This window comes from Lactuca virosa, chromosome 2, assembly GCF_052849685.1.
Source record: "Lactuca virosa cultivar CGN04683 chromosome 2, Lactuca_virosa_CGN04683_v6, whole genome shotgun sequence".
NCBI lineage: Eukaryota > Viridiplantae > Streptophyta > Magnoliopsida > Asterales > Asteraceae > Lactuca > Lactuca virosa.
Genome location: NC_136427.1, coordinates 267,583,320 through 267,655,408, shown reverse-complemented (window position 1 = coordinate 267,655,408; position 72,089 = coordinate 267,583,320). Strand labels below are relative to the sequence as shown.

The window sequence follows — 72,089 nt, the reverse complement described above, 5'->3', positions numbered from 1 at the left end:
GCAATGTTCATGAGTACTTTTGAAATGGTGATTTAAGTGTTGGATTAACCCACACTCAGAGAATTACTTCATGGATTTTATCACGAGTAATTTTGAGACGATAATATCTTATATTCTTGAAACGGAGATATATGAGTTATTTTTTACGAGTCAGTTGTGCATTGATAATACGTAAATGAATCAGTAACTTGATGTTATAAAACGTATTGTTGTTTGTGATTTGATGAGTGAATAGTACAAGCATAAAAGTCGAAGTTTATCCGTTCCTTTTACTCTAAACGGGAAAAAGCGATATCTGTGGGCCCCTCGATGATTTGGTGATGACATCTAAAGCGCTTGGCCAAGCCTGGACTGAATTGATGTGTTCAATTAGTAGTCTGATATCAGTCGTCATAAATCAGAAATCGGGAAACAAATCTTGGACAGAGAGATTGATTATAATCCATGTCTCATTTCCATACGGTATCTTGTAGAATGGAGGAATATTTGATCACTTATCTAAGGACATGTTACCGACTAGGTCAGAGTTCGACAGCGGCTTTTGGTAGCTACAATTTGCTGATCAATTTAGTAGTTATACTGGTAGTTATAGTTACTAGACTTATCTAAGTGGGAGACTGTTGGATTAGGTGTCTAAGTCCATAACTATAATTGGTATATACTTGAATTGATAGTAGCACAATCCTTTTGGGTAGCCATCAAACCTGGCAATTGAATATGATGACTGTTAGAGAGAGAAGAATGATTTATTAATTTATTACTTGGTTAATAAATTAATTAGAAATCAAAATAACTGATTTATTAATGTATTATGGAAATAATATATTAATTAGAAATCATTTTGTTTAATTAATATTTAATCAGAAATTTATTTGGAATTAATTTTGGGATTAAAGGAATTAATTGAAATTACAGGGACTAAAGGTGACAATGTTCAATGGTTGAGCATTGGGCAATTCTAGAACCTCCCAAAGGGGGGGGGGGGGTGAATGAAATCTAGATGCTCCTAGGGTTTCCTTGGGCTCTAAGGGTGCCTTAGATGCCTTAGGAGGAATTTAAGGGATTAAGGTTTTCTTGGATACACCTGCCTTATCCAATACCTTCCTAACACCTATATAAACCCTTCTTAGGGTTGAATTTCATCCATGCACTCCTAAAAAGGCTTAGAGCCGAAATTCTTCTTCCCTTCTCTCTCTCTCTATAGTAATCCTTGGTTGCTAGGTTTGTTTGTGCGCCATTAGAGGCGCGACACTTGTGGCGCTTGCTACCAAAGGTCTTTCAAGCAAGGTTTTAGATTGTTATTACTATATAACAATCAAGGTATGTATTTTGATCCATATTATGTGAATTACGATTATAATACATAGAACCTAGGGTTTCTTCTTTTGTGTTCAAGTTTGCATTTAAAATTAGAGAAAACGAAGATCCAAAAGAATTAGGGTTGCATGCACACATAGGAATTGTTGTTATGCTTAAAACCCATCAGTTAACAAGGCATATAAGGAAAAGGATGAAATAACCAGCATGGCATTTAACGAGCTTTGCGGGACATTCTGTATGGCTGAAAGGAATATTGTCTGTTCCATTAACTTTAATAGATCAGTTAAATAAAGCCAAAATGTGACATCCGGATTTCCAGGTATCATAATTTAAGTATTTATTTTTGAGTTAAGAAGAGGGACTCGACGAGTTGACGCCTAAACTCTTTGAGTAGGATCGAGACTGCTGGCTCAGATTAATGAAAGGACTCGACGAGTCGGCGAGTCGACTCGACGAGTCCGCACTGTTGGCAGAAACCCTAAATCTTTGAGCCTGAGCCCTATCTAAAGGCATTTATAGCCTTTATTTGCGGCCACACATACCCTGGAGAAACCCTAATCGAACCAGAGAGCATAGAGAAAGAGAGAGAGCTAATTTCTTCACTTTTGTGCATTCTTGCAAGGGAGGAGAAGGGGGATTCAAGCTAGGCTGACTTGAGGGACTCGGGTCTGCTATCATTTCTTCAAAGGTTGCTGTTTGAGGTATGATTTCAGGCTCATTGTCGTTTGTTTAGTAGATCTCATGAACCTAGGGTTTCTTTGCCCCTCTTTAGTTGAAATATGGAGTTGTGGAGTCCCTTTTGTGGCTTAGGCATTAGATCTGGACCTTGAGAGGTCCAGAGAGTCCCAACAACCTACCTTTATGCAGTCACGTGAGAGTATTGAGCCTAAGACACCATTATAAGGGTTATTTTAGCAAATAGAGCTAGATATGTGATGCATGGACTTAAATATTGAAGCTTTACGTGACTTTTGAGTGCTAGGAGGCCAGATAAGTTAGAGAAGCAGATCTGACCTCAGAAGGTCAAATGAGTATTGTCATGGAGGAAACTCGTCGAGTTCATGAGAGGACTCGACGAGTCGGATCGGGTTGCCCCGCGATTCGTGACCAGTGGTAACCCATCGAGTGAAAGGTTAACTCGACGAGGCGAGTGAGGCCTTAGGAGGATTCAGAGGACATGCATGGACTCGCCGAGTCACCCGAGTGCACTCAACGAGTCTGGTCAAAGTTGGACCGTTGACTTGCGTTGACTTTCGTTGACTTCTAGGGATTGGTCACCATGTGGACATTTGGACCATTAGAGGGGTAAATGGGTCTTTTCCCCTTCTGTGAGATTATGGGAAGGGATTAGTCCAGCTTCTTGAGGGATAATATTAATTAGGAATAATTATTATGTGTTAGGCAGGAGCTAGACCCGGGAGTAGAGATCACGATCCTGATTACGAGATTTTCATTCACTAGCTTACGAGGTGAGTCTTCTCACTATACTTACCTGGTGTGGTAAACCTTATGTGTGGCCAGAGGGTCTTATGTGTATGAACTGTGTAAGGAGATATCCTGCTATTTACTTGTGTTATATTTTATGAGTATTATATTGTGATGCTGAGTTGAGGGACCGGAGGGTCCATATGAGTTGTGGGACCAGAGGGTCCCACTGAGACACATCGACCAGAGGGTCTTATTGAGTTATAGCCTCGAGTGGCTAACGTTATATTGTGTGGTATTTTGGGGAACTCACTAAGCTTTTATGCTTACCGTGTTATGTGTTATGTGTTTCAGGTAGTTCCGAGGATCGCGGCAAGGCACCGACATGATTGTACACAGCGGCAGAAGATTGTTTTTATGATTCTGGGATTGTGTTTCCGTTTGTTGATATTTGAGAAAAAAATGTTTTGAGAATTATGATACAAGTTTTATTGTGTGAAAAATGAAAATTTGGTTTGAAAGATTACGTTGTTACAAGTTGGTATCAGAGCCTTGGTTTGAGGGATTCGGATACACCCTCGGGTGTGTTTGGACTCAAACTGAGGATTTGAGAAGGATTTTCAAAATGGGATAATTTTTTTTTTCTAAAATGAGCAAGAGTCTAAGAGAAGTCGAGCCGGAGCAGTGTGAACAATCAGCCAGAGCCGAGCGATGATTTCCCAAAATACCCTCATTTTGTGTTATGAGATATTTTATGTGATATGATGCATGCTAGAGAGTAGTCTAGGTGATTTATATGTTAGGACTAGGGTGGCCTGATTTGTGATGCCTTAGCCTAAGGATTTCTGGTATTAGTGTTTAGCTTGAGTATGAGTACCTAGCAGGAACTAGCCAATGAGAAAACTTTTGTGAGAATAGATTGTGAGGCATAGAGTACTTGTAAATTGGGATCGGAGGAGGAGTACTTGGGGTGAACATTGATGCGGTGTGGAAGGTAGTATTGGGCCCGTACTACTGGAAGCACCGGATCAGTGAGCGGCCCAAGTAAGAATCCTAGGGATGCTAAGGAACAAGTAGGGTCGGGTGATCGAGTGTGAGTGTGCTCGAGCGAGTCTCTAATGTTATTGTGTTGTGTTTCAGAGACATCATGGTGGGGACACGCCACAACCCTAGGAGCAGTGGGAGTAGCGATGAGGAGATACGGAGGATGATTCACGAGGAGGTAGTTGCAGCTATCCGAGCAGAGATTCCGGAGATGTTTGGGTCTCTCAAGACCACCTTGATTCAGACGTTCGACGAGCGTTATGCTGCTATCACTGAGGTTGCTGTTGTTGCGGCCACTGCAGCCGTCGCCGCTGCTAGGCCTCAGGGAGGTGACTCGTTGCTGTTCCGGGAGTTCAGCAACACGAAGCCACCAGAGTTTGATGGGACGCAAGATCCGATTGCGGCTATGAGGTGGATCTCTGATATCGAGGGGTGTTTTTACACGTGCTCCTGTCCTGACCATTTGAGAGTTCGGTTTGCGCTGAACCAGCTTCGCTTGGGAGCGAAGGACTGGTGGAAATTCGCGACAGTTGGCTTTACCACTGCAGATCATGCCGCAGTGACATGGGAGAGGTTTGATCAGATGTTTCGAGACGAGTATGTTCCCCCGGTGGAAAGGGAACGTTTGGCACAGGAGTTTCTGTCTCTCAGGCAGAAGACAGAATCAGTGACTGAGATCTCGAGGATGTTCCATGAGAGGGCGATGTTTTGCCATGAACACGTGTCCACTGAGCAGGCACGTGTGAGCCGATATCTGAGCATACTGAGGAGGGATATACGAGAGTTCGTGGCGAACTCGTCATACCGTACATTGGCCGAGCTTCAGGCCAATGCCAGGAGGAGGGAGATTGAGCTTGAGTTACAAACCAGGGAGGATGAGGAGGACTCCCGGGGGAGGGACCGGAGGCCGGTGCAGTCGCGGCCGGCGATGAAGCGGGCTAAGCCCGCTGATTCCAGAGTTGGGGGCCAGAAGAGCCGTACTTATGGCAAGTGCGGCAAGAGTCATGAGGGTTCTTGCCGAGCGGGAATCTGCTACAAATGCGGCAAGGAGGGTCACATGGCAAAGGATTGCCCCAAGGGATTCTCGGTTTGCTTTAATTGCAACCAGACCGGCCACCGGAAGGCCGAGTGCCCCCAGCTAGTGCAGGGACCAGCGCAGGGATCTGCACCTACCTCTGTGCGTGCTTCTGAGAGCCGGCCAGTGAAGGCCGAGACGCAGAGGGCTCGCGGGAGAGACTTTCAGTTGACAGCGGAGGAGGTCCACGCAGCGCCCGATGTCGTGGCTGGTATGTATTCTTTTATTTGCTTATGCTGAGTTTGAGATATTATGCTTATATTGTGACGTGTTTAGGTACTTTCCTTGTGAATTCTGTACCTGCTTTGGTGTTATTTGACTCGGGTGCGAGTCGATATTTCGTGTCATTAGCTTTTAGTCAGCACCTCAGTATCCGACGATAGGCATTGAGTCGACCTCTGCGAGTTTCTATAGCTGACGAGCGAGTGGTTTTTGCTGCTGAGGAGATTCGAGGATGTATACTCGAGATTTTCGGTGTTGAGTTCCCGATAGATTTGGTACCTATTGCAATGGGGGATGTCTGTGTCATAGTGGGCATGGACTGGTTGAGCCGATTCGGAGCTATTATCGACTGCGAGCGTCAGTTGGTGATCATACGAAACCCTAGTGGGGGAGTACTTACAGTATATGGTGAGGGTACCCGATCTGGGTCAGCATTTTGCTCGGCTGCCAGAGCAAGGCAGAGCCTACAGCAGGGCTGTAAAGGGTTTGTAGCCTGTGTGATGGATACACGAGCTGTCGCAGAGAGGCCAAGCTCGGTCAGTGAGGTTCCTATTGTGCGAGAGTTTCCGGACGTTTTCCCCGAGGAATTACCGGGTGTGCCTCCTGAGAGGCAGGTGGAGTTTCACATCGATTTGGTTTCGGGTGCGGCACCTATTGCCAAGGCACCTTATCGCCTTGCGCCGCCAGAGATGCAGGAGTTATCCTCGCAGCTTCAGGAGCTGCTGGGGAAGGGATTCATTCGACCGAGTAGCTCGCCGTGGGGAGCGCCGATCCTTTTTGTCAAGAAAAAGGACGGCTCGCATCGAATGTGCATTGATTACCGGGAGTTGAAAAAATTGACGGTCAAGAACCGTTATCCACTTCTGAGGATCGATGATTTGTTCGATCAGTTGCAGGGAGCTTCTTGGTTCTCCAAGATAGACTTGAGGTCGGGATATCACCAGATGAGGGTGCGGGATGAGGATATCCAGAAGACGGCGTTTAGGACTCGTTATGAGCATTACGAGTTCGTGGTGATGCCTTTCGGGCTCACCAATGCACCAGCAGCGTTCATGGATCTCATGAACCGAGTATGCAGGCCGATGTTGGATCGATCGGTGATCGTGTTCATCGATGATATTCTGGTGTATTCGAGGTCCAGGGAGCAACATGAGGAGCATCTGAGGGAGATTCTCGGGGTATTGAGATCGGAGAGTCTTTATGCCAAGTTCTCCAAGTGTGATTTCTGGTTACGAGAGGTCCAGTTTTTGGGACATCTCGTTAATTAGAAAGGGATATTGGTCGATCCGGCCAAGATTGAGGCTGTTATGAGTTGGGAGGTGCCGAGATCCCCCACTGAGATCAGGAGTTTTCTGGGGTTGGCCGGCTACTATCGGAGATTTATCAGGGATTTCTCCAAGATTGTTGTTCCCCTCACCAGATTGACCCGGAAGGGCGTTGCTTTTTCTTGGGGTCCCGAGCAGCAGACCTCGTTTGAGACGCTTCGCCAGAGACTATGCGAAGCCCCGGTGTTAGCCCTTCCGGAGGGAATGGAGGATTTTGTGGTTTATTGTGATGCGCCTATATCAGGGTTGGGTGCGGTGCTTATGCAGAGAGGGCACGTGATAGCATACGCATCGAGGCAGCCGAAGCCTCATGAGACAAGGTATCCCACCCACGATTTGGAGTTGGGGGCAGTGGTGTTCGCCCTCAAAATATGGCGCCATTATTTGTATGGGGTTCGGTGTACCATATACACGGACCACAAGAGTTTGAAGTATCTGATGGATCAGCCCAACCTGAATATGCGTCAGAGGAGATGGTTGGATGTGGTAAAGGATTACGACTGTGAGATCCTGTGCCACCCGGGCAAGGCTAACGTGGTAGCCGATGCTCTGAGCCGCAGGGCGGAGAGTGCCCCGATTCGAGATATATGTATGAGGATGACGGTGATGACTCCGGTATTGGATACCATTCGAGAGGCCCAGGCAGAGGTTGTGAGACCGGAGAACCGCAAGAGGGAGCGGGTGATTGGACAGGTATCCGAGTTTGTGACGGATAGCCGAGGGCTTATGACCTTTCGTGGACGGATTTGGGTGCCGTATGCGGGTGGGGCACGTAGCACACTGATGGAGGAGGCGCATAGATCGAGATTCTCGATCCATCTCGGGGACACTAAGATGTATTTGGACCTGAAGAGAGAGTACTGGTGGCCCTGTATGAAGAGGGATGTTGCGTGGGTAGTAGAGAGGTGCTTGACCTGTCGCCGGGTTAAGGTCGAGCACCAGCGTCCGCATGGCAAGTTGCAGCCGCTAGAGGTTCCCCAGTGGAAGTGGGAACAGATTTCTATGGATTTTATCACCAAATTGCCGAGGACTGCGAGGGGTGTTGACGCAATTTGGGTGATTGTAGATCGGATGACGAAGAGTGCTCACTTCCTTGCCATCAGTGAGAGCTCCTATGCAGAGAGGCTGGCAGAGATATATGTAAGAGAGGTGGTGTCGCGGCATGGAGTGCCGATCTCGATTGTGTCAGATCGAGATGTACGTTTCACTTCCAGGTTCTGGAAGAAGTTCCATGAGGAGTTGGGTACGAGATTGCATTTCAGTACTGCTTACCACCCTCAGACGGATGGACAGAGTGAACGGACGATTCAGACGCTCGAGGACATGCTTCGGGCATGTGTTATGGACTTCGGGAGAAGTTGGGACACATACCTACCTTTGGCTGAGTTTTCTTAGAACAACAGCCACCATTCGGGTATTGGTATGCCTCCCTTTGAGCTTTTATATGGGAGGAGGTGTCGGACTCCCATCTGTTGGGGAGAGGTAGGACAGCGAGTGATGGGTAGCACTGAGATAGTGCTTAAGACGACTGAGCAGATTCAGCAGGTCAGACAGAGATTACTGACAGCCCAGAGCCGCCAGAAGAGTTATGCGGATAGGCGGCGATCCGAGCTCGAGTTCCAGGTTGGAGATTTCGTACTCCTGAAGGTATCTCCTTGGAAAGGAGTGATCTGATTCAGGAAGAGGGGCAAACTGGGGCCCTGATACATTGGTCCGTTCAGGGTGACCGTGCGAGTGGGTAAGGTAGCATACCGTTTAGAGCTACCTGCGGAGTTGAGCCAGATTCATGATACCTTCCAAGTATCCCAATTGAGGAAGTGCATAGCCGATGAGACGGCGGTAGTACCGCCAGAGGATATTCAGGTAGATGCGAGCCTGAATTACATTGAGAGACCGATCGCGATCGTGGATCGGAAGATCAAGGTTCTGAGGAACAAGGAGGTGCCTCTGGTACAGGTCCAGTGGCAACATCGGAGAGGGTCCGAGCTGACTTGGGAGTCGGAGACGGAGATGCGGGAGCAGCATCCAGAGTTGTTTGTAGAGTGAGACTTCGAGGGCGAAGTCTGATTCTAGTGGGGGAGAATTGTGACATCCGGATTTCCAGGTATCATAATTTAAGTATTTATTTTTGAGTTAAGAAGAGGGACTCGACGAGTTGACGCCTAAACTCATCGAGTAGGATCGAGACTGCTGACTCGGATTAATGAAGGGACTCGACGAGTCGGTGAGTCGACTCGACGAGTCCGCGCTGTTGGCAGAAACCCTAAATCTTTGGGCCTGAGCCCTATTTAAAGGCATTTATAGCCTTCATTTGTGGCCACACATACCCTGGAGAAACCCTAATCGAACCAGAGAGCATAGAGAAAGAGAGAGAGCTAATTTCTTCACTTTTGTGCATTCTTACAAGGGAGGAGAAGGGGGGTTCAAGCTAGGCTGACTTGAGGGACTCAGGTCTGCTATCATTTCTTCAAAGGTTGCTGTTTGAGGTATGATTTCAGGCTCATTGTCGTTTGTTTAGTAGATCTCATGAACCTAGGGTTTCTTTGCCCCTCTTTAGTTGAAATATGGAGTTGTGGAGTCCCTTTTGTGGCTTAGGCATTAGATCTGGACCTTGAGAGGTCCAGAGAGTCCCAACAACCTACCTTTATGCAGTCACATGAGAGTATTGAGCCTAAGACACCATTATAAGGGTTATTTTAGCCAATAGATCTAGATATGTGATGCATGGACTTAAAGATTGAAGCTTTACGTGACTTTTGAGTGCTAGGAGGCCAGATCTATAAGTTAGAGAAGCAGATCTGACCTCAGAAGGTCAAATGAGTATTGTCATGGAGGAAACTCGCCGAGTTCATGAGAGGACTCGACGAGTCGGATCGGGTTGCCCCGCGATTCGTGACCAGTGGTAACCCGTCGAGTGAAAGGTTAACTCGACGAGGCGAGTGAGGCCTTAGGAGGATTCAGAGGACATGCATGGACTCACCGAGTCACCCGAGTGCACTCGACGAGTCTGGTCAAAGTTGGACCGTTGACTTGCGTTTACTTTCGTTGACTTCTAGGGATTGGTCACCATGTGGACATTTGGACCATTAGAGGGGTAAATGGGTCTTTTCCCCTTCTGTGAGATTATAGGAAGGGATTAGTCCAGCTTCTTGAGGGCTAATATTAATTAGGAATAATTATTATGTGTTAGGCAGGAGCTAGATCCGGGAGTAGAGATCACGATCCCGATTACGAGATTTTCATTCACTAGCTTACGAGGTGAGTCTTCTCACTATACTTACCTGGTGTGGTAAACCTTATGTGTGACCAGAGGGTCTTATGTGTATGAACTGTATAAGGAGATATCCTGCTATTTACTTGTGTTATATTTTATGAGTATTATATTGTGATGCTGAGTTGAGGGACCGGAGGGTCCATATGAGTTGTGGGACCAGAGGGTCCCACTGAGACACATCGAACAGAGGGCCGTATTGAGTTATAGCCTCGAGTGGCTAACGTGCTGTGTGTGGTATTTTGGGGAACTCACTAAGCTTTTATGCTTACCGTGTTATGTGTTATGTGTTTCAGGTAGTTCCGAGGATCGCGACAAGGCACCGACATGATTGTACACACCGGCAGAAGATTGTTTTTATGATTCTGGGATTGTGTTTCCTTTTGTTGATATTTGAGAAGAAAATGTTTTGAGAACTATGATACAAGTTTTATTGTGTGAAAAATGAAAAATTGGTTTGAAAGATTACGTTGTTACACAAAAACACATAGACAATAGCCTTCACGATCGTATAATCAACGTCACTATACACTATCATATTCAGGAGAAGCGCCATGAGGAAGTTTGGGGTAATCAGGTCAATGATTCATGGTGCGGTATGATTCAGAACGCTAAATGGATAAAAAACAATCCACAACAAACCACCGACGGGACCTATGGCGATGATGGTAGAAAAAGAAGCAAGTATGATGATATCAGAAGAAACACAATCAAATAATGGGTTAGAAGAAATCATAATCAATAACAGATATGTGGATCAAGGAGTGCAGATCAGAAAATATTGACGTATTCTCTTGGGAAGCGGCAGATATGACATGTGTGCCGAGATGGTTAGTTGAACACAAGCTAAACAAGAGACTAGCAAGAAAGCCGGTCCTACAGAAAAATAGGGGGCAATCAAAAGACATGAATAAAGCAATAAATGACGAAGTTGGTAAATTGGTAAAAGCAGGCATAGCACGAGAGTCACTTTTCCCATCATGGGTAGCGAACCCGGTATTGGTAAAAAAAAGGAGATGGACGATGTAGGATGTGCATTGACTTTACGGACCTAAACAAAGCATGCCCAAAAGACTGCTATATGTTACCGTCCATCGATGAAAATATATAATCCTTACACGGGTGTAAATGGAAGAGTTTCCAGGGCGCTTACAAAGGATACCACCAAATACACATGCACAATAAGGACGAAGAAAAAATGTCCTTCCATACAGACAAATGAACATTTTGCTACATAAAAATTCCATTTGGACTAAGGAATGCAAGGACAACATACCAGAGGCTAGCAAATAAAGTTTACGAGCTGCAATTCAGTAGAAACATTGAAGTCTTTGTGGACGACATGGTCATCAAAAGAAAAAACGACAACCACTTTCTCCAAGACATAGCGGAAATCTTCGCCCACTTAAGAGCTGCGAATATGAAATTGAACCCGCAGAAGTGCATCTTCGAGACAAAAGAAGGAAGGTTATTAGGACACGTCATCATGAAGGACGGAATAAAAGTGATCACTAAAAAGATAGAATTATTGCTAGGGATGCGGTCACCAAAGACAATAAAAGAGGTGAAAACATTAAATGGAAAATTGGCAACACTCGGACGTTTCTTGGCTAAATCCACAGAAAAAACATACCCTTTCTACAAAATGCAAAGAAGGGTACTGGGCAAAAAGACCTCTCGATGGACGGAAGAATCCGAGCACGCATTCCACAAACTCAAGACAATGTTGGTTGAGCTACCCACCCTGACATCGCTAATTCCGAGTGAGATGGCAAGGCGACTAAGAATGTATTTCTTGGCACATACTATCGGGATCCTGACAAATATTCCATTGTGCCAAGTGCTCTTGAAACCATAGAAGTCAGGGAGACTAGCTAAATGGGCCACATAATTGGGAGAACAACCAATCATTTTCAAACCATGAACCAACATAAAAGCACAAGCACTATCCGATTTCATTATTGAAATAGCAGGTTAAAGGGAAGTGTCGTCAATACATAACCCATATGTCAATACTGCGAGCACGAAGGCCACGCAAGAAAATCGATGGAAATTGTTTCTGGATAGGTCCTCCTGTACAGAAGGAGTGGGAGTCGGCTTGATATTAACAAGTCCAACAGGAGAAGAGGTAACCAACGCGTTAAGATTCAATTTATAGGCATGAAACAACGAATCAGAGTACGAAGCACTCATTAACGGACTACAACTGGCCATCAAGATAGGGTGCGAACACATACACACTTCTATAGACTCAATGGTGGTCGCTAACCAAACAAATGGTTTATACAAAATCCCGGGAAAAAATCTCGCACAATACGCAGAAAAGGTAAAAGTGTTGACAAAGCAGTTCAGAAGCTTCAGGTTGGAGCATGTACTAAGGTCAAAAAACAAACGTGTGTATGCACTAAGCAAACTAGCATCATCAAATTTCCTCCATTTAGACAAGAAAGTGCTGGTAGAAATAGTACAAGAAAAAGCAATAGAAGAGAAGCCGATAATGCTAATAACAACAGACATAAATGACTGGAGGAAACTAATAATCAGATACCTGAAAGAGGGTAAGCTACCCCAAGATGAAAAATAGGCTAGAAAACTACGAGTCAAAGCACCATCTTTCGTAGTAGATAATGGAATATTATACAAGAAATGGTATTTAACACCTCGTTTACGTTGTGTAAATGGCAAGGAGGCAGAATACCTCATCAGAGAGATACACGAAGGAATGGCCGGAGAACATGAATAAGCATGGACCATAGTACGCAAGATATCAAGGATTGGGTACTATTTCCCGACCATGTATCAAGACATAGAGGGTGTAATCTATAGTTGTGAAAAATGCCAGAAACACGCACCAATCCTAAGAAAATCGGTGACACCAATGATTAGCATTAGTAGGGAATAGACATACTCGGACCATTCCCAGAGGCGACATGTAAGGTGAAATTCCTAGTAGTCGCAATAGAATACTTCACCAAATGGGTCAAAGCAGGACCATTAACTACCATAACAGGCTAAAACATGGTCAAATTCTTTTGGAAACAATTCATTTGTCGCTTCGGGATACCCCAGACACTCATTTCGGATAATGGAACACAGTTCGCAAATAATCCTTTCTGGGAATGGTGTGAAGAACTTAGAATCAACCAAAGATTTACTTTTAAGGCGTACCCAGAGCCGAACGGGAAAAACGAGGTCACCAACAGGACAATCGTGCATGGCTTGGCAACAAAACTAGACGAAGCTAAAGGACGATGGGCCGACGAATTTCAAAGTGTGTTATGGGCATACTAGACAACAAAATGAGAGGTAACAAAGGAAACACCCTACATTTTAGTTTATGGGTCAGAAGCAATACTACATTAGAATTGATCTTCCTAACAAACAGAACAAAAAACGTAGACATAGACAATAATGATGACGATTTAAGATCAAACCTAGATGTCTCCATGGAAAGGAGAGAAGTAGCCGCAATACGACAAGAGAATTATAAGAAATGGACAGAAAGCTATTACAACCAACGGGTCAAGGGTCGTTATTTCAAGGTAGGTGAGAAGGTATTAAGAAATAATGAGGCCGACAGACAGGAGCCACAGGGAAAACTGAGAACAACATGGGAAGGTCCATATATAATACACGAGGCGAACAGGGACGGGTCATATGTCCTACAAACAATGGAGGGCGAGACAATACCAAGAACATGTCATGTCAAAAACTTAAGGAAGTTATATGTTTGAAAACGCAAAGAGAAATGTATTGGCTGAGAAGAGAACGAAGGGATTGAAACAAGTTATAATTAGAAACTATATGTACCATGAGGACGATAAAGTAAACCAAGGAAGTCCCAGTTGCTCTATGCACAAAATAAACGTAGGTTGCTCGCTTAGCCAAAGAACACACTTATTCTTTACAAAACATGTAGCTCGTCCCGCTGACTACACCCATGCATTTGTCGAGTATAATTACTCCGATATAGGCTACCTTCTTAGCCAAAGAATACACTTATTCTTTACAAAAACATGTAGCTTAGTCCGCCAACTACATCCATTCATATGTCGAGTATCATTACTTCGTCACAGGCTACCTGCTTAGCCAAAGAATACACTTATTCTTTACAAAACATGTAGCTCGGCCCGCCAACTACATCCATGCATATATCGAGTATCATTACTCCGACACAGGCTACCTACTTAGCCAAAGAATACACTTATTCTTTACAAAACATGTAGTCGGTTTTCTGACTACATCCACACATATGTGGAGTATCATTACTCAAACACGGGCTACCTACTTAGCCAAAGAATACACTTATTCTTTACAAAACGTGTAGTTTTTCCAACCGACTACATCCATGCATATGTCGAGTATCATTACTCAGACAAAGGCTACTCGCTTAGCTAAAAAATACACTTACTCCTTATAAACCTTTAACATGCCTAGCAACTTACACCTATAAATATGACAAATATCAATATTCCGACATAATCTATCCAGCCGGCACAAAAATATATTTATGGGGTACATAATCCAACTGGTTAACCATAAACTTTATAATAATCTAAATCCATAACCAAATTAACAATTTCCATCAACAAAAACCATCGATGACAATAGTCACGCAACATAATGACATTTCATACAAAGAAAATGCTATTGCCCCAAAAAGATTAATCACAGGACAGGAATCGGTTAGGCACACAAACAATACACAAAGTTCATGCTTGCCTAAAAAACCAACAAAGGAGCATAACTGATCCATATAAATATCACAATTAGGAATTAGAGACAATTTGAGCACGAAGTACGTCGTTCTCTTGCAGGCTACTTTCGTAGTTAGCTTGGACAAGAGTCTTCTGATTTTCCAGCAAAGCAACCTTGGCCATAGCGTCCTGATGACGAATCGATAGGTCGACATACATTTCCCTGACCTTCACCAACATCTCTTCACTCGTAAGATTCATACCCTCGGCAATCTATAGATTCACCTCGACAGCTAAAAATCGATCCCGTAAGGTCAGCAACCCATCAAAAAACTTAAGATCTCGCCTGAGTTGAGCAATCGGCCGATAGTTGAGATGTCACTTTCTATGACGAGAGTTGCGCTGTTTCTGCTTCCTGGGAGAAGCAAAATAAGATATTGACTTTCCAGTTTCAGAGTTGGAGGTAAACCCCATGGGGTAGCATAGGGTTGCAACCTTTTCACCAGAGTATTTGGACAGTATGGTTGCTGCGAGGTATTCCATATACCACGAGAGAGCTTTTAGTGGAGACTGAGATGAGGACAAGGAGATGCCTTAGTCGAGTCATACATACTTTTAGCAGCAGTTTCAAGTGATCAAGAGGAGTATACTGGGGCGGTGGCCCTCGTTATCTACATTGTGTATCGACTGTGAGAGTAGGGTCTCTTGCTTTTATGATGGCTTCTGCGATGAGAGACTGGTTGAGGAATTAGAGACGAGGTGCGTGATAGTGCATTATTTCTAGATTGAGAGTCACGACTGTTTGGAATAGTTGGGGTATCCGGCGGTGTGTCGGTTTGAGGCTTCAAGGTGACTAGAGGCAGTCACGTCGAGGGGATTCTGAGACTTTTGTCTGAGCTACGAGGTATTTGGAGTTGTCTGGTTTGCATCGGAAGATCATCGAGTGTTACGTTGTACGAATCTAAGAGTCAAGTGTAATGTACCTGGTGAGACAGTCTATAGTAGATGGTTGGTGTGCCAAATGGTGATGGTTCGAGCTCTGAGTGGGGGAGAACTGGGTATTGTATTGAGAGTATCATAGGTTTGTTCAAGAGCGGATAGAGGACTGGATATAGTGACCTGTGGTGCGGATACAGGAGACCAGGGTTATTGGTGATCAAGGCGAGGTGCAGAGCGAGATAATGCATGTTGTACGTGTTCAGGAAGGAATGAGTGTCTCCACGGCAGGTGGCCGTTGGTCGGAGACCTTGTGGTGGTTAGGAATTCTTCGAGGTTGTAATGGTAAATTCGAGGTGGGTGGCTCGTAAGGATAGTTTCGACGGTGGAGAATTTCTGGTTTAATGTATGGGTTGTTATATGTACTCTGGGAAGGGTAAATGTTGATTGGGCAGTCAACTTCAGAGTCGGTATGAGTATTCTCGCATGGGTTTTGAGCCAGAGAGGATGGGGTTCCGGATGGTCGTCAACAGGTTCTTGACATTGACGATTCCTCCGTGTGTCAAGTTGTGAGTTGGAGTATTTCGAGGTTGCGAGCTGTGCAAGTGGAAGATCAGTGGATGAGACAGGACATTGTGAGATTCTGAAAGAGTGTATTGTGGTATCCGAGTATGATGTCGTGAGTGGAAGATCAGTGTATGAGACAAGACATCATGAGATTTCGTGATGGTGTACCGAGGTATCTGAGTATGACGCCCTAAATTTTTGGATTATTTTGAGATTTGAGTTTGCAAGTGGAGTACCGAGCGACTATTGTTCCGGTGGGAACCCATCAGTTAGTTGTCGCCCGAACGAGACTGTCTAAGGGTGTACCTGTGTTGAGAAAAGTATCTTGCTTACGAGAATTTACATCAGGAGCGGTGGTGCATAAGCTGAGTAGGTGGGTGCACCTATCTATGTTGGGGTTGTAGAGCATGAGTTAGTGAACTCAGTGTAGTGATGATATTATGATGAGATTATGAGGTGAGAAGAGAGCGAGTGGATCCGAGTGGGGGTGATCACTTAGAATTATCAGGGAAAACCATGGAGTGATCCCATGGTGATTCAGTGAGTGAGAGAGTGTTGTAAGACTGCGGGGAGCCGTAGCATCCATGAGTCAGTGAGAGAAAGGGTATCGTGTGACTGCGGAGAGCCGCATCATACATGAGTCAGAGAAAAGGGTATCGTGTGATTGCAGAGAGTCGTAGCATACGTGAGTCAGAGAGAGTATTGTGAGACTGCGGGGAGCTGAATCATTCATGAGCTAGCGAGAGAGAAAGAGAGAATATCGCAAGACTGCGGGGGGCCGTAGCAGTCGCGAGGCAATGAGAGAGTGCCATTAGACTATGTAGAGCCGCAGCACGTGTTAGTCAGTGAGAGAAAGTGCTGTATAACTGTAGGGGGCAGCCTTATTAGTCAGGGTATGATGCAGAGCGACTCTTAGGCATGGGTAGCCTTACCAGAAGAGTCTGTGAGAACCTGGGGGCCGAACCAAAGGCGAGACTGGGGTCTCGACGGTGGTCGAAAACCGTCGTGTTTTGAGTTAGAGCGGGGTTGTCGCGAATCGGACGGATCGAGGTGTAATACATGCGTATAATCGTGGAGCATGGGTCATTAGTGGAGTGCTAGATTGAGACGAGTGGTTCCAATTCTGTGTCGGATCAGAATCTGGTGGGTGAATTTAGTTTTATCTGTGTGGAGGACGAGCAGTTTGAGATTTCGGGTGGATCTCATTCTGAGGGAGATGTGTTTCCGTCGGATGTTTTAGACTTGAGTGAGCTAGTTCGTTGGGTTGGGAAGGACCACGAGGCACACATAACTAGTAGGTAGTAGACGACAGAGGTTGGAAGAGAGGCGACTTCAGATAGTGTTGTAGTATTCGCTTGGGGTAAGGCGAACTTCGTGACTTGTGCGTCACGACGGACCGAGATGGTCACTGTGAGAAGGAAGCCGGTAAGTCGTCTTATTGGGTGTATAGTGGGTAACCTTTGGAGGTTCAACTATTGGGTCGAGAGTCGATCTAGTGCTCGGTGTTGAAGGTGATATGTGAGAGGGAGACGGGGCTTATGCTCATAGAGGTCCGGGGACACCTCTGAGCGGGCATGATCTTTTTCTTGTAATAAGAACAAAGTATTGGAGTACGTTTTGTTCAGATGGGTTCTGATTGCAGTTCAATGGGCGGGTCCCTGGTGTGATGTGACCCTTTCGTCCCTTGGAGTATGATCTGGATTGTTTAATGTGTCTGGTATGAGTGATCGGTAGCCAATTCTTGGGCATTGACTTGCTTCTATCAGTCGCAACGAGAGAATCAGAGGGGCAGTGAGTTATCGAGGACTGTTATTCGAGGAGCGAATAACATGGTGATGTCTTGAGAGGGCGGTTTGGCAGTGAGAAAGGCCACTAGAGTTTCCAGATTCTGGAGAGTCAGAAGGGGGTTTTGTAGCGGCAGAAGGGTGTGTCCTTTTCCAGGATGGGAGTTCCTGTTGGATTCAGGTGTCCATGGAGGAAGTTAGTTGTGTGGTATGAGATCCTTTCGGTGGTGCTTTCGGATTTTGGGTTCGATCTATGTGTTGTGGAGGAGCGATTTCGAGGGCGAAATCTAATTCAAGTGGGGGAGAATTGTAACATCCGGATTTTTAGATATATCATTGTAAGAGTAAATTCTGAGATTTATGGAGCGACTAGACGAGTTGTGAGTCTAACTCGTCGAGTAGATTCGAGTCATCCGCGTGGGTTTAATGAGCGGACTCGACGAGTCAGTGTGCCGACTCGCCGAGTTGGTGCTGTGCGAGGAAACCCTAAATTCCCGGGGTTGGGGCCTATTTAAGGAGACTTATGACCTCAAATACGCCTCACCAGCTGCCCAACTCTCCTGTGTGAAACCCTTAGCGGCCATTGAAGATAAGAGAGAATGATTGAGCTAATATCAAGTGTTTTTGGTGAATCTTTGGAAGGAAAGGAGTGAGCAACAAGCAAGGAATGAGAAGAGGCTATGGGATCTAGCATTTCTTCACCTGGAGCTTCTGTAGAAGGTATAAAGTCTATACCTTTCGCATCTTATTAGTTGGATCTCATGAGTTTGAGAAGTTAGGGTTTTCATCACATATTATTTGGGACTTCGAAAATACTAAGTTATCAAGAGGTTTAAACCTCAGATCTGGACCTTGTGAGGTCCCTAGAGCCCAAAGGTCCCAACTTTATTCATCAATGAGAGGAGTATGGCGTTTAACACCTTGTGAGAACATGTATTGGTAGATTGGAGAAAAACCACCATGCATGAGCGTAAAGATCGAAGCTTTACGTGACAATCGAGCCTTAGGATAGTAGATCTAGTGTTTGGAGTGATAGATCTGCCTTACATCGTCTTAATGAGAAATCCGATCAAAGGGACTCGCCGAGCCCATGAACTGACTCGACGAGTCGGTTAGGGTTTGTCCCGACGAGCTGGACCGTGCAAATAGCTCGACGAGTTAGGGGTTAACTCGACGAGCTAGACCATCACGAGACTTATGAGGAACGAGTGGACTCGACGAGTCGCATTAGTGCACTCGGCGAGTCGGGTCAAACATGGACTGTTGACTCGAGTTTGACTTCTGTTGACTTTAGGATTTGGTCGGCATGAGTAATAGAGACCAAGGTTCTAGAACTCGTTACTCGGTACCTGTTCGGCCGACTACCGAGTAGCGAGTACCCGGGAGTACTCGGGGAGTACTCGGATTCGGTAATTCATGTAGAAATATTTTTAAGGAAATTATATATGTCAAAATCATAAGTTGATTGAAATATAAAACATAATTAGATACATGTGAATACACAGAAGCTAAAAAACACATAATGGTCTCACTTCGTGAATAATTACTGAAAATTTAAGATATAGATGTAGTAATAATCACATGTGTGTGTTAAATAATAAATCATTATGTATATTATACATATTAATCACCGAGTTGACCGCGTTTTACAACACTACTCAGTTCAGTAAGGGGCTGATCAGGGAGTACTCGGGATTCTGTAACTCGCCTCGGTAAGGGGCCGAGTAGCGAGTACTCGGAGGAGTAATCGGCCAACTCGGCGAGTTTTACAACACTGATAGAGACCATGGAGGGGTAAAATGGTCTTTTATTCAATTCAAGAGTTAGATAGAGAAGAATAACATTTGGTTATGGAGAATCGAGAATCGAGTATTAATTAGAGATATTTACCCTATGTGTTAGGCAGTGGCTAGTTCGAGATTCGAGTTCGAGGGTGATTGCTTGCTGCTTGCAAGGTGAGTCTTCTCACTATACTTTACCTAGAGTGGTACTTATGTGTGACCTGAGGGTCTTATGTGCTTACAGTGAGTATTATGTTATCCCGCTTTATGTTTTATGCTGTGCATTATGTCTTTGTGATTTATGCTATGCGGAGCTTTACAGACCGGACCAGAGGGTCCAACGAACCGTGGGACTGGAGGGTCCCACTGAGACACATTGAACGGAGGGTCTTACAGTGATATAGCCTCGAGTGGCTAATGAGCTGTGTGTGTGGTATTTTGGGGAACTCACTAAGCTTCGTGCTTACCGTGTTATGTGTTATGTGTTTCAGGTTTCTCAGGATCGCGGGAAGGCACCGGCTTGATTGTACACACCAGTGAAAGAGTTATGTTTTGAGGATCCTGGATTATTAATCAAACAATTATGGAGTTGTGTTTTGTAAATTAAACCAATGAGATTTTTATGAAATGTGTTATGAGAATCATGTGATTTTAAAATGAAAAATTTGTTTGAAAAATTACGGTGTTACAATAAGCTTAAGTGTAACAATTAGGGTTACACATGACTATATATACGTAACCCTAAGCACTAAAATCGACTACTACTTGCATTCCAAGAAGAAGAATCTGGTTTTGAGTCTCCTAAACCTCTCTTATATCCATCTAGTTGTTTATTGGTGTTTGTGACTTGTTTGAGGCACAACACTTGGGGTGCTAAGTTCTCTTAAGGCCAAAGTTCTACTAGCGACATCAAAAGGTAATCCTCTAACTAGTTTATGATTTATATATCAAATTTTGTATGCTAGTTTAGGCTTCATGCTTTGGAAACCAATATTGCATGTATAATTAGAGAAAACTTAGATCCAAAGCATTAGGGTTGTATGTGCACCATAGGAATGTTAGAGTACGTAAAACCCATCACTTGTCTGACAAAGATACTGAATCATCACCAAGCGGGATATAATAGGGAACAAAAGGAAGACATAAGATATGCACATCTACCCAACAAAACTTACTTTTCCAGTTACCATTGGAGAAAGATAAATCGGGAGACAATGGAAAATGACGACTACTAAACGAATACCAATCACCATACTTCTTCAGACGATAAAAGTAGCGAAACAAAGTGATGTCAAGTGGTATTTCATGAGCAACACAAAAAACTTCAAAAGTAAGCACCTTCGACAATGCGTTAGGGCACAGTTGAAAGAGATGAACCTTATAAAAACAAAGAACTTCCAAAAAGAAACGAGACATGAGTAACCTTAAACCACAAACAAGATGCCTAAGATAAAAGCCAATCTTACCAGGCGGGGCATCAAGAACAGTTGACGAAAAAGATGGAACCTAGAAACCAAGTATGGGTGACAAGTGATATTCGTGTGTGTATCGATCAAGCATGCAATAGTCCACTTCGGACACAACTGTCGACATGTCATCACCCATATCAGTCGTGATGTAAGGGTCAAAAGGAGGACATAAGATAAAAAAGTATCTAAACAAACCATGTTTATCCGATAAATAACAAGAGGGACCAGTTAAAGCATTTATTAAAGGCAATCTAATCAAATCAAGGGAAAAGTCTTGTGACGAAGCAGGCATTTAATGCACCCCATACGGCGGACGTTCCAGTACCCAAGGCGGATCTCCAAGTCCGAACGGAAAAAATATTTTGGCAATATTCTTTCACCCTTCAGACTGGGGGCTTAATGGTGTACCAGTCCAGTAGTCCGAGAAAATCCATTACCGCCCTGGTACTTACCAAGTCGGCGATAAAAACACCACGACCTTTCACGAACAAATTTAAATTCGAATACATCGTACACAAGTATCGGAACCATATCCCAGGAAACATGTAAAAAAGATGGTATGTAACAATAAAATAACAATGAAGGAACAAGATGCGTGGCTACCTATAGATCGGATAATAGATGAGGGACCGGGCAAAACTATTAACCTTTCTAGCAACGAGTAGCCTATAAGTACCCCAACGATACGATATCCAAGGGAGAGCAAGGTAAGGCCAAAAACAGTGTATATAACAATAAGACAACACTAAAAATTTCAATCTAACTTAGGCATCAGAGAGCTATGCTGGGGTCCAACCCTCGTTATGGTTGTCTAACCTAGCACTTGTTTATCTTATGCAGAACGGATTCCCAGACACTTAATAGACTAAGACCTTTAGGTGATAGAGCTAAACATGGGCCAGGAGTTTTACGAAACAACAGTTAATTTATGTGATATATAGCCAATTTAGTTTATTTGGTAATCAAACATTGGTATATCATATCTCTACTTCTTTGAAATAAAAAGTTATATTTTGAAATATTTAGAACGCATGCAACATTGAAATCATTAAGACACATCGATTTCATAGATTACTATGACTTAGTTAGTGTTATGTGAATATATTTGATATATCTGTGTCATGGTTTTGTTTTAGTTGTTAGCTTGATTTTTGTTAGAATTTGGGTATGAATATCAATCAATAACTTGGATGAGTTTAAGGTCATGCATAAAATATTTTCCAAAATATGTGATTTCAACCCTGTTGATTAGGTTATCACATAACCAAATTTGAGATAGTCCAAGATTCATACACAAAATACCATGCTTTGTTTTGATGTCTCGTTGAGACATAAATTTTGCACATTAACGATAAGAGAAGAAGATGATATCTGCAACAACTGAAGTATGTATCTTATAAAGACACCAGATAGTTAAATTCAATTATTTTTTGTAGGATGTTGTGTATGTTCCGAACAGACATACGTTTAGGTTTTGGCGGAAAAATTAACGAACGAATATCTCCATCCTATACGGATCGTTTCAAAGGGCTCTGCCCCTTGGAACCACACCAAGGGGTTCCTCAAATCGTCATGTTCCCAAGTTCCCGTTAGCTTTTCGAATGTGTATTCCACATCTTCAAATTTGTATTGTAGCTAAAGTTGAACTCTCGTATTAATCCTGGTTAATACGAGTACTAAACGATTTGGTGACACCAAAATCACCAATAATTTTTATATCATTGATTATCAATTTACGACTAATTTTCCGTCAAGTTTCCTTTATACTTTCTTCTTTTGTTAATGCAATTTTGCCGTGTCTTCTTAGAAATACATCTTCCTTGAATCAAAGGATTATGTACAAGGAACATGGACATATAGAAAATTAGATATCGATTTTTGATGGTAGGGGGCATCATGGGAATATGACTTTCCTCTAAAAGTGAAAAATCACCCAAAGTTTGTATTAGACAATGTCACCAAATTATTATGACATTTGGCTACAAGGGGTATTCCATTTTGACCTTCCAATCTTCTGATTTATGATTTATCCCTTAGACAACTAAACTTTTTAACCCTATTTAGAAGCATTTACGTTTTTAAAATTTAAATGTGAATAATAGTGTGACTTGGTCATGAAATAATTACACCTATGTATAATAAGACTTTTGAAAAAAGTTAAGATGGGCATAAAACTATGTAGAACAAATGTTTTATTAGATTTAAAACCTTAATATTAATATTAATAAAAGCTAATACTTAGCACTTAACACATGTTTTAAAAACAAGTTTTATAAAATCATAAAAGAAATAAGTTTCTTATATATTTTTAAAGTTTGGGTTGCATAACATGCAACATTCCAATATTAAAAACGCTTTGTTTATAATATTTGTATTAAATCAATAAATTAACACAAATATATAAACAAACTGACTTTTGTGTTTAGTTAAGATGACAAACTAACAACGAATAAATACATTTGAGATGGTGCCCACGATCATATTCACAAGCATATAAATAAATGATAAACAAAAGTAATTAGCAGTAGATTCAAACTTTTGGAACAATCATAATATGAAAAACATTGAAAACTGTAATTAAAATCCGGAAATCTCAGTTTGAAACAACTTTCCATTATTGATCCCCTCTGATAAATGAAGATCCATTTTGCCACATGTCAATCTGTTATAAGTTTTGACACTTGTCATTTTGTGGTATTTTTGAAATAAATAATATCCACATGTTAATTTCTAGGTTTTTTTTAATTTTTAAAATTAAAAAGCCACATAATACATATAGTTATAAAAGTAAAGTATTAAATGTAATAAATATGATCTTAAATTGCAATAAATATGTTTTTTCCTTCCTTATTTTAAAATTAATTTTAAAAAACACTTAATTTTTACATTTTGATATTTAATTTTTTTTCATTAACCCATGTAATACATGAGTCTCACACTTAGTTACTCTAATAAATGAAGGTTTTTTGCCACATGTCACACTCTCATTGAATTGGCAAATGTCATTTTGTGGTTATTTTGAATTAATTTCTTTTCCACGTGTCATTTTGTGGGTTTTTCTGTTTTAATAAATTACACATAATATTTTAATGTAATAATTACAATAAATGTAGTAATAAATTAATATCAATTTTATTAATGGACTTACCTTATTATTTCAAAATTTCCAAATTAAAACTCATTGGTTTATTTTGTTTTTATTTAAAATTTAAAAAAAATCAATTTTAATAATTTATTATTTTCTTATAAATCCAAAGTTCTTAAATATTTAGACATTTATATATATATATATATATATATATATATATATATATATATATATATATATATATATATATATATATATATATATATATATTAATTAACCCATTTATTACATGAGTCTTACACCTAGTTAGGTAATAAAAACAAAGTGTAAATAGTATCTTCGATAGCAACATAGACTATTCCTAACGAACAAACGCGTACCTTAACAATATGGACAAATATTAACGAACAAGTTACCAAACCTTCACAAACGAGACATTTTTTGTGTAGATTTATTTAAAAAAATAAATGAACAAAGTCATTTGTATATATTTGTTGTGTCCAACAAATAAAAAGACAAACAAACTTGAAAAGACACACGGATTGGTTTTTCACACGGCGAATCCGACTCTTCATTGTTCATATTTAAAAAGGGAAAATACATTGCCTCTATGATTTTATATTTTGATGACATCATCCTTACAACATCTTTTATGGATCATATGTTGATAACATTATCCTTACATCTTCTATGGATATCTTGAGGCATATCATCACATCGTTGTTAGCGAAGTTTGCAATGACTGATATTCTTATCATATTTCCTTGGTATTGCGGAAATTAAGAATAAATCCGGTCTTCATCTGTCCCAACGCAAATATGCCATTGACTTACTTCAGCGCACTAATATGTTAGATTGCAATCCTTGCTGGACACCAGCCGATACTCAGTCAAAACTTGATCTTTCGGGTTCTCTAGTCACATACTCTCCTTTATACTGCAACCTCGCTAGTGATCATCGATATTTAACCTTCATCCGGTCAGCCACTGCCATTGTGGTTCAACATATATGTCTCTACATGTACGACCCACGAGAGCCTCAATTTCATGCTTTCAAACGGATTCTTAAATACATTCGAGGTACACTTGACTATGGCTTTCAACTTCACGCATCGACTACTTCTAGCCTATTATGATGCTGATTGGGGAGGTTGCTCCGCTTCCAGACGACCTGCTAGTGGTTATTGTGTTTATCTTGGGGACAACCTTATTTCTTCGTCATCCAAACAGCATGTCACAGTTCCCCGATCTAGTGCTGAATCCGAGTAGAGAGGGGTGACCAATGCGGTCTCCGAAATTTGTTGGCTTCATAATCTTTTACACGAGCTTCATTGTCCTCTCTCTAAAGCCACCATTGTTTATTGGAACAACGTCACTACAATGTATCTCTCAACCAATCCCGCCCAACATTAACTAATGAAGCATACTGAGATTGAAATGCATTTTGTTCGGGACAAGGTCGCCACTGGGCAGGTTAAAGTTCTACATATTCCTTCGAGTCTCTTATACGCTGACATCTTCATTAAGGGACTTCCATGTTCACTTTTCATATACTTTCATTCCAGTTTGATTGTTCGTCTTCATCCTCTCGCTCCAATTATAAGGGAGTATTAAACTATGTTGTACATTTAGCCCACGTATTTACTTGTATTGTACAACCAAGTTAGTGTAGGCCCAATGTATATCATGGGATGAGACATCAAAATATGTTCCTACACTTTTATATTGTTCATTGAACATTCAATCATCATACAACCTTACTTTATAATGTTCATCTATAAAATTTTGTAAGTCAATTTCTTTTGTTAAAAAAAACAATTGTCATATATACCTTCTTTTTTCTTTTTCCACCATCTAGTTTTTTAAAACCTTATTGTAAAACAAAAATAAAATGATGAAGGAGGGCTGATTTTGTCTCTAAGTTCTAAATTATAATATCTTATTGTAATAGGAGTGAAATTTGAAGGACGAATACTAGCTACCAATATGCTTAAACCATAGTGTTTTTCCATCAACGATGGTTAGGATGTAACAAGCTCCCAATAGGGAAGGTATGTGATAATTACCACATATGTTGTAATGTATTAAATCAAAACAATCGAAAGTTTTAATTGAGCCATATGGAAATGGTAATATGGTGTGCTTAGCTTTTACATTAGAATCACAAACTCTACCACTTAAAACATGAGAAAAACTACCAAAAAATCAATATGATGGATTTACACTCAAAGGCATATGTCAAACGTTGATGTTGACCGTAGCCATAATTGCCCTCCTTTTCCTCGGCGTCGAATCCATTCGATAAAGACCATATTTGCACTCACCTAATCCTATTAGATTCATCAACTGTAAGCCTTGTATGACAAAAGAAGCAGAAAATGTTACATAATAATTTAAATATTTTGTTAAGTGACTAATGGATAAAAGGGCGCATTTGAATTTCGGGATATGCAAAACACTTTAAATTATTAATCCATTCGACAATGTGAAACTATCAGATCCCTCAACATATGTCGCTTCCCTATTGGGTATGGTAATCTCCATTCCATGGTTGCATCCTCATTTGGTTTTGAAAAGCTCATAGTCAGAAGCCATGTGATCGCTAGTACTAGTATGTATAATCCATGCATTATTGAAATTAGCCTTACTAGCCATATTCACTGAAGGAAGATTGTCCTGAGTTGAGTGGTTTCCCTTAGAAAAGTGTTTTACCAATTTCAAATATTAGTCGGTTGTCACACCCAGTATTAGACTTGTCTCCACGTCAACACAATCCATTTTGGGTCTGTTCTTTTCTTGTTTCCTTTTCTTGCCTACCACTATGAATATCCTATTCTCTTGACCTAATTTCCATGATTTTTTTTCCATTTTCCACAGAAAGTGCATTCCCAATCACTCTGTCTTGAACACCTTTGTAAGTTTATATTGCGTTGAATTTTGGTGTCGTTCCCAACCTCCTAGCTTCCATACGTGTGCATCTGTAAGGCGATTTTCTTAATGGTAGGTTTCTTTATAATCGAGATGACTCTTTGATGTTCATCTTCAGCATCAAGATGATAGTTCATACATGTATGTGTCGTTTCATTGCCAGAGTTTGAGTCCCTTATGGTCAAGAAGTTGCTATTTAGTCCCATCATGAATTTGTTCCCATTTTCTATTGATTCAATTAATATTCTCTTAATTCTACATGTGCAATTACCACATATGCATCGAGGTGTCAAGGATACCAACGATATCTCGTCCCATAAGGCATGCGTCTTCTTATAATACGGAAATGAAACCCCTGTTGTGTTGTGTTATCCTCACTACTTTTTTTTTTTTTTTTTTTTGCTTTTATGGATTTTCCAAAATACTAACATTTTGATTCCATAAAACTCAATAAAGATGACATTTATAATGCAATTTTTTTATAAATGTCCAATAGATATTATCCGTTTGTTTGTCTAGCTCTTAGTAATTTAGTTATTAAAAAAAATCAAAATATGTAAGATGAATTTATGAAAAAGTGATAAAACAACCAATATTTTGAAATCCATATAAAAAACACTTAAATCATTTATATGTATATAATATCTACTCTAATAAACGAATGTTTTTTTTGCTACATGTCAAATTGTCAAATGTCATTTTGTGGTTATTTTGAATAAATTTCTTTTCCACATGTCATTTTATTGGTTTTCTATTTTAATAAATAATTACAATAAATGTAATAATAAATTAATATCAATTTCATTAACAAACGTACCTTCTTATTTCAAAATTCCAAAAAGCTCATTAGTTTATTTTGTTTATTTATTAAAATTTAAAAAATAAAAAAATCAATTTTAATAATTCATTATTTTTCTTATTTTTTTTATAAATCCAAAGTTTTTAAATATTTAGACTTTTATATATATATATATATATATATATATATATATATATATAAAATTAACTCATATAATACATGAATCTTATACTTAGTATCGAAAATAAATCACTATATCAATACATATACAATTTTTAATGTAAAAATATAGTTATTTGAATATGGTCTCGTGTATCTTATTGTATCTTATTTAAATAACAATTACAAATGTATCATGACTCTAAAAAAACGATACTTTTAAGCATGTTATAAAGAATTAAATATTTGTAAATATTTGGGGTATTAAAAATGGCAATTTTTTAAAAACATTTATTATCACTACAAAATACAAATTATCACTGAATTCTATATACTCGTGCCCTAAAAAAGCTACTCTTTTTAAAGTCACAAGTGGGAGAAATTCATCTCTCTTCTTCTTCTCATAGGCTCTCAGTTCCCTTTCTCCGACTACAAGATAGCTTCCCTAGGCCACTGTATATCTTATATATACATACACACATCTATATCTATACCCCTTCCTCTCTCCATCTCTGAAACATCTTTTCCTTTCTTTCCTACGATCTTTAAACCCCATCTGATCGGCTCTGAACATATGACAGATTCTTGATTTTCTCAAGCTCTCATCGGAACTCAAAAAGGTAACATCAAGAAAAGCCAGAAAAGATAACCGCTTTGTAATAACAGCAATGATAAAACCCTATCTATAACGTATTTAATACTCTGATAAGTCCTGTTTGACTTTTTATTTTCTAATTTTCATGACATGGGTTTGCTGACTTTGCTCTAGTTTTCTTGAATCTTTATTAGATAGATAGGTACAGGTCTGCAATCTAATCAGATAGATCCCAGGCTTCATATTTGTGGGGTTTTCACTTTTCAGTTTCCACAAACTTCATTAAATTTGGGAGTTTTGGGGTTTTATGGCGATGATGGAGATCTGGGTTGCTTGCAAAGTTTTATGCTTTTATGCATATTTCTTGAAAAGGAGTTACTTTTATGTTATTCTGTTCTATATACAACTTTCATCGATGCATTTAGTATATCAAAATGTTTTCGTAAATTCTTTTGGAGTGGGTTTTCGTAAGTCAATTCAAGAGCGTTATAAGTATGTTATATCTTTAGATTGTGTAACATGACTCTTTAGTTTTTCAATTCGCTATAGAAATGTTTCATGCTTTTGATTCTTTTTAAAGTTGTCACCGATTCTTGATTATTATTTTTTTTCTGCAGTGGGAGTGCCTATTATGTGACCTTCTAATTGATCATCAGGCGACTCCAAATTTATAATTTAATTTTTGTTACTAAAGTTTCTGAAATGGACACGGATGCCCTAATCTCAAAACCCAAATCCAGCGTCCTACAGAGACTGTTTCCTGCTGTTTTACCAGTACTTTTCATAGCAATTACATACATCGATCCTGGAAAATGGGTTGCATCAATCGAAGGTGGGGCCCGTTTTGGGTACGATCTAATCATACCCATGTCTGTCTTTAGTTTATCTGCTGTTCTTTGTCAATACCTCTCAGCTTCCATTGCAGTGGTCACTGGAAAAGATCTTGCACAGGTATAACTGAATTCTTGATTTTTGGATCATGGGTTTGTTTCATAATTTCTTGAATTATGGAGTTAATAAAGTTATCTTGATTCTTTTTACTCATGTAGATATGTAGTTCAGAGTACGATGCATTAACGTGTATCTTCTTAGGGATCGAAGCCGAACTTTCCATGATTGCTTTAGATCTTTCTATGGTATTACACCCTTTATATATATCCCTCTCAATTATTATGGTTTCGCCATTATACTTTCTTAAATGTTAACTTATAAATACGCGTATTTTGATAGATTTTGGGCGTAGCACATGGACTTAACTTGATGTTCGGCATGGGGTTGTTCACTTGTGTTTTCTTGACTTCTTTCGATGCTTTTCTATTCCCTATTTTCTCCAATTTGTTGGTAAACATTAGTCAATGAGCTCAATCTTTTGATTGAACCAAGAAACCAGACGATTCACAATTTCACATGTGCATCAGAAAGGGATCACATGTGAACATGTAAATCATGTGAATCGCCTGGTATTTTGGTTTTGTGTAAAGTTGTGGTTTCTTATGGAACTTTTTCCTTAAATCAATCATTTATTTTATAACTAATTTGGTGTGATTTTTAATTTAGGAGAGTGGTAAAGCTAAGTTTATGTGCATGTGTTTAGCAACGGTTGCGTTACTTTCTTATCTTTTTGGTGTGGTTGTGAGTCAACCGGATACATCACTCTCCATGAGTGGTGGCATGCTAACAAGATTTAATGGGGAAAGTGTTTTGGCATTGATTAGTCTTCTTGGTGCAAGTATTATGCCTCATAATTTTTATCTTCATTCATCTATTGTGAAGGTAACTCATCTTTATCTTTGAGTTGCATATTTTCATGTGGAATAATCTTTAATGGAGTTATTGTTTTCTTTTTTTTCAGCAAAATCAGGGACAAGAACATGTTTCAAAAGGAGCATTGTGTCTTGATCATCTTTTCGCCATTTCGGGTGTTTTCAGTGGTGTTTTTCTTGTAAATTATGTTCTAATGAACTCAGCAGCAAATGTTTTCTACAGTTCTGGGCTTGATTTGCTTACTTTTCAAGATGCCTTGTCTTTAATGGATCAGGTTTGATGCTATTCAAGATTTTACATTTCGAAAATGCCCTTTTGTTCATCCCTGTTTTACAGATCACGATTTTTATGGCAGGTATTTAGGGGTGTGATTGGATCTTTTGCGTTGATAGTGATCCTGTTGCTTTCAAATCATACTACAGCGTTGACCTGGAAATTCGGTGGTCAACCTATTCTTCATGATTTCTTCAAAATCAACATCCCAGGATGGTTTCATCACTCAACAATCAGATTCATCACCATTATTCTAGCTCTCTTATGTTCATGGCAATCTGGGGCAGAGGGTACATATCAGCTCCTAATCTTCACTCAGATTTTGGTGGCTCTTTTGCTTCCATCATCTGTGATTCCCCTTTTTCGGATTGCAACATCAAGATCGGTAATGGGGGTGAATAAAATTTCTAGGGTTCTCGAGTTTTTTGTGTTGATCACGTTTATTGGGATGCTCAGTCTAGCAATTGTGTTTGTGGTTGAAATGATGTTTGGAAACAGCGATTGGGCAAGTAATATCAGATGGAATTTAGGCAGTGGTGGATCGATTTCAAGTCCTTATTCTGTCCTTCTTCTCACTGCGTCTCTTTCATTCTTTCTTATGCTTTGGCTTGTGGTAACCCCTTTGCAGTCTGCAAGTTCGAAACCAGAAATTGTTCACGATTCATCACTGAATGAGAGGACCCAACATGGAATTGAGCAGGAAACATCACCGGAGTACCATTCAGATTCACAAAAATCCACTCGTCAGCTTGATTTGCCTGAAGAAATCATGGAACCTGAGAAAGGTTCTCGTTTGACTACCATAGATGAACATTCATCTGATATCTTATTACCATCATCGCCACCAGAGGAATCAGGAACAGGAACAGCTGTTCCAGGCGTTGAAGATAGAAGCAACTTGAAAAACCAAGAATCTGAATCGATCGAAAAGACGTTGAGTATAGACGGGAATTCACAGAAAGAACATTCAACAAATCCATGGCAGATAGAAGAATCACCTAAAGTAGTCTCTGAAACGAACCATTTAGCAGTATCACCCGAAGGACCAGGATCGTTTAGAAGTCTCGGTTTGAAACACGATGATGTGGGTAGCGGCACCGGAAGTTGGTCAAAGTTAGCCGGATTGGGTCGGGCTGCAAGGCGCCAATTAGCTGCAGTTCTTGACGAATTTTGGGGCCAACTTTTCGATTTCCATGGTGAACCAACGCAGGAAGCAAAAGCAAGAAAACTTGACAAATTACTCGGAATCAATTCTAAGGTGAACATGAATTCGAAGGCAACACCACATCAGAGTGTGCAAACGACTACCGATTCGATTTACGGGGTTCACCTGGGCCCAAGCTCGTCTTCATTGTTATCGAACCAAAAGCAAATACTAGACGCGTATGCACAACGATCAAATCTCAATGTGATGGACCCTGGTGAAAAGCGATACCATAGCCTCCGTCTTCAATCATCTTCTAATGGTCTTCGAATTCCTCAAGCTTCTGTTGGGTTCGATGATCAACCAGCTACTGTTCATGGGTATCAAATCAAGTCTTATATGAATCAAATGGAGTCACTAACCCCAAAATCACCATCATTTGGTTCTTCAGCAAACTATAAAGCTCCGTATTCTTTAACGAAAGGTCTGCAAAACGGTGTGAGCCCAGCAAAGCCACCTGGGTTTCCAGATCCGGTTGTGTCCAGGAACAGCTCAATGCAACCAGAAAGGTCATACCAGAATCAGTATCCTGAAACGATGCATAGCAATGTAAACGAGAAGAGATATTACAGTATGCCCTCGCTTCCTCGTGATGGAACTCTAGGCCGGAAAATGCATGATCTGTCGATGTATTCAGGCCCTTCGTATAATAGATCCGGGGCTCCTTCCGCCTATGCCGGTTCTTACCAGTTAAGTTCAGGAGTAGATACATGGTCCATTTGGTCCAGACAACCTTTCGAACAATTTGGTGTAGCCGAAAAATCAAACAACAGTAGGATGAATTTAAACAGTCAAGAAATTGGTTCTGGGGTTGATTTAGAAGCAAATCTTCTGAAATCTTTGAGGCTTTGTATCGTGAAGCTCTTGAAACTTGAAGGATCCGATTGGTTGTTTCAGCAGAACAGTGGTCTTGACGAAGACCTTGTTGACCGCGTAGCCGCTAGGGAGCGGTTCCTGTATGAAGTCGAGAGTAAGGAGATGAACGGGGCGCCTCACGGCGGCGATTCGGGGATGAAAATCGATCTGGTGACCTCGATTCCCAATTGTGGGGAAGGTTGTGTCTGGAGGGCTGATTTGATAACAAGCTTTGGTGTGTGGTGTATACATAGGGTTCTTGAGCTTTCGCTCATGGAAAGCCGGCCGGAGCTTTGGGGGAAATACACTTATGTTCTTAATCGTCTTCAGGTAACGTTTTTCTTTTATCCCCGATGATCGGATTTTGTGTTGATCGGATTTTTGAGTATATTGTTGTGTGATTGTTTTAGGGTATCCTAGAGCTAGCGTTCTCCAAACCACGGGCCGCAATGAATCCATGTTTCTGTCTGCAACTTCCGACTTCCTACCAGCAGCGAAAGGTGTCTCCGCCGAAATCAGCAACCAGTCTTCCGCCGCCGGCGAAACAGAGCAAGGGTAGATGTACGACGGCCGCCAGTCTGTTGGATATAGTGAAGGATGTGGAGATTGCGATTTCTTGTAGAAAAGGTCGAACAGGGACTGCGGCGGGTGACGTGGCGTTCCCGAAAGGAAAAGAGAACTTGGCGTCTGTTCTCAAGCGATATAAACGGCGGTTGTCGAATAAGCCGGCAATGACTCCAGATGGATTAAATGGGCCCCACAAGACTGCCTTGTCAGCATCTTATGGGTTGTGATTGTGATTGACCCGAAATGCCCAGTTTTGTTTGGGTTTGGGAGTCGAGATTAGAAAGGAGGTTGTTGTCGTTATGTGGTTTGTAAATGTTTTTACGTGGACGACAAAAAGGAATCGATGGTTGATTTTCTTTCTTTGGAGTTTTGATGTTGTTGAAGAGGTTATTGAAGGAATGGAATTGGAAACAAAAAATTATGCCAATTATTCCAAAATTTTGTCATTGTTTTTGTAGCGATTAATTAATGATTTCATAGTTTTTACCTGTCAATAGACTGAATGGTATTCCATAATTCAATGGTTATTGGGGTGACTCATGAATTAAACCGGTTGAAAGCTAAAGAAAATAGAAAATGGATTTGGATATCAACCAAGTAGTGGTTAAACCATTTCTATGCTCTTGTATTCAAATTTAGATGTATGAAATTGTTAGAAGAAACTAAAATAAAGCCGAAAGATATTGTTTTGCATTAATCGTGTAACCTATATCTAGAGTTAGAAACAATTACTAAAAAAATTTTGAAATAAATAACTATTAAAGAAGGGATTATAGTGGATTGCGATTAGTTGACACTTTTTATTGGTCTATGGGTTAATGATCTTTTTATTTTAGGTCTAATCCATAGTCTATAAATAAAGATATCCGCTAGTTATTTATTTGTATTTTGAATTCTAGTGAGTAGACGAATCTTTGTTGAATAATTTTTGTAATTTCTGTTTGAGAAATCATAAATAAAGAATACTCTCTTCTTACCCATACACGCTTGTCATCTTGACCGGACCACATAAATAATGTCTTTATGTGCTTTTAGTTTCATTTGTTATCCGTATTACTTCCTAACAATAGTCATCAAAACTTGATAAGTGACATTAGATATGTTCTGATTCTTGACAAGTGTTAGGTGATTTCCTATCATTTAAAAAAAAAGAAAACCATTATACAAGGACAAACTAAAGGTCAGGTCTGTTGGATATAGTGAAGGATGTGGAGATTGCGATTTGTATGAACGAAGTTAAATAATGCTAAAGGTCAGGTCCCCTTTCAATGAAGGGGGGTAATGCAAGAAACACAGTGAAAAGGGCATGAGGACGTTCATAAGTATTGCACAAATTGAACACCCTGACATCCGATACTTGGACTATGATGCAAACGTACGGAAGAACCTATTGGGGCTGAAGGGCTTTTCCTCAATGACACACCAATGAAGGGGCACCCATACTAGTTTGGCCTCAAGACTGTAAAGGTCCCATGTGCTCAATGTACCAGCCTTTCTCAGGATCTAAGTGGTATGATCGTGTTTTCAAGTGTGCCTTTTTTGGGCCAAATATGGGAGCTCCAATAGTTAATTTTTATGATTCTATTTTATTTCTTTTTCATTCTTATGCTTATTGTTAGGATTAAGATATTATAAACATGGTCTCAAAGTGTTCGACGTGTTGATATTAGCTTTGACTATTTCCATTAAGTATATTCTGTATCATTATCACTCATCTATATACACCAAAGTAAAATCTCCAAGCTAAACAAGATCTTTACAACACTCTACTCTCTGTCTCATTCTTTTAAGCATCAGTTCTTAGCTCAAAATCAAACTTGACTATCAAATCATATCCTCCATATCAAACCCGAGATAACATTAACCTTCTTTCATTTCAAGTGATATAAGACTTAAAGTGCTCATCACACACACACACAGGTTTACCCAGTCCATATCTCCATTTTATTAAGTGTATTATAAAAAAACATTACAAATATAGTCAAACTTAAAATGAAATTCAATTCGTATATCAAACATTTCTATAATTCAACTTAACAACTAAATAAAATTAGGGATATCTTAATTATTTTATGTAATTCGTAAGACAATTTGTTATAAATAATAATTCTAATTTACATAATTAATTAACTTTTAGTATTCTTATACTTCAATAATCTAAATTATTTTTTAGGAAAAAACAATGGTTTAAAAACCGGTTTTTTAATTGAACCGATATGGTGACCGGTTCTCAGTTCAACTGATATTTAACGGTCCGTTCAACCGGATTTCTAGATTTTTCATGTTTTTTTTTTAATTTTCTGCACACACAAATAAATAAGTTCATACATTAAAAATACACATATAAAAAAGTTAAAACATTTAAAATAAACATAAAAACAAGTTGTACATCACTCCAAATAAATTTAAAAAAATCATATAACCATAAGTTTTACATCAATCTACATACATCAAAAAGAAAATAAAGTATAATATCGAAACAAAATATAGTCTTAGATGAATACACACGCTTCATAACGTTTGTCATGTGTTTTTATTTAATTTAAAAAAAAAAGTCTAAATGGATATGAAAAAACCACTTAAGTTTGTTATGCAAAATATTTTATTTCCATGTGGTTTTATTCAATTTAACCTGTCTCATTTAACCCGGGTTTTTTTTTTCTTTTTTTGTAAAAACCAAAAACCAATTGGTTCATTTCGCTCCAAAAATAAACATAAAATCATGGCTAATACTCATTTACCTGATTTCCGGTTTAACCGTTCGACCCACCGGTTCAAACCGATTTTTTAAACCCATTTTTTTAAAGCATCCGGTAAAAACGATAAGAAGCCGCGTAGTTGCACCGCACATAAATACATCAGCCCAGAAGCATCTTTTCGTGACAATTTTCCCCCTGATCACTCATCAGCCATCTCTCTCTTTCTCCGGAGGAGAGCTCCCAGCAGAAATTAGAGGTACGTCTGTGGAAATTTAATATTCATAGTTTTCAGTAACTGAATCATACAACCACCTTCAAAGTTCAATGTTTTTTCCCCTCTGTTTTTAGCGCGAATTCGGCAATTGTTTGATCTCAATTCTCTGCAAACTCGTCTTGGATTTTTTTTTCTGCTTATGTTTGGATTAATCGATCTATTTTTTCCGATGAAAGTGAATTTATATACAGTTATATGCACTGATCCAAATCTGAGCAATCACTAAAACATAGTTTTCGTTTCACTTGTTCATCAACAAATTCATCGCCGGAAATATGCGGAGTTTCAGATCAAAATTAATCGATTAATTCACAGGGTGCCCTTAATAAGTTGCAGAATTTATCATACGTTATTTGAAATTGAACCCGAAAGTGAAAGCTAGTTCGCTCTAGTGATGCACAGTTACTAGTATCCGTCCAAGGGAAATAAACAAATTGCAAATCTGAGTAAATCAAGGGTCAAATCTTAATTGATCTTCAACTAAGATGTGATTAGCCCTTTTAGTTTGTGTGTTTTTGCTACCCTAAATTCTAAAATGGGAATCCTTGCATCATTGATTAATAAATGTTGTTGATATGATCGCAGTTTGTTTGAGCAAGAAAAGGTTTGAATTAAATCGATGGGGTTTGTTATTGTGATATCGTTGCCTCTAATCCTATTGTTCTTGATTGCTGCGATTGGATGTTATCTGTTTGGAAGAAATCGTGCTCGCAAAGAAGCAATAACTCCTCAGTATTACGGACCTCCTGCACCACCATATGGAGTTCAAGTCTCTTCCAATAAATAAATATGTAAAGTTAATAAATTATGATACAGATTCCAAATATTTCTTTCTATTTTCTTATACGTGTGATTATAATATTATATGATATGATATGGTTCCTTCAACTCTATGTTTAGAATTGTTTCTTTTGATAAATCTTACACTTTTATTACAATACAAGTTACCAAAATACTTGTACTTTAGTGGATTTAAATTATCATGATTGTAGTAGCAATGTTTACGAGGCACAAATGTCCAAACGATTACACATCATGACGTCGTATTTCCTTACCCTACTATCCAATTCTCGTGTATATATATATATATATATATATATATATATATATATATATATATATATATATATATATATATATATATATATTTTGTTTAAGTTGTCCAAAAGTATGGCCCAAGTAAACTCCATAAGTAATATGAAGGCCCAAATAAACTAGTTATTGAATTTGAAATTATAAAGCAGGGCCTATATAGAAACTAAAAATCAAACTTGAATGTTATTACGATTTTATATTAAGTTTGAAATCCAATAATAAAATTAAAATCTACTCTAATAAATCTACTCTAATCCATACTAATAAATAAAAATCTTTTTGCCACATGTCACATTTTCATGCATTTTGACACATATAATTTTGTGGTTAATTCTTAGAAATTAATTTACATTTGTCATTTTGTGATAATTTTTGATTTTCTTAAATAACTATCTAATTGTTAGGTTATAGAAAGTAATTAATGTGTCATTAATTTGTTTCCTTATATTTTCAAATTTTAATGTGTTGCCTTCAAAATATATAACTCAAAATTGACATGTTTTTTTTAAGTTCATTGTCATTTTAGGTAAAATGGTATATATAGAAAAAATAATCAAACTTTGTTGCTTTTTATTGACAAACTAAAAAAAACTTAAATGGTCAAAATATAATGATTTTTCTGCTTTATTAGTATAAATTGAATTGTTTATTTATTCATGATTTTGTTTGTATATATTTTGAAATTTTATTTTAAAAAATACTTAATGTTTACATTTTGATATTTAATGTTTTCTTTAAAAAAAATACTTAATATTTATATCTTCATATATAATTATTTTTAATCAACTTGTGTAATACACGGGTTTCACACCTAGTCTACTATAATAAATGAATATTTTTTTTGTCACATGTCACACTCTCATTCAATTTATCAAATGTCATTTTGTGGTTATTTTGAATTAATTTCTTTTCCACATGTCATTTAATGAGTTTTTTTATTTTTATAAATTTCACATAATACTTTAATGTAATAATTACGATAAATGTAGTAATAAATGAATATCAATTTCATTAATGGACTTACCTTCTTATTTTAAAATTCTCAAATTAAAACTCATTAGTTTATTTTGTTTATTTATTTAAATTTAAAAGATAAAAAAATCAATTTTAATAATTCATTATTTTTCTTATTTTTTTATAAATCCCAAGTTCTTAAATATTTAGATCTTTATATTTAATTTTTTTAATTAACACATGTAATACATGAGTCTTATACCTAGTGATATTAATATATGATAGTTTCAATCGAATATAATATTGTTAACAAGTAAATATATTAAATACTTGGCGTTTTCTTATTCAACTCGTACAAATTTTTGCTAGATACCACATTTTCATCCATTTTAGGTCATTTGCCTCGTCTTTAACAATTTTTTTTTGTCAGATCTTATAAAAATATCATTTTATCTGAATTTATTTAAACCTTGATATTCATTGAATCCAACGGAACACGCTTATCTCTTTTAAAAAACACGAACACACTTATGGTGTTACAACGTCCACAATTTTTCCTTCTTTCTTTTTGAACAAGTTGATATTAACCATATGAAATAAACTTGTCTTTCTTGTCATATTGTTGATTTATGGAACATTTTGAAGCAAACATCCATCATTTAACCAGACCTTTTTTTTAAAGAAAACTAAACACACATGTATATTTTCTTCTGCGTCTCTTCCAATTAATATTGTATGTATATACACCTTCTTGATTCCTGAAAAATGGAGAGAGAGAGAGAAAGAGAAGAGAAGAAATGGTTGAAAATTTTCTCTAAATCAACTGAATGAAAATAGTTACAATGACCTAACATATATACATACTCAGAAAAAGAACTATCAATTCTTACTGTCTAACTAATTCTAACTGACTAACTAATTGTGCTGACGTGACAATCTTCATAATAAATACCAACATCCCCCCTCAAGTTGGAGAGTGGGAGACAATCTTCATACCAACCAATTGTGATTGAGTTGGAACATATTATAGAGAAATCAATCCATCTTTTAACTTTTCTCTTACAAAACGACAATCGAGTTCTACATGCTTAGTACGTTTGTGAAAAAACGAATTTTTAGCAATATATAGTGTTGCTTGACTATTACATTTAACATGAATAATAGTCACATTGGGTACATTTATCTCATGTAGGATTCTTGATAACCATGCTAATTCAACATTGACACATCTCATGCTTCGATATTCAGCTTCTGCTGATGACAATGATATGGTTACTTGTTTCCTGGACTTCCATGAAATTGGACTTCCTCCCAATACAATAAAAAAGCCATTGATACTTCTTCTTGACGGAGGACATGCAGCCCAGTTAGAATCACAAAAAGCTTGTAGCTTGAAATCTTCTTGGTTATTAAAGACTAATCCTTGATTTGGATCATTATTGATGTACCTCAAAGTGTGCATAGCAGCTTCAAAATGAGATAATCTTGGATTTGACATAAATTGGCTATGATGTTGAACTGTAAAAGCAAGATCAGGTCGAGTGTAAGTAAAGAAATTAAGTTTACCCACATGATGACAATATACTTCTGGATTAGACATTGATTGCCCTTCACTGATTAAAACTTTAATATTAGATGGAAAAGGACAAATGAAATTTCATAGCATTGGATGTAACACCGTAATTTTTCAAACGAATTTTTCATTTTAAAATCGTATACTTTTCATAACGTATTGTATAGAAATCTCGTTTATTCAAATTACAAAATACAACTCCATTAAAAATCCAGGATCCTCAAACATAACTCTTTCTCTGGTGTGTACAATCAAGCCGGTGTCGTCTCGCGATCCTGAGAAACCTGAAACACATAACACATAACACGGTAAGCACAAAGCTTAGTGAGTTCCCCAAAATACCACATACAACACATAGCCACTCGAGGCTATAACTCGGTATGACCCTTCGATCAATGTGTCTCAGCGGGACCCTCCAGTCTCGTAGCTCATTGGACCCTCCGGTCCGGTCTAGCTCGTTGGACCCTCCGGTCCGGTCTAAATCGTTGGACCCTCCGATCCGGTCTACTCGAGGACCCTCTGGCCTCGTAAGTCGTTGGACCCTCCGGTCCGGTCTATATAACACATAGCATACATATATCACAATGCACATAAACTCAAACATACACATAACACATAAGACCCTCCGGTCTGCACATAGTTACCACTCTAGGTAATGTATAGTGAGAAGACTCACCTCGGCTAGCAGGTGAGCAAATAACCTCGCGCTCGGATCTCGAACTAGCCTCCTCCTAACACAGAGGATGAATATCTCTTATTAATACTCTTTTCACGACTCAGATAATCGAAGGCGGTTATTTCTCTTTCTAACTCTTTAAAGTGGGTAAAAGACCATTTTACCCCTCCAAGGTCTCTATCACATATGTTGACCAAAACCCCAAAGTCAACAGAAGTCAAACTCGAGTCAACAGTCCAAGTTTGACCCGACTCGTCGAGTGCACTCCTGCGACTCGTCGAGTCCCCTCGTATCCTCAGAAGTCTCAAAAGTCCAGCTCAACTCGTCGAGTTGACCCCCAACTCGCCGAGTTGTCGCACAATCAATCCATCGGGACAAACCATTGCCGACTCGTCGAGTCAGGGTATGGACTCGGCGAGTCCCTTTGATCTGATTTCTTATTCAGACTATTTCAACCAGATCTATCACTCTAAACTATAGATCTATCATCTCAAGGCTCAATAATTACGTAAACCTTCGATCTTTACGTTCATACATGATGTTATTGCTTCAAAATGCCAATACATGCTCTTCATGAAGGTTTTTGCTCATCAACCCTCATTTGTGTTGGATTAGGTGTCTAAGCCCATAACTATAATTGGTATGTACTTGAATTGATAGCAGCACAGTCCTTTTGGGTTGCCCTCAACCTAGCAACTGGACAAGGAAATTATGAAAGGAGAGATATTAATTTATAAGATTAATAAATTAATATATATATATAAATGATTTATTAATATGTTAATGGATTAATATATTAATTAGAAATCATTATGTTTAATTAATTGTTAGCCAGAAATTAATCAGAATTGATTTTGGGGTTAAAAGAATTAATTATAAGGTGCAGGGACTAGTTTGCAATTATCTAATAGTTGAGTGGAAGGCTCTAGAACCCCCTTGGAAGAGGGTGGACGAAATCTTTAGGGGAAACCCTAATAATTTCGTCCATAGGGGCTTGGATAAGGCCCTTGGGTTTGCTTAGGCCCTAAGCAAAGGATAACTAGGGTTTCCCTTAAACCCTAGATCCCTCAGCTATATAAGGAGCCTCCTGGTTCATGTTTTTGGTCACTCTTTCTTTTGAAGAAATCCTAAGGCCGAGATTTTGCATACTCCCTCTCCTCTCTCTCTTCTACTTTCCTTCTTGCTAGTTTGGGTGTGATTCCATTAGAGGCATTACACTTGTGGTGCTAAGCTTCCAAGAAGATCAAGATCAAGATCAAGAGGATTATCAATTGTTTGCTATAACAATTGAAAGGTATGTAACTCCTAAACCCTAGTTTGTTAATTTCGAAATTAGCCTCTCTCCTCTAGGGTTCTTGTTTTGCAATTCAAAGTTGTATGTTCAATAGTTAAAACATAGATCCAAAGTAGGTTGCATGTGAACTTAGGAATTGTTTCTAGTTTATTTGTTTTACCTAAAACCCATCAGTGGTATCAGAGCCATTATTGTTTTAAATTGAATTGCTACAATTGTTGAATTGCAAATTAGGGTTTATAGCTATTAAACCCTAAAGGCCAAATTTTCGATTTCTAGGGTTTTGGATCAAAAGTTTTTTTCGAAAACCCTAGCCTCCAAAGAACCCTAATCGAAATTAGGGTTAGGGTTTTGAAAACCCTAGCCTCCTCCCTTGTAAATTTCGAAATATGCTAGAGGATAACTAGGGTTTCTTGTTTTGGATAATTGTTACTTAATTAGATTAATTGGATAATTATCCTTACCCTAATTTTCGAAATTTAGAGGGATAAGGATTAGGATTAAATTAATGGATTAATTTAATTAGATAATCCTTACAAGATTTAATAATTTGATTAATAGTTAATTAAAAGATAAATATTAAATCTAGCTAATTGGTTTATTTAAATTTAAATTTAATAGCTTAAATTTCGAAATTTATAAACCCTTGAAGTTTTAAAATGTTTTAAAACACACCTTATATATATATATTATATAATTAAAAGTTTAATATTATATATGTATAAGAACATGGTCAGTCAAATCGCTAGTATGCCTCATTCACGAAGCTAATCTATAAGGGGGGTATAAGGAAACTGCCTATAAAATGGTAGTTGAATGGGTGTCCACTCTCACCCACCGCTTCCTTGATTAGTGGAGGGTCGTTAGCAGAACGGATTTGATAGGACAACTACTTCTCATTAAAAGTATAATGATATTAAAGAAAGTACTAGAACATTATTTTCAAAATCCCAACTCTAGTTACTTTAGGAAAAATGTGAAAAGTATGCTAATCCATGAAATTGCACATTATGCTTTATTGGTCGTTAGTGGAGCGTGTGTGGTTAACCAGCACACTAAAAGGCACTAATAAAGAGTAGTAATGGGTATCTCATAATTGTCATTTTGATGGAGCGTGTGTGGTTTACCAGCACATCAATAGTTAATGATAAAGACAATGAGGTTACCAAGCACATTTGCATGGTTATTCACATCTTGTTTGTGATCCTCGGCATCCCAGTCACAAATAGAAGAGCATAATCTGAGATTAAAACATGCCATTGAATAGTTTCAATGTATCTCAAAAGAATTAGGAATTTCACTTCGTTTGTTTCGTCTAATGGTGGAATTGGTGAATCGTCATTCACCTACCTTTATGAAATTTGCACTTGGATCTCGGCATCCCATTTCTAAGTTGTGAATCTTCATAGTTGGATCCTAACCTTGATATTATATCTTTGGGTTATTCTATTAAGGTATCTTGAAATCTAACTAAAACTTTCTTTCTTTTCAGATGTCTACTCCTGGAAACACTTCTGCTTCATCCTCCTCCAACCAAAACTTCTCTTTGCTCAATATATGCTCCAAAGTCGTTATGGATGGCTCAAACTATAACGATTGGATGCGCAACATCAAGATGGCTCTTCGTTTCGAGAACAAAGAATATGTTCTTGAAAAGGAGCTCAAAGAGCTTGATGAGAATGAAGCTACTCCTGAAGATCTTGCTGCCTACAAGAAACATTACGATGATGCTACCAAAGTGGCATGCATCATGGTGGCAACTATGTCCCCAGAACTGCAGAGGTACTATGAGGACTACTGGCCTTTCGAGATGAACAAGGACCTTATGGAAAAGTACCATAAGCGAGCTCGTCAAGAAAAGTTCGAAGTAGTCAAGTCACTCATGGCTTGCAAGATGAAGGATGGGGAGTCGGTAGTGTCACATGTGCAAAGAATGCAATGCTACATAGAGCGTTTGGTCAAGCTCAATATTCACTTTGATGAGGAATTGGCCATTGACATGGTCTTGAACTCACTTCCTGAATGTTATGGTCAGTTTATTCTAACTTACCATTTGAACAATACTGAGCAGACCTTGGCCCAATTGCACAACTTGTTGCAGACAGCTGAGGCAGGGATGAAGGGTAAAAGTATACCCTCCACACCTGCTAGTGCCCCTGTTTTGGCTATTGGACAGGGAAAGGGGAAAAAGAGGAAAGGTCCTCCCAAGCAAAACTGGAAGAGCAAGGCTCAAGTTGGGTCATCTAGTAATGGCCCAAAGGCTAAGCCCAATGGTTCCACTCCCCATGTTTCTGATCCAAAAGAGGCTGTTTGCTTTTACTGCAACCAAAAGGGGCATTGGAAGAGATCTTGCCCACAATATCTGCAAGATATCAAGGATGGCAAAGTGAAGCCATCTTCGGCAGGCATTTACACTATTTCTGCTAATAACTCATTATCTTCTCGTTCATGGGTCCTTGATACAGGATGTGGTTTTCATATCTGTTCTGATTTGCAGGGTCTAAAGGAAAGTGAGGAGATAGAGCGAGGAAGGATAAACCTGATCATGGGAAACAGAAAGTCTTCACCAGTAACCAAGATCGGAGTTTATCAGCTTCTGCTTAGTAATGATGTTAGATTAGATTTAATAAATTGTTGCTATTCGTCTGAGATGACGAGAAACATTATTTCATTTCATGCATTGTTCAGACAAGGTTTTACATATTCTTTTAATGATTTGAATGGTTCAATTTCTGTTTATAAGAATGGTGTTTTTATGTTTGAAGCTTTACCTTGTAATGGTGTGTATGAAACAGTGACTTGTGTTGATAGCCTAGGAAATAGTGTACTTAATATTGACTTGTCTAATAGTGTGGACAAGGCATGCTTGTGGCATTGTCGTCTTGGATACATTAACAAGAAACGCATAGCCCAACTCCAAAAGGATGGAGTGTTGGAATCATTTGACCTAAAGTCAGATGATATGTGTGAATCTTGTCTTTTGGGAAAGATGACAAAATCACCATTCACAGGGTCTTGTGAAAGAGGTGAAGGTCTGTTGGATCTCATACACACGGATGTGTGTGGACCCTTCAGATCAACTACAAGAGATGCTAATCGATTCTATGTGACCTTCACTGACGATTATAGCAGATATGGATATATCTACTTGATCAAGCATAAGTCAGAAACTTTTGAAAAGTTCAAAGAGTTTAAGCATGAAGTCGAAAATCAATTGGGCAGAAAGATAAAGATACTTAGATCCGATAGAGGCGGGGAGTATCTTAGTATCGAGTTTAACGACTATCTGAAAGAATGTGGGATAGTCTCACAATTGACTCCTCCTAGGAAACCACAGTTAAATGGTGTAGCTGAGAGGCGCAATCGAACCTTGTTAGACATGGTTCGTTCTATGATGAGTCGGGCTTCGCTTCCTATTCACTTCTGGGGGTATGCCTTAGAGACAGCCGCCCACATCCTCAATCTTGTCCCTACAAAGAAGGTTGCCAAAACACCTCACGAAATGTGGACAGGGAAAGTTCCCTCGTTAGCACACATTAAAGTCTGGGGTTGTGAAGCTTTCGTAAGACGAGAGACTCACGACAAGCTAGCAGCTAGAAGTGAGAAATGTGTTTTCATTGGTTACCCAAAGCAGTCTTTTGGATATTTGTTCTACAGGCCTAGTGAGAACGTGGTCTTTGTAGCACGAAGAGGAGTCTTTCTTGAAAGAGAGCTCATATTCAAAGAGGACAGTGGGAGCACTATTGACCTTGAAGAAATTCAAGATTCAGCCAATGAAGGAACCTTAGATGACACTAGCATTCAACCAGAGGAAACAGTTCCTGTTGAACCAATTGATAACTCATTACCTCTTAGAAGATCCACTAGGGTGAGTGTGCCACCTGAGTTGTATGGTTTTCATATTACTTCAGATGGTGACACATTCATAAGTGACAGAACACTGGTAAACTTAGATGAACCAGTCACTTATAAGGAAGCAATGGCAGGCCCAGAGGCTTCCAAGTGGAAAGAGGCAATGGACAGCGAGATTAAGTCCATGTATGACAACCAAGTTTGGAATTTGGTTGATAGTGCACCAGGTCGTAAGACAGTTGGGTGCAAATGAATCTTCAAGAAGAAGACAGACATGGATGGAAATGTGCACACATTCAAGGCTCGACTGGTTGCAAAAGGTTTCACTCAAACCCCAGGGGTTGACTATGATGAGACCTTCTCACCAGTAGCTAAGATTAAATCTATTAGGATATTGCTCGCCATAGCTGCCTTTCATGATTATGAAATCTGGCAGATGGATGTCAAAACTGCTTTCCTTAATGGGAAGTTGGCTGAAGATGTTTACATGAGTCAGCCAGAGGGTTTTGTTGATGCAAAGTTCCCCAATAGAGTGTGCAAGCTTGAGAAATCCATTTATGGATTGAAACAAGCATCTCGCAGTTGGAATCTTTGCTTCCATGAGAAAGTCAAAGAGTTTGGTTTCTCTAGAAGTGAAGATGAGTTTTGTGTGTATATCAAGGCTAGTGGGAGTATAGTAACTTTTCTGGTGTTATATGTCGATGACATATTACTCATTGGTAACGATGTTCCAACCTTGAAAGAAGTTAAGTCTTGGCTTGGAAAGTGTTTTGCCATGAAAGACCTTGGAGAAGCTGCCTATATTCTTGGGATTAGAATATTGAGAGATAGAAAGAAGAGACTAATTGGACTTAGTCAGAGCACATACTTGGATAAGGTACTAAAGAGGTTTAGTATGGAAAACTCCAAGAAGGGAGAGCTACCTATCCAGAGCAATACCAAATTGAGTAAGACTCAATGCCCGAGTACAGATGTTGAAATAGATGACATGAGTCGTGTACCTTATGCTTCCGCTGTCGGATCGATCATGTACGCTATGACATGTACTCGCCCTGATGTGGCATTTGCTTTGAGCATGGTCAGTCGCTATCAGGGAAACCCAGGTAGAGCTCATTGGATAGCAGTTAAGAATATACTCAAGTATTTGCGAAGGACAAAGGACTGGGTTCTTGTGCTTGGTGGCAGTGATACTTTGAGAGTAGATGGTTACAGTGATGCCAACTTTCAGACGGATAGAGATAACTTCCGTTCTCAGTCGGGCTGGGTATTTTTACTGAATGGAGGAGCAGTTACTTGGAAGAGTTCCAAGCAAAATACGGTGGCTGATTCTACTTGTGAATCAGAGTACATTGCAGCAAGTGAAGCGTCGAAAGAAGCAGCTTGGTTGAGGAACTTCATCGGGGATCTCGGAGTTGTTCCAACCATCCAGGAGCCTATGGAACTGTTCTGCGATAATGAAGGAGCGGTTGCCTTGACAAAGGAACCGAGAGATCATGGTAAGACCAGACATATCGACAGAAAGTACCATTTCATTAGACATAGAGTTGAAGAAGGCCATCTTATAGTAAAGAGGGTGTCATCTGAAGATAACCCAGCAGATCCCCTCACAAAGGGTCTGAGTAGGGCTAAGCATATTCAGCATGCTCGGAGCATAGGACTGAAAGATGATATTAGTTTTAGTAGTTAGATTAGTTTTTGAAACTTGTAACAAAGTAAATGTAATTGACTTTTGGTGATTAAATAATAAAGTATTATTTATAAGTTTGGCTACTACCTTTTGTCAATTGTTTATTATTGTGTTTCATTTTGCATGTTTTACTTCCTGAATAATGAGATTATTCAAACTCCACAGTCGCTCGTACTCTTGGAAGTAAGTAGTGAATTAAGACTGTCATGAATTGGATTGCAGATTGTCTAAGGATAGACATGGCAATAGAATTGCTGCAATGTTCATGAGTACTCAGAAATTGAGATTTGAGTATTGGATAAACCCTCGCTCAGAGTATTACTTCATGGAATTCATCACGAGTAATACTGAGACGATAATATCTTATAATCTTGAAACGAAGATATATGAGTTGTAATTTACAAGTCGGTTGTGCATTGGTGATACGAAAACGCATCAGTAACTTGGTGTTATAAAACGTATTGTCATGCATAATTTGATGAGTAAAAGATACAAGCATATGAGTCAACGTTTATTCGTTCCTTTTGCCCTAACAGGAAAAGCGATATCTGTGGGCCCCTCGATGATTTGGTGTTGACTTATGTGCTGGGCCCAGCCAGGACTAAATTGATGTGTTCAATTAGAAGTCCTACATCATCACAAATCAGGAATCGGGAAACATAGATTCTGGACAAAGAGATTGATTACATTCCATGTCTTATGTCTAGGGATATCCAGCAGAACGAAGGATTATATGATCACTTATCTTAGGACACGTAACTGACTGGGTCAGAGTTCGGCAGCAGCTTTTGGAAGCTACAATTTGCTGGTCAGATTTAGAAGGCATACTAGCAATTATAGTTACAGACTTATCCAAGTGGGAGACTGTTGGATTAGGTGTCTAAGCCCATAACTATAATTGGTATGTACTTGAATTGATAGCAGCACAGTCCTTTTGGGTTGCCCTCAACCTAGCAACTGGACAAGGAAATTATGAAAGGAGAGATATTAATTTATAAGATTAATAAATTAATATATATATATAAATGATTTATTAATATGTTAATGGATTAATATATTAATTAGAAATCATTATGTTTAATTAATTGTTAGCCAGAAATTAATCAGAATTGATTTTGGGGTTAAAAGAATTAATTATAAGGTGCAGGGACTAGTTTGCAATTATCTAATAGTTGAGTGGAAGGCTCTAGAACCCCCTTGGAAGAGGGTGGACGAAATCTTTAGGGGAAACCCTAATAATTTCGTCCATAGGGGCTTGGATAAGGCCATTGGGTTTGCTTAGGCCCTAAGCAAAGGATAACTAGGGTTTCCCTTAAACCCTAGATCCCTCAGCTATATAAGGAGCCTCCTGGTTCATGTTTTTGGTCACTCTTTCTTTTGAAGAAACCCTAAGGCCGAGATTTTGCATACTCCCTCTCCTCTCTCTCTTCTACTTTCCTTCTTGCTAGTTTGGGTGTGATTCCATTAGAGGCATTACACTTGTGGTGCTAAGCTTCCAAGAAGATCAAGATCAAGATCAAGAGGATTATCAATTGTTTGCTATAACAATTGAAAGGTATGTAACTCCTAAACCCTAGTTTGTTAATTTCGAAATTAGCCTCTCTCCTCTAGGGTTCTTGTTTTGCAATTCAAAGTTGTATGTTCAATAGTTAAAACATAGATCCAAAGTAGGTTGCATGTGAACTTAGGAATTGTTTCTAGTTTATTTGTTTTACCTAAAACCCATCAATTTGGACCACTAAAGCTGAGACATCTAGACTCTAAGGACCTTAGGAGGTCCAGATCTGAGGTTTCCAACCACAACCAGGTCTCATTCGACTCATAGATTCAAAAGAATGGAGGCAAAGCCCTAAAACTCCCAAAATGAGATCTAGCACAAGGAATGAACAAGATGAGGACTTTGTACCTTCTCTTAGCAGCTGAAACACTCAATACCATAGATCCACTGCCTTCCTTTGTTCCCCATCATGAAGCTCTTCATCCTTCTTCATAGAAATGCACCAAGAACCACAATATGAGCTTCTCTCTCACTCTCTAGCTCCAATAGAAATTAGGGTTTTCTCTCAGGGGAAGGTAGCCGCAAATGAGGCTATAAATGCCTTTAAATAGGTCCCAAACCCGGGAAACTAGGGTTTCTCTGCCCAGCACCTACTCGGCGAGTCCCTCCTCTGACTCGTCGAGTCCATTCATTACATGCACAATAATGTCCCTGAAATTCGGATGTTACAATTCTCCCCCACTTGAATTAGATTTCGCCCTCGAAATCGCTTTTCCACAATATATAGATCTAATCAAATAACCCAACAGCACCATCGAAAGGGTCTCCTACCACACAACTATCTTCCTTTCTGGACACCTGAACCCAAACAGGAACTCCTCCCTGGAAAAGGACAGACCCATCTGCCACTATACTACTCCTTCTGGCTCTCATGAATCAGGAACTCTAGTAGCCTAACACGCAGCCAGACCGCCATATTCGGATGTCACCACGTTATTCGCTCCTCGAATAACAAACCCCGATAGCTCACTGTCCCTCTGATTCTCTAGTGGGGACCGATAAAACAAGTCCATGCCCAAAACTGGCTACCGATCACTCGTCCCAGACATGATACACAATCCATATCATATATCGAGGAATGGAAGGATCACATCACACCAGGGACTCATCCAATGAACTGCAATCAAACCCCAGCTCCCTTCTCCAAATCCCTTTCAACACTAAGCACCCGGTCATCTCCCGACCTAGCAGTTGAACCTCCAAGGGTTACCCATTGCATACCTCAACATGTCTCATTGACTTCCTTCCCACACTAGCTATCTCGGCCCACTGTGACACACAAGTCATGAAGTTTGCTTTTCCTCAAGCGAATACGGAATTCGTTTCACCCTCGACCTCTGTCGTCTACTACTCATTAGTTCCATACGTTCCGCGGTTTTCTCGCACCAACGAATTGACCCACTCAGGTCTAAGGCACCAGATGGAAGCAATACCCCCTTCCAAATGAAATTCAGCTCTGAATCCGGAATCTCATTCTGCCTACTCAACGCACTACCAGAGCCAAACTCAAACTCGAGAGTTTGATCTGACCCAGAGCTGGAACCACTCGCCCCAATGAACCACTCAACTCATGACTCATGACCCGTGACCCATGCATACCTCACTGATCCACTTCCCTTTGGCCATAAAAACCACTACTCCATTCAGAATATAACGACTTCCGACAAACATGGAGACCCTAGTTTCGCCCCTGGTTCGACCCCAGGCTTCCACAAACTCAAATATTAGGGCTGCCCAAGCCTAAAACTCTTCTGCGTCCAGCTCTGATCAGAGAGCACTTCATCACAACGACCTCTCACTGAATAGTGAGTACTACGGCTCGCCATAGCATCACCACACCCTTCACTGAATAGTGAGTACTACGGCTCCCCGTAGCATCACCACAACCTCTCACTGAATAGCGAGTACTACGGCTCCCCGTAGCATCACCACAACCTCTCACTAAATAGTGAGTACTACGGCTCCCCGTAGCATCACCACACCCCTCGCTGAATAGTGAGTACTACGGCTCCCCGTAGCATCACCACAACCTCTCTGCACTGAATCATTCAAACTGCAGCTCCCCGCAGTCTTACCGCACTTACTCTTACCACTTCACAATCTCATCCTCAGGTTGACACCACACTGCGATCATTAACTCATGCTCTGCGACCCAACATAGATAGGTACACACACACCCATCCAGACGAAGCATCACTATTTCAGACGACCACCGTCGTGACAAAATCTCTTTTTCTCGCTGCAATTCACATTCTCAAATAAATCCATTTGATGTCAATTAGCTGAAGGGCCCCCACCGGAACCATAGACACTTGCTACTCCACTCGTCACCTCAAACTCAAAACTCAAAATAATCCGAGATTTAGGACATTAAACTCGGATACCCCGAAATACCATCACAACGCCTCGCAGTGTCTTGACTCTACCACTGATCTCATACTCATGGCATCATACCCTGATACAACATTGCTTCCTCGGAATCTCGCAACCGATCTTTCTCTCGTGCCACTTGTAACCCCGGAATACGCCATCTCTAAAATTAAAACACGGAGAAATTGCCAACGACTCAGAACACGAAGATGACAATCCGAAACTTCCTCCTCTATTGCTCAAAACTCATGCAAGAATACTCATAACGACCCTGAAGTTGGTTGCCCAATCAACTTCTTCCTTTCCCATACTGCATATAATAGCTCATACTCTGAACCAGAAATTCTCAACCGTCGAACTAACCTCACAAGCCAACCACCTCGAATTCACCATTTTAACCTTGAAGGATTCCTAACCACCACAAGGTCTTTGACCAACGACCACTTGCCGTGGAGACACTCATCCTTTCTCAAACAAGTACCACATGCACTATCTCGCTCTACACCTCTCCTTGACCGCTAATAACCCTGGTCTCAGGAATCCGCACCGCAGGTCTCTATATCCAATTCTCTAACCGCTCTTTAACAAATCTATGATCTCCTCAAAAGCACCCGGTTCTCCCCCACTCAGGGTTCGAACCATCACTAATTGGTTCGCCAACAATCTAACCCACATACTGTTTTTACCAATAACATCGCACCTACTCTTGGAAGGTGATACGTAATGCTCGATGATCTCCCCGATGGAGGTCAAGCAATTCCAAATACCTTGAATCTCCGATGAAATCCTCAGAAACTTCTCATCATGACTACCTCTAGTCATTCAGAATCTCGTACCATCCCACTACCGGACATCTCAACTGTCCAGTCGTAACCCTGACTCTCAGTCTGAAAATAACGAACTAACATATTCCTCATCCTTGACTGTTCAACCAACGTTCCATCACGTGGGTTGTAATAAGAGTGGAGCCCTTATTACCACACTTGATACTCATCATAGACAAAAAGAGCCACCGCCCCAATATCCTCTTCTTGATCGTCTTCCGCTGCAGCTAATACATGCCCTACTATGCTCAAATAAGGTGTATCCACGTCCTTAACCATCTAAGTCCCCGCTGATAACCTGCTCATGCTCTAACATTACCTCTCGGCAGACATACTGCCCAAATACTCTGATGAAAGATCGTAACCAAAGCTACCCCACAGGGCTCACCCCCAACCTTGGAAACAGAAAATCCCAATACCTCTCCTGTTTCCCACAGGAACAGAAATAGCACCGCTCAGGTCACAAAAAAATGACATCTCTACCATCGGCTGGTCGCTCAGCCCAGACCGTATTATCCCATAACGCACCATCCCTACTCATCCATGAGTCTTGCGACTCCAACTGATATTTCATCAACAATCCCTCGGAGCTAACTCGATTTCCCTTTTAAGGGATGCTCCACCAAAACTCGCTCATCATGGCCCTCTGGCCCCATATTCTTTCACATCTGATCTCAGTCTAGATAATCACCACGGAATAACTGGTAGAACCAATAACACTAACCGCCACGGGTCATGATACTCGAACCATGTGGCCACCTTTCGATCTGCTATGAATCATGGTACCCAAACCATGTTATCTCTTCTCAATCCATTACGAATCATGGTACTCAAACCATGACATCACCTCTCGATCTGCTACAAATCATGGTACTCGAACCATGAAATCACCTCTCGATCTGCTACAAATCATGGTACACGAACCATGAAATCACCTCTCGATCTGCTACAAATCATGGTATACGAACCATGAAATCACCTCTCGATCTGCTACTTAAAACCTCCGGAATGTTCCATGTATCGAGTATGGGTCCTCTGCTTTCAGTAGTAGGGGCCCATACTACCTGCCACATCTACCCATACTTTCCACACGGACCATCCCCGAGTTACTAAGTAGCTGCTCGACCTTCTCAATCACCAACCCCGTCATGCGTGTTCGCTCCTCTGCGAAATATCCTACTCTGTCAGCGTACTCATCTGACTAGGGTCACCCTTTCCTAGGCTCTTCCTAGGTTCTCACACTTCTCCGCCATCAGCTGCCGAAGAACTCCTTATGATGCCAGCCATCTACCTCCTGAATATCGTCATATTCACTTAGTAGCTGACTCTCATCATCAAGAGTTCCACAAAGCACAAAGCAAGCAGCATTCGGGCATCGAATAATCTCTACCAACATGTAAAACCACTCTAGGTTATTACCCACTTGCTCTCCTCATACTCAAAGGATACCACCGAACTCAAGCAACTTTACCCTACGCGGGCATCTGACTACTCTCTCAGAAGACTCCTCAAATGCTCATCTAGGTATCTCTCCTAGATTTCTCCTCTACTCAAATCCCTCTCTAGAGGATTCCTGCTGGATACTCATACTCAGCACATACTCGAAGGCACATCGCATATAACAGCAACTCCTAGGCTAAGGCATCACAGATCAGGCCACTCTAGTCCTAAAATATGAAATACCTAGCCTATCTCTAGCATGCATAGCATATCACATAATATCTCATATCACATAATGTAAGGGTATTTTGGGAAATCACCGTTCGGGCTCTGGCTGATTGTACACACTGCTCCAACTCGTTTTCTCTTAGAAACTCTTGTTCGCTTTAGAAAAATCATTTCTTTGAATTTTTTTTCTCAAATCCTCAGTTTGATTCCAGATTTACCCGAAGGCGCATCCGAATCCTTCAAACCAAGGCTCTGATACCAACTTGTAACACCGTAATTTTTAAAACGAATTTTTCATTTTAAAATCGTATACTTTTCATAACGTATTGTATAGAAATCTCGTTTATTCAAATTACAAAATACAACTCCATTAAAAATCAAGGATCCTCAAACATAACTCTTTCTCTGGTGTGTACAATCAAGCCAGTGCCGTCCCGCGATCCTGAGAAACCTGAAACACATAGCACATAACACGGTAAGCACAAAGCTTAGTGAGTTCCCCAAAATACCACATACAACACATAGCCACTCGAGGCTATAACTCGGTATGACCCTTCGGTCAATGTGTCTCAGCGGGACCCTCCAGTCCCGTAGCTCATTGGACCCTCCGGTCCGGTCTAGCTTAATGGACCCTCCGGTCCGGTCTAAATCGTTAGACCCTCCGGTCCGGTCTACTCGAGGACCCTCTGGCCTCGTAAGTCGTTGGACCCTCCAGTCCGGTCTATATAACACATAGCATACATATATCACAATGCACATAAACTCAAACATACATATAACACATAAGACCCTCCGGTCTGCACATAGTTACCACTCTAGGTAATGTATAGTGAGAAGACTCACCTCGGCTAGCTGGTGAGCAAATAACCTCGCGCTCGGATCTCGAACTAGCCTCCTCCTAACAGAGAGGATGAATATCTCTTATTAATACTTTTTTCACGACTCAGATAATCGAAGGCGGTTCTTTCTCTTTCTAACTCTTTAAAGTGGGTAAAAGACCATTTTACCCCTCCAAGGTCTCTATCACATATGTTGACCAAAACCCCAAAGTCAACAGAAGTCAAACTTGAGTCAACAGTCCAAGTTTGACCCGACTCGTCGAGTGCACTCCTACGACTCGTCGAGTCCCCTCGTATCCTCAGAAGTCTCAAAAGTCCAGCTCAACTCGTCGAGTTGACCCCCAACTCGCCGAGTTGTCGCACAATCAATCCATCGGGACAAACCCTTGCCGACTCGTCGAGTCAGGGTATGGACTCGGCGAGTCCCTTTGATCTGATTTCTCATTCAGACTATTTCAACCAGATCTATCACTCTAAACTATAGATCTATCATCTTAAGGCTCAATAATTACGTAAAGCTTCGATCTTTACGTTCATACATGATGTTATTGCTTCAAAATGCCAATACATGCTCTTCATGAAGGTTTTTGCTCATCAACCCTCATTTGGACCACTAAAGCTGAGACATCTAGACTCTAAGGACCTTAGGAGGTCCAGATCTGAGGTTTCCAACCACAACCAGGTCTCATTCGACTCATAGATTCAAAAGAATGGAGGCAAAGCCCTAAAACTCCCAAAATGAGATCTAGCACAAGGAATGAACAAGATGAGGACTTTGTACATTCTCTTAGCAGCTGAAACACTCAATACCATAGATCCACTGCCTTCCTTTGTTCCCCATCATGAAGCTCTTCATCCTTCTTCATAGAAATGCACCAAGAACCACAATATAAGCTTCTCTCTCACTCTCTAGCTCCAATAGAAATTAGGGTTTGCTCTCAGGGGAAGGTAGCCGCAAATGAGGCTATAAATGCCTTTAAATAGGTCCCAAACCCGGGAAACTAGGGTTTCTCTGCCCAGTACCTACTCGGCGAGTCCCTCCTCTGACTCGTCGAGTCCATTCATTAAATCCACGCGAGCAACTCGACTCGACTCGGCGAGTTGGTCCCTCAACTCGTCGAGTCCCTCCTTAAATCTCAAGATTACATGCACAATAATGTCCCTGAAATCCGGATGTTACATTGGAATTCTTTCAACATGTCATTTGCAAAATTTCTCTGTGTCAAAATTACCCTGAAAAAGAGTACAAAACTTCAATATCGAAGAAGAAATCAAGATGTCCCAAACCCTTAATCTTGAATTTGGAATCAAGAAAATCCTTTAAAAACATATCTATTCTTCATTATTTAGTGTAACCATGATGTCATCGACTAAACAACTACAAAAGTGACATCATGACCCATGTTTTTATGAAATAGAGAGTAATCGTCCTTGGAATGTTGATATTCATTGTCTTTAACGGCTGAAGACAACTTAACATACCATTGACGTGAGGCTTGTTTAAGTCCATACAATGACTTTTAGAGTTTACAAACTTGATTATATTTTTGTAAAAAAAAGACCAGGTTGTGGTTTCATATATATTTATTCATCCAAATCCCCATGAAGGAATGCATTGTTAACATCTAATCGATCATGTTCCAGCCCTTCATAAAAACAATTGCAACAAATGCACGAATTGTTGTCATTTTGACAATTGGAGAGTGAGTTTCTGTGTAATCAATACTAGCTTTCTGAGTGTAACCCTTCACCACTAATCTCCACTTATAACAATTAACTTGTCTATTTGCTCTATACTTGATCTTATAAACCCAACGATAATTGATTAGTTTATTTCCTTTTGGTAAATCTGTTATAATCCAAGTGTTATTAACAGCTAAAGCTTCAAATTCTTTATCCATAGCTTCTTTATATTTAGGGATATTGACATCTTCTTTATACGATGAAGGTTCATGTAACTTGCCAACATTATACATCAATTTATTTCTTTGATAAGAAAGGGAAGAGAAACAAACATGGTTAATTGAAGATATTGATGTCATGTTATGCATGCAAGAAGAAACATTTTCACAAATGTAATCTTGTAAACGAGCAGGAGGATTATTGGTTTTGGATGATTTACGAAAATTAGGTTGAGGTGGTGAAAGTATCAGTAATTGAGAATTAGACGGGGATGGTATAGATTCTGTTAAAGGAACAAAATGTGGGGATGAAATAGATTGTGAAAAATATATTGAAGGGTCAACACTACTTATAAAATAATTGAAATCCGTCTTGTCATGAATAGGAAACACATGTATAGAATTAGAGTGCACAAAGTGGAATGGAAAGATATTCTCATGGAAATAAACATCTATAGAAATAACCACCTTTTAGTGTGTAAGTTGTAGAGTTTGTATGCTTTCTTTCCAAAAGGATAGCCTATAAAAACACATGGAGATGCTCTTAGAGTGAATTTGTCTCGATGTAATTTCAAAGTGTTCATGAAACACATGCAACCAAAAGTTTTAAGATGGGCATATAACAAATCAGTTCCATTTAGTCTTAAAAATAGTGTATTACAATTTATAACTTTTTTTGGGAATATATTAATGAGATATGTGGCTGTGAGAACACATTCTCCCCAAAATGGGAAGATTCGATTGAAATAGGAGAGCTCGAGATCTTTCCAATAAATGTTTGTGTGTGTGCTCAACAATCCCATTTTGTTGGGGTGTACTTCTACAACTAGTTTGGTGTAAAATGCCATTTTCTTGTAAATATGATAAACATTCTTTACAAGAACCAAGCTCAAATACATTGTCTAACCTGATAACTTGAACTTTTTTGCCAAACTGAGTTTCAGCTGTAACACCCGTATCCTAAGGTATGATTCTTTATATTTAATTTAGCCACTTGTACCCTTTGGATGCTCTACGCTCGGTGTAGGATGGCCTCCTACGTTGGGCGTAGGTAAAAGATTTCTCTCTAGGGATTAATGCTCTACGCATGACGTAGGAGCGTAGGACCTAAACCCTAGTTGAGGGGTTATGGGACCTATTTAAAGGCTTTAACTCCTTGAGGTCCTCCTCATGCTCAACCTCCACCCTCATATTCAGTGACCTCAAAACCCTACCCACCTTGTGGAGTTTTGAAGCCTTTGTGTGGTTTTGGTGTGCATTATTGAAGAATGAATCCATTGGAGAAGCATTTGTAGGCTCCAAGCTTTGTAGATCTAGAATTTGCACTTTGATGTTCCTTTTCATATATGTAATTAGCTCATGGTTTTTTATGCTTTTTGTCCCTTAACCATGGTCTTTATGATGGGTTTTGAGCATTCTAACACTCCTATGGTGTACATGCAACCCTATAAACCTTGGATCTATGTTTTCTCTATTATACATACAAATATTCAATATTCCAAGGTTTCATCCTAACTAGTATACAACGAAGCAACTATACTACAAAATCCTAGTTAGATAACATACCTTTTGATGGAGCTTGAAGTCTTGATCTTTAAGAGCTTAGCCCCAATAGTGTGGAAGCCTCGAGTGCAATCACAAATCACCAAAACCACCTTGGAAAACTTGAGAGAATAGCAAGCACTTCTAGAAATCCGCCCACTCTTGTATCCTCACACACTAGTGCCAATTTCAAGTGCCAAGGACCTCTTTATATAGTATGGAGGATTAGGGTTACATTCATGTAAACCCTAATACCCATGACCTTTCATTTCCATAGGATCCATGGGTTAAAAAACTCCATTGACTATCCATGCAAGCTTAACCCATCCTAAATGAACTTGGTCCATGCTATATATATAAGAGTCCATATTTAATTAGTTTCTTTTGATTACTAAATTAATTCTAAATTAATTATTGATCAATACTAATTAAATAATATGATTCCATATTAATATATTAGAACTTATAATATATTAATATAAATCATAAACATACTATTCTCAAAAGACTATCCATATAAATTGTTCCGGTGAAGTGCAACCCAAATGGACCATGCCAAGTCGGGTCAAGTACATACCAATTATAGTTATGGGCTTAGACACTAATCCAATAGTCTCCCACTTGGATAAGTCTAAAACTATTATTGCGTATGACTCCAAAACCCGACTAGCAATCGTAGCTCTTAAAGCCGCTGTCGAACTCTGACCTTAGTCAATGACTTGTACATTAGATAAAAGATCATATATTCCTCCATTCTAGATATCATATGGACTAAGACATGGATTATAATCATTCTCTCTGTCCATTTGTTGTTTCCCGATTTCTGATTTATGATGACCGACTAATTGAACAAATCAAATCAGTCCAGGCTTGGCCAAGCACTTCGGGGTGTCATCACTAAATCATCGAGGGGCCCACAGATATCGCTTTTATCCCATCAAGGGTAAAAGGAATGGATAAACTTCGACTCATATGCTTGTTCTACTACTTGTTGAATCATACACAAAGGCACGTTTTATAACATCGAGTTACCAAATGCGTTTTCGTGCAATCAATGTATAACCAACTCGTAGTCAACAACTCATATCTCTAGGTTGAAGAATATAAGATGTTATCGTCTCATGATCACTCGTGATAAAATCCATGAAGTGATTCAAATGAGCGTGAGTTTAATCCAATACTCAGAACTTATGAGCACTCATGAATATTGTAGCAACTCTTGCTATGTCTAGTACCTTAGACATCTACAAACCAGCTTCATGACAGTATTGCCTTAATACCTACTTCCAACGTATTATCGACTGTGGATGGTTTGAACAACTTAGTCATTCAGGAAGAATGACCTAGTTATTCTGGAAGTCAAAATATGCAAAGTGAAACACAAGAATAATCGAATCCAATATGGTCTCATAACTTATGAATATAAATAGAACACCTTTTATTTATCACCATATTGATTACACATTATTCATTGTATAATGTTTCAATTAATCAACTTTATACTTGAATCAAAACAATAGTCATGCGATGCTCTAAGCATGCATACTATGTTTATCCAAACAATAGTCATGCCATACACCATGTATGCACACGATGTTTGTCCATGATCTTTACTTTGTGGAATAGATTGATTGAACATAATTACAATGATTCTCATTTCACAATCCCAAATCCTTACCGCAAATTCAAGAATTCCAAATTCCTGCCATTTACCGAAATCTGTTAGATTTTAAACTTATATGCACTGATCCTCTGTAATGATTATGCACAAAGTCACAAAGACTTGTCAACAGACATTACAGAGTATTCCAATGGAGATCAACTCCATGGAAACGAAGTCTCATATTCAAAGTACATTGCTTTGAACATCCTTCTTGCATTAAGTTTTTCTGATCTTACACAGATTGAATAACATTCACCTATGGAAACATTTCCATATTCCCATTTTGACTATCACTTCTGAACAAGAGTTGCCTCTTTTCAGAATATGTCAATATGGTCCTTCCAAAATTAACATTATACTTCCAACTGTCCGTAAGCAACCAATCTTTGGTAAACCTTAGATTGTCCTCGACAATTGCTTAATCATTTTAATCACATCCAGTTCTTGTACTTTTCCCTCTTAATTCCATAGGCATTTGGAAAAATTTAGAACAAATGAATATTATAGCACATGCAATCGATCCTATATCCGAAGCATATGGGACCCGATTCATGATGTCTCACATAATGACATGATACTAGACCAGTCTTTTGCTATAATATTTCAATTTCTATTTTCCATGTTCTCATAATTCAGATTATGAAAAGGGATGACGTAATCACAATCGAATTTTAGAACGCAAATAATGTTTCCATATATAGAATTTCCTTATGTTGAACCATTCCAACATAACATTTATATATATATATATATAGTTGACTAAATTTGATTAAAATCTCACGATCTAAGCTTTTAGATTTGAAATGAACTATAATTTCCTCTCCCTTAATTATAGAAAAACAACTTTTTCCCAGTTGAAACTTTTGTTTTCTATAATTAACATTGCTAACTTGCAACACTTATTATAATTATCATGCTCCCACTAACATGATGATTATTAACATAACACTTATGCTCCCACTAGCTTTGACATGTACTCAGAAATCAGCTCGACTTCTAGAAATCAATACTTTATTAACTTTGTTACCAAAGTTAAGATTTCTGATACGAGATGCTTTGATAAAACTTTATCAAAAACATACACCTTTCCTTAGATAGCACACATATGTGTGTGTAAACAATTTCAGAACTATGAAAAAGGATGTCGTAATCATAGTCTCTATTTTTTAGACCTTTGCCATTTCTCACAAGTCCATGTTAGCGTGCCGGTTAACCACACACGCTCTACTAACGACTTTGAGAATGTAAATATCACAATTGCTATCTACTTAAAATCTCTTAGTGAAAGCGTTTCCTCACCATCATTTTCATGAATCGGAGAGAAACCTTATGGCACTTAGATTTAATGGTGTATGTGTTCCTTTCCATGTGAAATTGTCAAAACCATAATCACAAGACACGGTTAATGACAAATTCATATGGACTGAACTTGTGCAGTCTTAACTTCTTGCCACCTGGCAGCACAAAGGCCTGCCATTGCTTCCAAGTTGTTATGCAACCGATTGAGAACTCTCAGTACTCATATGAAAAGCCAAGTTTAACTGGAATGGGCACAAAAGTAGGAATATGTCAACACGATAGGTTACACACCTCGAGTCGTGTGCTAGTGATAAATACAGGTTTTTTATTCTTGATTAGTTCGTGAAACTCTTTCCGGATCTTTTAGACACCCACTGTCCTCTTGACATATAAAAATCTATTGCCAAGACCCATTCCTTGACAAACAAATATTCAAGAGATAGTGCAGATTCTTATCAAGACAAACACTTCACACAATTGGCCTAAGTTGGTCTCAGTTTTATCCAAAACATCACAACTTACCAATTTCAAATGTACAAGAGTAGAACACATTTTACTCTTACATTTGATAAGTGTTAATAAACCTTCTTGAAGATGTGTCACTCAAATTACAATCTTGGAGTATGACTCTAAGGCTTGTTTTGGAACTCAGTATGATTCATCTTTTGATTTAACCAATTCAACAATTCACGATTCCTCTTCTTAGTCAAACAAATGCACTAAGATGTCCTTAGAGAATCAATTGTGATATGGTTTCATAATCATTAAGATGATCATAAAACATGATACTAAAGTACTCTCCCATCTTTTCAAATTTGAGAAACTTTTATCTTTCTGCCAAATTTGATTCTTCTCATTCGTTCTGCCATACATCGAAACTTTTCCAATGTTTCAGAATTATACTTAAACTTGTAAGTATAACCATATTTACTGAACTTCAGTAAATCATGACGAATAATCTTATCGATCTTTGTGGTGGACTTGACCAGTGCACAAGAATATGTACTCGATCCCTTAGTCCTTCACTTGACTCACATATACATGTGAACAAGGAACTAGTCTTAATTTTCCAAAGATGAAAATTCTCATTCACCATACAATACAACTTGCATAATTCCAAGTTTCTATCCAACTGAAACTTGGTTGATGAGAATCTTTCCTTATTTGGTAAATTATGATACTACCACAAATGAAAGAATCAAATCCATTTTCCAATGTTGCTATCAATAGAATCATATAAACAACAATTTTTTCATAAATGCCACTGTAAGGATATTTAAAATAAATAAAACGACACTTTTCTTTTATTTAAAACTTGCGGAAAAACTTATCCTTCCAATGCAAATGCATATGAAAATTATGTTGTTATCTATTCCTAAGCAATTTATCACAACTCTTAAGCAGCAGCTCAAAAATTCTGATCACCGAACCATGCGATCGAAATCCACCTTCATGATCAGAATCAGCTTACTCTTCTTTAAGCTTCCTCTCTTTTCTTTGATTCTTAAAACTCCAACATGTGACCCAGTCACATCATGTAATAAGAATCTCCAAATAGGAACTTAATAGAGTTAGATAGTGGACTTACCTGAAGTAGAGTCAAACTTTTTGACCAGCCTTATGATCTTTCAGGTAAATAGGGCAGCTTTGCAACCAATGCCCCTTCCTTTGGCAATATAAGCATATGGAATCTCTGGGAATGGTACACGAGACTGTCTCAGACTTAGCCTTTCTCTTTACCATTTGATCAACTGAGTTGACTATGGCCGATCCCTTTTCATTGGGAAGAGATAGCTTTTCTGGATTTCTAATGTTACCGTTGTCAATGTCCATGGAAGTTTGGGAAGTTGATCTTCTAATCAAATTTGATTTACCAGTCCTCCAAATCATTGCTGATTCAGCAGTACCAAGCAAATAGATAAGATCATTAAGGGTCATGTCATAGTCTGTTTCATAGTAGTCCCAAAGTAAACTCACTATGTGACTTAGAAAGTGATTGAACAACCAACTTTCTCAAGACTTTGACACCCAACTGTCCCGTCTTGTCAATATGTGACTTCATCTTCAAGATTTGAGCACACATAGACCTTGCTTGCCAATAGGGCTTGAGTGACATTGAACTATTCAAGAACTTGTAGGACAGGGAGATTAATTGGAGGAGGTGGAGGAAGAGAAGTATGATTTCCATTATCCAACCACGGAACATCATATTCATTAGGGAGCTTGTTCCAAGGGATTTGGGAAGATCATAGTTGTCTGAACCAGACATCTACAATGGGAGATATTCAAGTTAGTTGATTTAAGTCCTTAATATAACACCCAATATGAAATATTAAGGCTAGGACCCAACACAATATTTTATAACTTGGAAGAGGGATGCCGTAATCCAAGCTATAAAATATTTGAAGGTAGGCGAATGACGATTCACCAATTTCCACCATAAAAAACGAAATAATTTATTAGGTTTTAATTGGATTTGAAATTCCTAGATCTTTTGAGATTCATTGAACTTTTCAATGGCATGTTTCAATCTCGATTGTGCCCTCTCAAGTTTTGTGACTGGGATGCCGAGGCTCACAAAACAAGGTGTGAATAACCATGCAAATATACTTGGTACCCTTAATATTTATCACTTAATCGATGTGCCGGTTAACCACACGCGCTCCACCGATCCTATGATAAACAATAAGTTACCATTTACCTACCTTGTTAAATCCATGTTAGTGTGCCGGTTAACCACACACGCTCCACTAATGACTTAAGCAAAGTGCAAAGTGTAATTTCATGGGTTAGCACCAAATTCACATTTTCCTAAAATAACTAAGATTGAGAATTTATAAAAGGTTTAGTTACTTTATATTTATCATTATACTTATAATGAAAATTATAGTCCTTGTCCTACCCGTTCAGCTAACGACCCTCCACCAGTCAAGGAAGCGGTGGGTGAGAGTGAACACCCATTAAACTGTCATTTTATAGGCAGGAACCTTATACCCCCCCTTATACACCGGCTTCGTGAATGAGGCCTACTAACGGTAAGACTAACTTTGTTCTTATATATATATATATATATATATATATATATATATATATATATATATTATTAACTTATAATACTATAAAGTATAAGGGTTGAATTTTAACTTTTAAAACTCTAGGGTTCAGAATTAAAGTGTGCGTGAGACTTTACAAATTCCAAAACTTGAGGGCAAGTTTTGAACTATTCAAAAACTTTTGGATTTTCATAACTTATGAGTTTAATTAAGGTTTTAAAAAACTTTAATGAAGAGACTCTTGAACATCCATAACTTGAGGACAAGTTATGGAGTTCATAAAACAAAAAGACTCTTCAATTTTGTAACATATGCATTTTAATGAATCTTTAAAAGAAATGTCTTTTGGTAATCCATAACTTGAGGAAAAATTATGAACTCCATTAAAATACATTTAGATAAAGAATTAACTAACAACCAATTTGCAAATAATTCTTATGATCTACCAAAACTCATAAGTGAATGAACAATCATATCAACAATTTCAAGAATTACATAAACACACATAAAACTTGAAATTTTGATAACAACCTTGAAATTGGTTGACCATAATCATTACCACACCAAAAAAGATGTTTTATAAGTCCAAAACAGTTTAAGGTAATGATTCTAGATCAATTCCAGCCTAAAAACACGAAAATCTGCAAACTGGAAGACCAAATCGTCGAGTTCTATAAGGAACTCGTCGAGTTCATGCTTTAACACATGAACTCGTCGAGTTTTTTGGCCAGAACTCGTCGAGTTTTCAGTCTGGGCAGATTCTGGGTTTTTGAAAAATAAGTTGCATCAAGTATAAATGAAAACAAGCCTAGGCTCTGATACCACTGAAGGGTTTTGAGCATTCTAACACTCCTATGGTGTACATGCAACCCTATAAACCTTGGATCTATGTTTTCTCTATTATACATGCAAATATTCAATATTCCAAGGTTTCATCCTAACTAGTATACAATAAAGCAACTATACTACAAAAGCCTAGTTAGATAACATACCTTTTGATGGAGCTTGAAGTCTTGATCTTTAACAGCTTAGCCCCAATAGTGTGGAAGCCTCAAGTGCAATCACAAATTACCAAAACCACATTGGAAAAGTTGAGAGAATAGCAAGCACTTCTAGAAATCCGCCCACTCTTGTATCCTCACATACTAGTGCCAATTTCAAGTGCCAAGGACCTCTTTATATAGTATGGAGGATTAGGGTTACATTCATGTAAACCCTAATACCCATGACCTTTCATTTCCATAGGATCCATGGGTTAAAAAACTCCATGGACTATCCATGCAAGCTTAACTCATCCTAAATGAACTTGGCCCATGCTATATATATAAGAGTCCATATTTAATTAGTTCCTTTTGATCACTAAATTAATTCTAAATTAATTATTGATCAATACTAATTAAATAATATGATTCCATATTAATATATTAGAACTTATAATATATTAATATAAATCATAAACATACTATTCTCAAAAGACTATCCATATAAATTGTTCCGGTGAAGTGCAACCCAAATGGACCATGCCAAGTCGGGTCAAGTACATACCAATTATAGTTATGGGCTTAGACACTAATCCAACACTTTATGGGTATGAGCTACTCCATACATTGTGAGTGTCATTTCTAGATGTTTCTGAGCTTGTAGAGTCATAAAAATGGGATCTTGGTCACTCTCATCCATCTATGGATGAGCTCTTGACAACTAGAGTATGTTTTGGACTTAGGGCTTGGTCTTATGCTCTTTTAAGCCATGAAAAGGTGTAAATTTAGATACTTTATCACTTAGGACATTTATTAGGTCCAGATTTGAGAATTGGATGTTTGGTCTTTATGCATTAAGAGCTTAATGTGAAGTTAGAAAACAACATAATTATGTGGGGCATAATATGGGCTATGCTTAGTGTAACCTGATGTAACGTCCGAAATGCCAGGTATAAATTAATTTAGAATAAAAAAATTCTTTTGGTGTGAGACCATGGACTCGAGTACGCTAGGCGTACATATGGTACACCGGGCGTACTCCAATGGTTGCATGAGGCGGGATGTCCCCTATGTACGTTGGGCGTACCCATACGTACGCAGGGCGTACGTGAGTTAGGGGAAAATCCTAATTTAGGGCTTTCACCCTATTTAAGCACATTAGGTCCACCAATCCTTCATCTTATCAGCCTCCATTGTCTCTTGAGAACACTAGCCATCTTGAGAGTGTTCTTGAGCTTATTGAGAGTTTTTGGGTGTTCTTTTTGATGGGTTTTGCGCATTCTAACACTCCTAAGTGTACATGCAACCCTAAATACCTTGGATCTATGTTTTCTCTATTATACATGCAATTATGAACTTTCCAAGGTATTACCCTATCTAGCATACAATACTTGATACTTGGGTAATCAAATGGATAGAATACATACCTTTGTTTGATGTAGCTTGTCTCCATGAAGCTTGAGTGCCTAGTGCCCCAAGTGTGACACCTCAAATGGTTCACACAACACCAAATGCACATGGAATGACTTGAGAGAAATGGAACACTCCTTGAAATCGTCTAGCCCTCATATTCACACATTAGTGCACGATTTCTTGAGCCATGGGATTCTTTTATATGGTGGCTATTAGGGTTACACCATGTAACTCATAACTTTACCCATTCCTTATGCTCCGTGGATTTTAACCTCCATGGAGTATCCATGGGTCACCCCATGGACTTAGTCCAACATAAGGAATCTTGGATCACAAGCCCACATATATAAGAATGAATGATTTACACAATCAACCCATATATTTAATTAGTCTCCTTTTGATCACTTAATTAATTCCAAATTAATTCTTGATCAATACTAATTAAATTACCTTATTAATATATTAGAACTTATAATATATTAACCAACCTTAAGTGTTATTTATCTCATTATAGTCTATCCAAATTCATGATGCCATGCAACCCAAATGGACCATGCCGGGTCGGGTCAAGTCTTACCAATTATAGTTATGGACTTAGACATTAATCCAACAGTCTCCCACTTGGATAAGTCTAAAACTATTATTGCGTATGACTTCAGGAACCGATCAGCAATCGTAGCTCTCAAAAGCTTCTGTCGAACTGTGACCTTGTCGATGAACTCTGACCTTTGTCAATGACTTGTCCATTAGATAAGGGATCATATATTCCTCCATGCTAGATATCATATGGACTGAGACATGGATTATCAATCATTCTCTCTGTCTATTTGTTGTTTCCCGATTTCCGATTCATGATGACTGACTGATTGAACAAATCAAATCAGTCCTGGCTTGGCCAAGCACTCACATGTATCATCTTTAAATCACCGAGGGGCCCACATATATCGCTTTTATCCCGAAGGTAAAAGGAATGGATAAACTTTGACTCATATGGCTTGTTCTACTACTTGTTGAATCATACACAAAGGCACGTTTTATAACATCGAGTTACCGAATGCGTTTTCGTGCAATCAATGTACAACCAACTCATAGTAACAACTCATATCTCTAGGTTTGAAGAATATAAGATATTATCGTCTCATGATCACTCGTGATAAAATCCATGAAGTGATTCAAATGAGCGCGGGTTGAATCCAATACTCAGAACTTATGAGCACTCATGAGTGTTGTAGCACCACTTTGTCCACCAACTTGGACCTCTACAAACCAACCCATGACAGTCTTGATTCATATCTACTTCCAACATATGACCGACTGTGGATGGTTTGAATAACTTAATCATTCAGGAAGAGCGACTTAGTTATTCTGGAAGTCAAAACATGCAAAGTGAAACACAAGAATAATTGAATCAAATATGGTATCAAACCCTATGAATATAAATAAACACTTTTATTTATCACCATACTGATTACTCATTATTCATTGTTTCGGTTTTATCAACTTTATACTTGAATTAAAAACACTAGTTGTCCCATGCTCCAAGCATGTACACTATGTTTTTCTTAAACAATAGCTTTGCCATACACCAAGTATGCACTCTATGTTTGTCTATGATCCTTACTTTGTGAAATAAACCAATTGAACATAATTTCAATGATTCTAATTTCACACTCCCAAATCCTTATCGAAAAATGTGAGAATTTCAAATTCCTATCATTTATCGAAATTTGTTTAGATTTTAAACTTATATGCACTGACCCTCCTATAATGAATATGTACAAAGTCACAAAGACTTGTCAACAGTGATTATAAGGTATTCCAATGGAGATCAACTCCATGGAAACTAAGTCTCATATTCAAAGTACATTGCTTTGGACATGCTTCTTGCATTAAGTTTTCTAATCTTACACAGATAACTTCCACCTATGGAGACAACTCCATATTCTCATTTTGACTATCACTTCTGAATAAGAGATGCCTCTTTTCAGAATATGTCAATATGGTCCTTCCAAAATTAGCACTATACTTCCAACTGTCCCTGAGCAACCAATCTTTGGTAAACCTCAGATTGTCCTCGACAATTGCTTAATCATTTTAGTCATATCCAATTCTAGACCTTTTCCCTTCTTAATGCCTCTGGGCATTTGGAAAAATTTAGAAATGACAAATATTATAGCACATGCAATCGATCCTGTACCCAAAGCAAATGGTACACGATTCATGATGTCTCACATAAAGACATGATTCTAGACCAGTCTTTTGCTACAATATTTTTATTTGCCATGTTTTCAAAATTTGACTATGAAGAGGGATGCCGTAATCATAATCGAATTTTGAGAACGCAATATATAGAATTTCCTTAAGTTGAACCAATCCAACATGAAATTCATATATATATTCTTGACTAAAGATGATTAAGGTCTCAATCTAAGCCTTTAGAACTGAAATGAATATATCCTCTCCCTTAATTATAGCAAAACAACTTTTTCAATCCCTGCAGCCTTACGAATTGAAACTTTTGTTTTCTATAATTAACATTGCTAACTTGCAACACTAACAATAATTATCATGCTCCCACTAACATGATGATTATTAGCATAACACTTATGCTCCCACTAGCTTTGACATGTACTCAGAAATCAGCTGGACTTCTAGAAATCAATACTTTATTGACTTTCTTACCAAAGTTTAGATTTCTGATACGAGATGCTTTGATAAAACTTTATCAAAATCATACACCTTTCCTTAGATAGCATGCATGTGTGTCTAAACAATTTCAGAACTATGAAAAGGGATGTCGTAATCATAGTCTCAATTGTTTAGACCTTTTGCCATCTGCTTCAAATCTACTTGGTGGAAGTGTTTCCTCACCATCATTTTCATGAATCGGAGAGAAACCTTATGACCCTTAGATTTTATGGTGTATGTGTTCTTATCCATGTGAATCGTCAAAACCATAGTCACAAGACAAGGATAATGACAAATCTAAACTCATATGGACTGAAGTTATGCAATCTTAACTTCTTGCCACCTGGCAGTATAGGGCCTGCCATTGCTTCCAAGTTGTTATGCAACCAATTGAGAACTTTCAGAACTCCTATGCAAAGCCAACTTTAACTGGAATGGGCACAGAATATGTCAACATGATAGGTTATAAACCTTAAGTCGTGTGCTAGTGAAGAACCTCAGGTTTTATTCTTGATTAGTTCTTGAAATTCTTTTTAGGATCTTTAAGACGCCCACTGTGCTCTTGACATATAAGACTATCTTGCCAAATATTCAAGAGATAGTGCGGATTCTTTATCAAGACAAACACTTCACACAATTGGCCTTAGTTGGTCTTTGTTTAATCCAAAACATCACAACTTACCAACTTCAAATGTACAAGAGTAGGACACTTTTACTCTTACATTTGACAAGTGTTATAAACCTTTCTTTAAGATATGCCACTCAACTTATAGTCTTGGAGTATGACTCTAAGACTTGTTTTGAAACGAAGTATGACTCATCTCCTTGATTTAACCATTTCAACAATTCATGACTCCTCTTCTTAGTCATAAGAATGCACTAAGATGTCCTTAGAAGACCAATTGTGATGTGGTTCTTAAATCATTAATATGATCACAAAACATGATACTAAAGTACTCTCCCATCTTTCAGATTTGAGAAAACTTTTATCTTTCTGCCTAATTTGATTCTTCTCATTCGTTCTGCCATACATTGAGACTTTTCCAATGTTTCAGAATTATACTTAAACTTGTAAGTATAACCATATTTACTAAACTTTAGTAAATCAAATAGTCTTAACGAGCTTTGTGGTGGACATGACCAGTGCACAAGAATATGTACTCGATCCCTTTAGTCCTTCACTTGACTCACACATCCATGTGAACAAGTAATTAGTCTTGATTTTCCAATGCTTGAAAGTTCTCATTCATCATACTATTCAACTTGCATGATTCCAAGTTTCGGTCCAATTGAAACTTGGGCGATGAGGAACTTTCCTGATTTGGTAAATTTAGACACTACCACAAATGAAAGAATCAAATCTATTTTCCAATATTGCTGTCAGTGGAATCATATAAGCAACAATTTTCCACAAATACCATTGTAAGGATACTTCAAATAAATAAAATTAAACAATTTTCTTTTATTTTAAAACTTTGCGGAAAAACTTATCCTTACAATCACATGGAAAATTGTTATCTATTCCTTGCTCAAAATTCTGATGCGATCGAAATCCACCTTCGCGATCAGAATCAACATATACTTCCTTTAAGATTTCTCTCTATTCTTTGATTCTTAAAACATCAACATGTGACCTAGTCACATCATGTAATGAGGATCTCAGAATATAACTTAACAGAGTTAGATAATGGGCTCTACCTGATGTAGAGTCAAACTTATTGACTTTAACATCCTTAGGTAAATTTGGCAGCTTTGCAATCAACGCCCCTTCCTTTGGCAAAATAAACATATGGACCCTTTGGTAATGGGACTATCTCAGACTTAGCCTTTCTCTTTACCATTTGGTCAACCGGGTTGACTATGGCCAATCCCTTTCCATTGGGAAGAGAATGCTTTTTTTGGATTTCCAGTGTCACCATTGTCACTGTCCATAAAGTTTTTGGGAAGTTGATCTTCTAATCAAATTTTCTTTACTATCATTCCAAATCATTGATGATTCAGCAGCACCAAGCAAATAGATATGATCATTAAGGTTCATGTCATAGCCTGTTTCATAGTAGTCCCAAAGGAACTCACTATGTGACTTAGAAAGTGATTGAACATCCACCTTTCTCAAGACTTTGACACCCAACTCTCCCAGCTTGTCAGTATGTGACTTCATCTCTAAGATGTGATCACACATAGACCTTGCTTGCCATTAGGGCTTGAGTGACCTTGAACTTGTGGGTTAGGGAGAATAATTGGAGGAGGTGGAGGAAGTAAAGTTCCAAGAGATTTGGGAAGATCATAGATGTCTGAACTAGACATCTTTTGGGAGATATTCAAGATAGTTGACCTAAAGTCCTTAATATAACACCCAATATGAAATATTAAGGCTAGGATCCAACAACCTATTTATAACTGGAAGAGGGATGCCGTAATCCGAGTTATAAAATAGTTGAACGTAGGTAAATGACGATTTACCAATTTCCACCATGAAAAACGAAATAATGTAATTAGGTTTTTAATTGGATTTGAAACTCCTAGATCTTTTGAGATTCATTGAACTTTTCAATGGCATGTTTCAATCTCGAGTGTGCCCTTCAGGTTTTGTGACTGGGATGCCGAGGATCACAAAACAAGGTGCGAAGTAACCATGCAAATATACTTGGTACCTTTAATATTTACCCCTCAATCGATGTGCCGGTTAACCACACGAGCTCCACCGATACTATGATAAATATTAAGTTACCCTTTGCCTACTTTGTTAAATCCAGGTTAGTGTGCCGGTTAACCACACACGTTCCACTAACGGTTTAAACAAAGTGCAAAGTGTAATTTCATGGATTAGCACCTTATTCACATTTTCCTAAGTAACTAAGATTGGGAATTTATAAGTGTTTAGTTACTTAGTATTTATCATTAATACTTTTAATGAAGGGAGAATTATAGTCCTTGTCCTACCCGTTCGGCTAACGACCCTCCACCAGTCAAGGAAGCGGTGGCTGAGAGTGGACACCCATTAAACTGCCATTTTATAGGCAGTAACCTTATACCCCCC

General features: G+C 38.8%; 2 protein-coding genes and 1 long non-coding RNA gene across 3 annotated transcripts; 2 read left to right on the top strand and 1 right to left on the bottom strand.

The window, feature by feature from the left end:
- The first annotated feature begins 28,242 nt into the window (after window positions 1–28,242).
- Window positions 28,243–33,641, top strand: LOC145161025 (ethylene-insensitive protein 2.2-like). Its single transcript, XM_079080450.1, has 8 exons — window positions 28,243–28,509; window positions 29,102–29,435; window positions 29,534–29,620; window positions 29,715–29,825; window positions 30,042–30,257; window positions 30,337–30,522; window positions 30,604–32,910; window positions 32,991–33,641. Exons 2-8 carry the CDS (start codon window positions 29,187–29,189, stop codon window positions 33,372–33,374), a joined length of 3,540 nt encoding a protein of 1,179 aa, XP_078936576.1. The 5' UTR covers window positions 28,243–28,509; window positions 29,102–29,186; the 3' UTR covers window positions 33,375–33,641.
- A 2,352-nt stretch (window positions 33,642–35,993) lies between these two features.
- On the top strand, window positions 35,994–37,008 carry LOC145156978 (uncharacterized). Its single transcript, XR_013737018.1, has 2 exons — window positions 35,994–36,102; window positions 36,706–37,008. It is a non-coding gene; the product is annotated as an uncharacterized LOC145156978 (long non-coding RNA).
- Window positions 37,009–39,193: 2,185 nt separating this feature from the next.
- Window positions 39,194–39,769, bottom strand: LOC145158485 (secreted RxLR effector protein 161-like). The gene has a single exon (XM_079077377.1). The coding sequence runs from the start codon at window positions 39,767–39,769 to the stop codon at window positions 39,194–39,196; it is 576 nt and encodes a 191-aa protein (XP_078933503.1).
- Window positions 39,770–72,089: the final 32,320 nt, after the last annotated feature.

What these genes read in the sequence shown, in the direction of transcription:
- LOC145161025 (XM_079080450.1), top strand. Translation starts at nt 29,187, where the DNA reads ATGGACACGGATGCCCTAATCTCAAAACCCAAATCCAGCGTCCTACAG. An exon ending in TTCATTCATCTATTGTGAAG is followed by an intron (nt 30,258 to 30,336) that starts GTAACTCATCTT and finishes CTTTTTTTTCAG; the next exon opens with CAAAATCAGGGACAAGAACA. An exon ending in CCTTGTCTTTAATGGATCAG is followed by an intron (nt 30,523 to 30,603) that starts GTTTGATGCTAT and finishes TTTTTATGGCAG; the next exon opens with GTATTTAGGGGTGTGATTGG.
- LOC145158485 (XM_079077377.1), bottom strand. Translation starts at nt 39,769, where the DNA reads ATGTCTAATCCAGAAGTATATTGTCATCATGTGGGTAAACTTAATTTC.